Consider the following 72,089-nt stretch of genomic DNA (forward strand, 5'->3'; position numbering starts at 1 on the left):
AGGTCAGGAGTTAGAGACTAGCTTAGCTAACATGATGAAACCTGGTCTCTACCAAAAATGCGAAAATGAATTGCTTGAACCTGGGAGGCTGAGGTTGCAGTGAGCCAAGATTGCACTACTGCATTCCAGCCTGGGTGACTGTGTGAGGCTCTGTCAGAAAGGAAAGAAAAAGAAGAAAGAAAGAAAGAAAGAAAGAAAGAAAGAAAGAAAGAAAGAAAGAAAGAAAGAAAGAAAGAAAGAAAGAAAGAAAGAAAGAAGAAAGAAGGAAGGAAGGAAGGAAAGAAGGAAGGAAGGAAGGAAGGAAGGAAGGAAGGAAGGAAGGAAGGAAGGAAGGAAGGAAAGAAGGAAGGAAGGAAGGAAGAAAGAGAGAGAGGAAGGAAAGAAGGAAGGAAGGAAGGAAGGAAGGAAGGAAGGAAGGAAGGAAGGAAGGGAAAGAAAGAAAGAAAGAAAGAAAGAAAGAAAGAAAGAAAGAAAGAAAGAAAGAAGGAAGAAAGAGAGAGAGGAAGGAAGGAAGGAAGGAAGGAAGGAAGGAAGGAAGGAAGGAAGGAAGGAAGGAAGGAAGGAAGGGAAAGAAGGAAGGGAAAGAAAGAAAGAAAGAAAGAAAGAAAGAAAGAAAGAAAGAAAGAAAGAAAGAAAGAAAGAAAGAAAGAAAGAAAGAAAGAAAGAAAAAGAAAGAAGGAAAGAAAGAAAGAGAGAGAGAGAAGGAAAGAAAGAAAGAAAGAAAGAAAAGAAAAAAGAAAAGAAAAGAAAAAAGAAAAGAAAAGAAAATTAAGAAGGGTTCTATGCTGTTCACAATAGCAAAGACTTGGAAGCAACCCAAATGCCTATCGATGATAGACTGGATAAAGAAAATGTGGCACATACACACCATGGAATATTACACAGCCATAAAAAGGATGAGTTCGTGTCCTTTGCAGGGACATGAGTGAAGCTGGAAACCATCATTCTCAGCAAACTATCAAAGGAACAGAAAAACAAACACAGCATGTTCTCACTCATAAGTGGGAGTTGAACAATGAGAACATATGGACAGAGGGAGGGCAACATCACACACCGGGGGATCTGTCAGGGGGTGCGGGGCTAGAGGAGAGGTAACATTAGGAGAAATACCTAATGTAGATGACAGGTTGATGGGTGCAGCAAACCATCATGGCACGTGTATACCTATGTAACAAACCTGCACATTCTGCTCATGTACCCCCAAACTTAATATATAATAAAAGAAAAAATAAAAACCAAAAACAAAGCAAAGTAAAACAAACCAAAACAAAACAAGGGTGTAATGCAGCCAATCCTTCAAATCCAGCTGTTTTGAAACTTTCTTCCCATTGGAAATATTTTTATTAGTATTTTCCATCAATATGATAGCTCAAACCATATACTTGAAAAGTGCTAGGTGTGGTGGCTTATGGGGAAGGATTATCTAAAGAAAGAGGGGAAGCAGCAGCAATTAGTCATATGAAGCATATGAGTGTAATTTTAGAATATTGTTTCTGGAGTTTCCAACCAATCAACTCAATAATTTGTTTTCTCTTGGTTTCTGGTGAGCTACAGACTGCCAGAAATCACTGGAGAAGTTTGTGATGGAGATGGATGTTCTCAAAATCTTGACAAAAATGCATGACTTTGGCAGGTGTACCCTACATTAGGTGATTAGAAAAAAAATGAATAATTTTTGTATATTATGTAAAAGAAAAAAAAGGTTAAAATAAACATTCTGTGGCCAGACACGGTGACTCAGACACGGGACTCATCTCAGCACTTCGGGAGGCTGAGGTGGACAGATCACCTGAGCTCAGGGGTTGCAGATCAGCCTGGGCAACATGATGAAATCCCGTCACTACCAAAAATATAAAAATTAACCTGGTATGGTGGCATGTGGTTATAGTTCCAGCTAGTCTGGAGGCTGAGGCAAGAGAATCGCTTGAGCCCGGGAAGCTCAAGCAGTGAGCCTAGATCGCACCACTGCACTCCAGCCATGGCAACAGGGCGAGACTCTGTCTCAAAAAAACAAACACACACACACACACACACAGAAAACAAAACAAAACAAAACAAAAGGAAACATTTTGTGAAAGAAAAAGACAATGAAATTATGACCAAATCCATCTATCCTTAGACAAAAAGAAGACATGCCACTAGTGAGCCTGGAACACTACTTAATATGGAGGTTACAGAGACCAGTATAGCATGAGTGTTAATCCATTAAGCTGGATGAGTATAATCGTCTTACTTCTACTTGAATATATCTTTAAAAAAACTACTTTAATAGTACCAATTTCCTACACTTAATTATAAGTTGTATTCTGTCTTGAAACCCTTCACTTAGCATGGGTATAGTATATAGAAAATACTAAAGAAATGCTCAAACAAACAAAGGAAAGGAAGAAGGAGGAAGGGAAGAGAGACAAAGGGAAGAAAGTAGGAGCAACGTATTTTAATACTTTTATTTAACATCTGGGTTACATAACACAAATATTAGTTGAAACACTATATAAAAATGAAATGATGAGTTGATGGGTGCTGACGAGTTGATGGGTGCAGCACACCAACATGGCACAAGTATACATACGTAAAAACCTGCACGTTATGCATATGTACGTACCCTAGAACTTAAAGTATTAAAAAAAAAAAGAAAAAGAAACCTAAATGTGAAGAGTGAAGCTATAAAGTTTTAAAAGAAGACACAGGAGAACAACTTTATTATATTAGAAATGGACAACAGTATTTTTAAAAGTACACAAAAAACTCTCATCATAAAGAAAGAAAAATAAATTACAGTGGAGACTGCAGTTGACCCTTGAACAAGTTTGGACCGTATGGGTCCACCTATATGCAAACTTTTTTTCAATAAATACATCGGAAACATTTTTGGAGATTTGCAACAAGTTGAAAAAACTTGCGAACACACAATGTAGTCTAAAAATATCAATAAAATTAAGAAAAAGATATGTCAGAAAATATGAGATGGAAATAACAAATTAACATCAAGGAGGGTTTGAAATCTCCTGAAATACATAAAATCATACGTTTGTATTTCGCTCGCTCTCTGAAATCTATTCAGCACAACCTGTTAGCCATTACAGTTTATATTTTTGAGATCTGGTACTTATTACAGCTGAAGAGCATGTGAAAAATATTTTAATATTAATTTGCAATGTATGTTTCTTTATTCATACTTTAACATGCCATAACATCTTGGTTTTATCTTTTTAAACATTTAAGAAAACAGTGAGCTTTCATTTTGGCTGTCAATATAATACATATTTCAGCAACACATTAGGAGATTTTTTTCTCTGTGAATTATCCGTAGAGATTAAAAATAAAAATACGGTGGCGTAGAAAAGCTGCCAAAGCACATTATATGACTGTTCCTGGCTCCCACTCTATTTTTTTCTCCATCCAAATGAAGCATTTTTCTGCCAAAGACATACAGGTGTGGAAGCAGATCTTTCAGTCTGTGAACTCTTGGGTTTACATCCGAAGGCTGTGTCTTATTTTAGAATATGTATTGATAGTTTATAAAAAAAAAAAAAAAAAAAAAGAGAGAGAGAAGTGGGATGTTCTTATGAAAATGAATAAGAAGGGAAGCAGATGTCACCCTTTTTGCATTATAGAAAATGTCAGTAGGATATATCTGGAACATAGCTACAGAGTTGTGCTTCAATATTTGTGATGCAATATTGGGTGCAGTGATCCAGATGCACATGTTGAGTGTTGAAAAATAGATCTTAAATACAATCTGTAAAACCTGCACAATATTGTACTAGTTCATAGTGATGTTTGGGAAAAAAAAATCAATACTTTTAAGTCACTTATGTTTTATGTTTTGCCAAGTGTAATTAATGTGATGTTATGGTATTTTTTATAAATAGCCTGAAAACATTTTATTCTAGTGAAAAGAAGGGGTTATTACAATAGATTATGACAGAAGGAATGAGAGACTATTCATATAAGAATCTCAAACTCATTTTTGGTTTATTTAGAAATGTGTTCTTATTGTTGGAAAAATATAGCAATTGAATTGTTCAGTAATAAATATTCAGATTCATTAAATTTTTAAATAATTGATTCAGTAGTCCTTGCCAGTGAATTGCTTTGTAAATAATGTTTTTCCATATGTTAAATCTAGCATTTTGGTTTTGAATGACAACTATGGGCCAACTAATTTGGGGAGAAACATGTGAAGTACAAAATGATCCACCACAGGAAGTGGTCTCCTTTCCTAATCTTTAGTTTAAAAATACTGTGACAGTTCAAAATAAAGATAAATTTGTTTACTGAATTGAAGTTATGTGCCTCAGCTTCACACTTGAGTGCCAACACTTACCTCAATTCACATTTTCATCTTAATGTTTTGCCCGTTGTCATTTGAGTACATGGAATTCTTTCCATCTTTCTGATCTCCTTCACACCCTCAGTGTGAAGATTAAGTCAGGTACACACTTAGTAACAATACAAATAAATAAAAGAGCAGTTCATGTACATATTACAACATAAGAACTATAGAAACAGATAATAGAAAAAAATTACTCGACTGAGACGATTGGAAGGTAGACTTAGTGGAAGTAATATTGAACTGGTGCCTGAAGAAAGATTTTACTTTATCAAAGATGTCAGCAAAATGTATTTCAGACAGAAGAAAGAGGATAAGTAAAGATGGAAAAGTGAAAATCACATTACATGTTGAATAAACGTCTCTCTTATTTTTAGGTAGTGGGGTAGAAGATTACATTGAAAATGCAAGATCTGAGTAGTGGAAGCAGTTAGTCAGATGCCAAGATAAACCGGTTTAAAACAGTTTGCCGCTTGTCCCTGCAAACTGTAGGGAGAAAAATAAAGTCACTCTATTTTCTTGTAAATTGCGGTAGCTCAGTAAACTATAGCAGTATTTGTAAAAACTGTCAAGGGTATTCATATAGCCACATTTGTACACTATTTCTGGAAACAATCCATTTAAAAGACAATAAATATGTTTATTGGAGTTACATTTTAACACTAGTCACTTGTCCAACTAATCTGCTATGTCTTTTATTAAACTCGAATGTAAAGAAAGTTCATTGCAAATAAAAACATAACAAAAGCATTTTTCATAAATGTGAGCATATATACTTAGATAGCATTTAGAAATGGCACTATCATAAGAAGAGTTACATCACATAGAAGAACAAAACTAATAGCAAAATAGAGTTAGGTAATTATCTTAATTATTTTAAAACATGTCATCTGTAAAATAATTCAGGTGTTTTTGACTATACATATTTAAGTAATTAAAGATTATTTCAGAAACAAAGTCCATTTTTTTGTTTTTCCACAGTGAAAATAAATCAACATCAAAGTACAGTGCTCACTAAAATGTATTATGTAGCAATGTATATGTCATTGCTATTTTCAATTTTATTAAAATGAACCCAGATTATCAATTTTCTTCATTTCTGACTCTTCTATCTTCAAGACATGAGCTTATGCAATTTATTTCATTTACTTTTAGTAAAATTATGTCCAAACTAACAAGCATGGATAGTTTTTAAAGCCCTAGTACAACCTGTTATACATTTACTTGGATACTTTATTGAAACATTATTTTGCAATACATCACTTATTACAATAATTTATAATATATTATTTTTCTTATTCCTAAATGTGTGCTATATTTTTCTTCTCCATATGAAGAAGATTTCTGATCTGATCGGGGGCTCTTCGACCTAAGGAGACTTATTTTTTTAAATGACATGGTGTTGTGGTGCTGAAATAGAGAATGCTTGAGGCACTGAAGAACAGCCATCTAAACAGGTTTCTGTTTGGGTAATTAGTCCCAAGTGGAAAGAGATGACAGATACATTAGGATAATGTAAGGATCGTTTATTACCAGGGCTAATTTTAAAGGTGTGACCAGAATGCAGGGAGACCTCAAGGGACAGTGAACTGAACATGTCTACATTAGTCGTTCTCAAACTCTCAGCTGTGTTCAGTTTTTACCGTCCCAGTATCTACAATCTTGCGCTTCGTGTTTCAAAGTAAATGCAAGAACGCTTTACCTTGCACAGTGCTTCTCATTGATCCTATCCTCAATAAGAGGTTGAGTTGAACTAGATTAATAAGACATATAAATCAGGAAGGATTGATTAAAAAGTAACTCACTTGAGGGTCTACTTAATATGTTACTTTTTTTAATAGCTAAAAAGATTTTTTATAAGTTATTACTTTATCCTGATAAGGTACAAAGCAAAATATTGCCTTGTGTGTTTGCACATTTGGCAGTTGAAACAATCATTAAAATATAAAAATAGTCACTGATATTGCCAGATACATATACGTATATGTGTAAGGAATATATAATATACCTTTTAAGGGACAGTAAAATTTCAGTTTTAATGCTCTAAGATTACTCCTAAATATGATCCTGCATGGAAAATTTTCAAGTGTAACTCAAGGTTCTGGCTCTAGAATCCTGTAAACTATTTGGCAAATTGTCTGCTGTCAAGAGACAATAAATACATACAACTTATTTATTATTAAAGTTTTATATTTTCTGTCTTGATATAATACTCCTTTTTGATTCAAATAGTATGTCTTCTAAATTTACTTTAGCTCTCATCAGACTTCTACTGTTTATATTGTTGTCCATTTGGTAAAGTAGATCTCCCAGTACTCTAGTCATTTCATGTTAAAATTCATTTACCATCCTTATAACAATTTATTCTACCTTTATGACTCATCAGCTTCCCCTGAGACTGATTTTACTATGTCTTTCTCTAAACTTACAACTGACAATGCTATTGATATAATTCTGAATGTTTATTTGTATCATTGATGTTTAGTAAGAACAATTTATTAACTTTCAGCTAATTAATGTTGGGTAAATACATGTCTTAATCACAGATTTATATTTATTTTATCATATAAAACTAAATTATTTTTAAGTGGATTTTTGAAGTAACCTGATGATTTGATACACATTTTTGCTCAATAAAAGCTTAATATAATGAGAAATTTAACGTGGAATTTGATAAATCATTTCAGTTTAAGGACATTTGGAATAATGCTATTCAGTTATCCCTTATAAATACCTATGCACGTTTTCTGAAACAGTTCACATATCCTAGGCATTGGAAAAATACTAAAATATGCTTTAGGTCAACTCAAGTAAAAAAAAATTCCAAGTATAGCCAAAGAGGAACACTTTCTCAGTAAATCAATCATTGAGTATAATTCCTTTGATATTTTATTTAAATTGTATTTAAGGAGTGCTTTTGGCAGTGGAGTCAGTGTTCAGGATGTTCAGGCATAAAGCAACATTGGTTAAGCAAAAATAACCCAACACAAATGGAAGAGCATATCATTTTCTTACTGTTCTCAAATTTCTTCTTTCCAATTAAGATTTCCTTTCCACGAAACATCTCATTTATATCCCTCCTCTTCTTCAGGTTCATGCTGCTGAGTGTCTTTGTGTTTTCTAGTTCTTCTCATATTTTAAATCCTTTCCTTAGGAAATGATCTCATATCAGCCATTTATTCATTCTCTTTCAAAAGGCTTTGTCCAATTAGAGGAATTACAGGCATAGGAAGAGATTGTTGGAGAAGCAACAAGATCTTTTCACACTCTTTAAAAATCACAATATGTGGACAGGTGCTTGCTGCACTAATGAAGAAAAAGTGGCCTTTTCCTGATGTATGAAAAGCTGTAAGTACAAGATCAGCATACGTGCAGCAATTATCTTCATTCCCCCATATGTGTGGATAGAGGAATGAAGGCTTTTGAAATCAGCAATTTCAATATCAGATATTGAGGTATTACTTCTGACCATGGTGAGTGCAATGAAAATGTAACACTTTAAAAAGAGTGTTGACACATTTATTACCTATATCAGAAATGATTGATCATTTGGGATGTTGAAGAAAGGTACTTGGGAAAGAGAGTACATGTGAAATATTAAAGTACTTGCAGCTTTCAACTTTCGTCAGGTAAAGACAGAAATCAGTATTTATTCCACAGCAGCGGGTGGTTAACAGAGGCTGGTCAGATGGAAGTGGGAGCCAAAGAATCAGAATGTAAGAAGTGAACAAGTGATTGACATGAGGATCAGAGGACTGCAGAAACAAGAAATAGGAAGCCAAAGACAGTCAAAGTGAGAGAATGATGCAAAGATGAATTGATAATGAGACTGTGTATACTCACAAGTCTCAGAAAATGTTCTGCGATTTCAGCTCACTTTTACCCAACTTTGTACTCACGAGAGTGTTAGACTCCTTCCCACCATCTCCAGTATTTTAATTGCTCTAGAACCAAAAATATGTAAGATAATTATGGGCTATATAAATATCTTTCCAAGAGCAGTAACTTGCAGAGCTGATAAGATTAATTATGTGGCAAGGCCTCAAAGTTATTTGTGGATGTTTAAGGGGATGGGGTGGAAGCCATAACAATTTCTGGGCTCCTCTATGAAGGAGATTATCTAAGTTACATTCTTCTTCCCCTGAAATATTCCTCAGTGTATCACTCTTAGGGCTGTGCACTTATAGTCAAAATTGAACATTATGAAGGGAGTGATGTTATGGCCTTCCAGTTGTCTAAATAAGAAAATAGAGAACACTTTATTTACAGTTAATAATGAGAAAAGTATGCTGTACCTAGACTAATACTTTATGCACATTCAATCTTTGGTAGATATTTAAAGAATCCATTTGAATTGGATTGGAGACAGGGCATATTAATGTGCATATACTCATAAATTCCCAAAAGGGATTTAAAAAAAAATAAGCCTAGACATTCATCACTAGAATGTAATATTTAGAATTTAGGCTTAGGTGAAAAGCATCTAGATTATACAGCAAACTACTTCCCTAATTTCTCTTGCCTTCTACCATTCCCACCTTTGATTGAAATAGATGGAGAAACAGAAATAATGAAGATTATTCGTTATCTCTAAATCATGAATAAGTTTTTAAATGTCTTATAGTTATTTACTGTTAAAGACATGGTCTCTTCATTCCAAGCTATTTCCATTTTCCATTTTTACCACATTAACTCAGTCAATGTGTAAGAAAGAACAGAATTGAATCTGGTTATTGTTTATTACCATATTTTTCAAACTGGTCTGAAAATTGATGAAACAACCTTTTTTTCCTTTAAACATATAATCATATACACTTTAGTTGTTTGCATTTGAGACATGTTTGAGACCATCCTGGCTGACACGGTGAAATCCTGTCTCTACTAAAAATACAAAAAATTAGCCTGGTGTGGTGGCGGGTGCCTGTAGTCCAAGCTACTTGGGAGACAGAGGCAGGGGAATGATGTGAACTCACGAGGCAGAGCTGGCAGTGAGTCAAGGTCGCGCCACTGCACTCCAGCCAGGGCGACAGAGCAAGACTCCATCTCAAAAAAAAAAAAAAAAAAAAAAGAAAGAAAAGAAAAAAAAAAGAACAATTAATTATGCTTGTAAATGGACACTGCCAGGATTAGCAAAATGAAAAACTTCTAATCTATTTGGAAGTGTTTGGTAACAAGTACAGTTTAAATTTGTGGCATTGTAACTCCGGGAGTCTTAGACATAAAGTTATTGACTATCTAGCATTATTTTGTTTTGTGGGGGAATAAGATGAGGGAGAGGAATAGTGAGAGGTAAGTTTAATGGTGTTCACAAGAAATTCCATAATTCTATGCAAAGGCTACATCTATTTCCAAAACGTACTCCAATTAAGAGGTGATTCTTTCTATCAAAGGAGTTATGAGATTTTTCCCAGAACCACAGTTCATAGAAGGTGCCTGTGACACAGAAAGCATGTTCTCTGTAGACACATAGAACAGAAAGTGTTGCAATGACAGTCACAGAGACAGATGTGGTGGTCTCCTCCTCCTCCTCCTCCTCCTCCTCCTCCTCCTCCTCCTCCTCCTCCTCCTCCTCCTCCTCCTCCTCCTCCTCCTCCTCCTCCTCCTTCTTCTTCTTCTTCTTCTTCTTCTTCTTCTTCTTCTTCAACTTATTCTTCTTCTTTTAAAGTGCAATGGTTCTTAGAGTCAACAAGTAAAGATAAGGAACAAACTATGGTCAAATGGTCAACAATAAACACCATAAAACAAAGTCCTGCAGTGTGCTTGGATGAGAACATAATGAGGCACACAGAATGGCAAGAAGCTGTGACAGTGCTGTTGCCATAATCAGGAGATGAACCTGTTTCTAAATTTCCAGAGCAATTTAGGATGTTACTATTTTGGCCAGTTAATTACTTTTAGTGTGTTTTCTTGGTTTAGAATATATTCAATAATTCTAAAAATATTTGGTGGAATTTCAGGAAATCACTTTTTTAGAATTTATGAATGTTAATAGGTATCACCAGTTTCTCAGTAAAGGGTAACTGGAGGCACATCAAGGTATACAAAAAATCATTTTTTTCCTTGTGGCACTTCTCTCTGTGGTGTACATCTGTATGAAGTACATGAGGGTATGCCCTAGTTTTTCGTTAAATATGGAATACCCAAATACCTAGCACAAGATCTGACTTCTGAGACACTTTTAGCATAATAAATTAGTGAATGATGAATGAATTGTCTGATAAAGGGCTAATGTTTCTTAATGAAATCTTGAGCTAGAAAACTTTTAAATGTATTATTAAATATAGATAATGTATCTTGTGAATTCTGTTAGGGCTGCTAAATTTACAATAAAAATATGGGATGTTCAATTACATCTGAACTTCAGATTTAAAAAAGCAAGTACACTTTTAGTACATGTATATACCAAATATGGCATAGGACATATTTATACTAAAATATTTTGTTTGTCTTAAATTCAAAATTAACTGGACTTTTCATATTATCTGGCAATCATAACCCAACCTATTATTTGATTAACAATTCTATTTGTAGTATTAAAATCAGGTAAATAGACTCTTTTGTTGAATGCTGCCTTTAAAAAGACTTCTTTCTGCGTGTTTGTTATATGTGTTAGAGTCCATCATTCAGGCATTGAAATACTTCTACACATACTTCTATTCTAGACTTTGGAGTTTCTTTTACATTATTATGAATACTTGCTTTCTCCACTCATGTTCTGGTGCTTAATACGCTATTAATTCTCATTTCGCTTTAGAAAAATATCATTCTTTGTTTGAACAAGATGGTGCACACCTGTGGTCCTAGATACTTGGGAGGCCAAGGCAGGAGGATCGCTTGAGTCCAAGAGGCAAAGATTGCAGTGAGCCAAGATCACGCCACTGGTCTCTAGCCTGAGGGACAGAGCAAGACTCTATCTCAGAAAAAAAGGAAAAAAAAAAAGGGGGGAATTACAGGGATTACAAGCTTCAATGTGCTTAGTTTTCAAATGAATACCTTCAGTTGCAAAGAAGTAAAGAGATTTACAGTAAGTTACAAGTCTAGTTAGTGAAAAAGGCACCAAAACAATGGCTCTCTAACTCACTAATAAGCAAAGGAACAAACAAACAAATCCCTAAAGTGAAATCAGAAGGCTGAAATAAGGGGTTTAATTAGTCCAATAAGATGATTGTTATATTTAAAGAGAAAAATAAAGAACATAAATACACTGAGCTTATGTTACATTCCATAATATGTTTTTCTTCATTTTAGCCTCTCAAAAATCCTATGAAATAATCATTATTCTTAGTTTACAACTTTCTCAAGAGGTTAAGAAAGTGTCATTTAAGATGTTTGAGAAATTATTTTTCAAAATGCATCATACCATCTGGGTCTATCTCTACTTCAAAATTGTCCTTTCTTCTATCAGAATTTGACATTCTAACACATCATCAGGCAAGACAGTATTAGGTTATCTGGGGGAGTATACTGACCTAAGATTACAGGTATTTGTCTGAATAGTTTTAGATGAAGAAAATACATATAATTTGACAGGAAAGACACCAGGGGAAATTGTTGCCTGGAGTAGATCTTAAGAAATATAGACATAAGAATAAACACTTTCCTGAGTGTCTGTGTTGCCAGTGTCACTGGCATTAGTTTTGGAAGCAGCTTCTACAACAATTTAATTTTCTTCTCATGGGTCTAAAGGGTTGTTCTACATGTGACTTCTTTTAAATCACTATTTCTTCTTTTCAATGAAGGTTTTTGGCTAAGTCAAGAGAAAATCAGATCATGTCACTTTCCTGCTTAAAATCTTGTAAGATTTCTCAAGTGTTAATGAGAAAATCTCTCTTTAAGGGTCAATTCTAACCACTTTCCACAGCCCAGAAATAAAGAATCCACAGTTACTCAACTCTTTTGATATTTATGACAATTGCAACATTTATCAAATCAATCTGGATCTCATACTAGGTTCCTTGAGGGCAGGAGCTTTGTCTTATTAATAATTGTATTTTTAGCATCTTGTGCATCCTAGTGGAAAGTAAGTGCTCAAATTAGTCTGTTGAATAAATATTACAAATGTGTTACACAACTTTTCATGCATAAATGGAGATGTATCTTTTTAAAATTTTTTAATAAAATTATTCATTTTCTTTTTTTATCTATCTTTCAAATAATGAAGATAGTACAGTTTATTTTATTTATTTATTTAATTTATTTATTTATTTATTTAGATGGAGTTTGGCTTTTGTAGCCCAGGCTGGAGTGCAATGGCATGATCTTGGCTCACTGCAACCTCTGACTCTTTGGTTCAAGTGATTCTCCTGCCTCAGTTTCCTGAGTAGCTGGGATTACAGGCATCCATCACCATGCCCAGTTAATTTTTGCATTTATAGTAGAGACTGGGTTTCCCCATGTTGGCCAGTCTCGTCTTGAATTCCTGACCTCAGGTGATCCACCTGCCTCAGCCTCCCATAGTGCTGGTATTACAGGCATGAGCCACGGTGCCTGGCCTATTTATTTTTTCTTAAACGTGCTTTCTATTTTTATAGACTTAGGGGGTACAGTGCAGATTTCTTACATGTATATATCAAGTAGTGGTGAAGTGTAAGCTTTCAGTGTACCCATCACCTGAAGAGTGAACATTCTACCCCATAGGTAATTTTTCAACCCTCAACTCTATACCGTCCTCCCATCTTTTGTAGTCTCCAATGTCTATCATTCTACTCTATATACTCTCTCTATATTCATGTGTACCCTTCGTTTAGGTCTTGCTTATAAGTAAAAACATGCAGTATTTGACTTTCTGTTTCTGAGTCATTTTACTTTGGATAATGGCCTCCAGTTCTATCCATGTTTCTGCAAAAGACGTGATTTCATTTTTTTATTTATTTTTGAGCAATATTCTATGGTATATGATTTATGTATACACACACATTACATTTTCTTTATCCAGTTATCCAGTTCTCCATTGATGGACACTCATGCTAATTCCATATTTTTGCTATTGTGACTAGTGTTGCTGTAAATATGCAAGCGCAGGTAATAGGTATCTTTTCTCTTCTAGTTTCTACACATACCTGAATAGAAAAGGGCTATTAATTAGGTATCAGAGGTATTAAATCCTCAAGTAAAAGTCATTTTGTGTCTCCTAGGTATCTCTAAACTAGCTGTTTAATACCCAGCAAAATCATCTAGAGTAATTTTATTACATATTCACATGAGTCATCAGTTTGAGATTTTCTTTACATACTTTTATTATTTAGAAATAATCTTAGGATGTGAGCTTTTTTTAATAAGACATTAGAATTTTGATAGGGAATATATTCAATATGTATTAATAGATTGGTTTGGATAACATTTACCTCTAAAACCATTAAGTCTTCCAGTCCGTGAATATGGGATGTGTTTCCATTTATCTATGTCTTCTTTCATTTATTTCAGCAATGTTTTATAGTTTTTACTTTACATGTCTCTTATCTCCTTGTCTATGTTAATTCTTAAATATTTTATTCTCTCTGATGCTATTGTAAAAGAAATTGTTTTTACAATTTTCTTTCAGATTGTTCATTGTTAGTGTATAAAAATGCAATTGATTTTTGTGTTTTGACTTTATTCTGCCATGTTGCTGAATTCAATGATCAATTATAATAGGTTTTTTAGTAGAATCTTTAGGATTTTCTGTATACAACATCACATAATCTATGAATAGGGAAAATTTTACTTCTTTCTAATTTGAAAGTTTTTATTAATGACATCAATGCCACACAAAATGATCCACAGATTCAATGCAATTCCTATTAAACTCTAATGACTTTTTTTTGTAGAAATACAAAAGCTCTTCCTAGAATTCATATGAAATCTCAAAGACTCCAAACAGCCAAAAAATATTGGAAAAGAAGGACAAAGCTGTAGGACTTACACTTTCTAATTTCAAAACATACTGCAAAGTTACAGTAATCAAAACAGTGTGATACTGTTATAAATACAGGTATATAGAACAATGCAATAGTATAGAAAGCCTAGAAAAAAATACCCTTATGTATAGGGTCAAATGATTTTTGACAAGGGTTGCAAGACCATTCAATGAAAAAAGAACAATCTTTTTAACAAATGGTGCTGGGAAAATTTAATATTCACATGAAAAAGAGTAAATATGAGCCCTTACCTAATATTATATATACAAAACTTAGCTCAAAATGGATTAAAGACCTAAGTGTAAGACCTAAAACTATAGAACTTTTAGAAGAAAACATATGGAAGGAGCTTCATGCAATTGGATTTGCCAGTTACTTCGTTGATATAACACTAAAGGCACACTTGACAAAAGGAAAAATTGACAAACATGACTCCATGAAAAGTTTTTTTAAAAGTGTGTGTATAAGGACATTATCAATAGAGTAAAGAGCAACCCAAAGAATGAGAGGAAATATCTATAAATAATATATCTGTTTAATATCCAGAATATGTGGAGAAATCCTCAAGAGGACAACAAAATAAATCAAACAACCCAATTCAAAAATGACCCAAAGATTTTAACATTTCTCCAAAGAAGATACACAAAAAGCCAATAAGTTCATGAAAAGATGTTCAATTTCACTAATCACTAGGAACATGCAAATGAAAACTACTACCTCACATCTAGTAGGAGTGTGTGAAAACAATAAAAATAAAACCTCAAAAATAACAAGTGTTGGCAAAGATATGGAGCAACTAGAACATTCATGCACTGTTGGTGGGAAAATGTAAGATGATACAGCTGCTACTGTGGCTAACAACAGTATGGAGGTCCTCAAGAAATTAAAAGTTGCATTATGATATAATTCAACAATCTCACTTTTGTGTATGTACTTAAAATAATTCAAAGCAGGATCTTGGAGAGATATTTGTATACCCATGTTCACAGTAATAGCAAGGGCTAAAATGTGGAAGCAATTCAATTGTCCACTGACAGAGAGTGGATAAACAAAATAGGAAACATATACAATGGGCTACTATTCAAACTTTCAAAGAAGAAAATTATGACTCATGCTATTATGTGAATGAACCTTCAGGATATTAAGTGAAATAAGTCAATCAGAAAAAGACAAATACTGCATGATTCTGCTTATATGAAGTAGATAGATTAGGCTAAATCATAGAGACAGAAAGTAGAATAGTAGCTGACAGAGCCTGGAGGGAAAGAAGAAAGAGAAGTTATTATTTAGTGGGAACAGAGTTTTGGTTTTACAGGATGAAAAGAATTATGGGAATGGATGATGGTGATGGTTGCACAACATGATGAATATATTTAATATCACTGCACTACATTAAAATGGTTAAGGTGTAAACTTTGTGTATTTTACCACAATAAAATAATATATTTTTAAAAAATAATGCTGCAATGGGTAACTTTGTTCAGACACATGTCCATATGTGACTATATCTAGAAGATAACTTCCTAGACATGGAATTGCTGGACCACATGAATGTGCATTTATAATTTTGATGAACATTGATAAATTTTCTTACAGTAATGTACCAGTTTTTAAAACACAAGTATGTTGTACATGTAAAATAAATTGAAAGTTTTGAATAACAATTTTAATTATTCTTCTCTTTATTCTATGTCTGTACAAAAATACCTGATGAATTCAAAGTTAGCATCTTCTTTTTACGCAACATATAAGCAACTGATGTTGTAGATAATGGCATTTATCTTTGTTTATGGTTTGGTATTTAAATGAATGATACTAAAGATATTAAATTATATTCAGCATTTTAAAGAATTGTAATAACATCACAGAATAGTGCATCTCAAAAGACAATGTGGCTATTTACAATCAGAGCCTAATATTGAATATGATGTGCCATATAATATAAATACAAATCTTAGTGGATAAATCTGCAATCGTTTCAGGTACTAAATTTCCACTCTGAAAAATTAGTGGCTGTTAAGAGAACTGGTTCTCTTCCAGTTCTGGGAGTTTTCAATTATTAAAAGATAGATCAAATCCTGTGATAATTTAGCATCAGCACATTTCTGATTGAAGGGTCTCTCCCATAAAGCATCTGACAAGGTCAAGAGGTTTCATTCCGTACTGTTTACTCACAATTGATTTCTTTCCTCACTTTGCATTTTCAAGCAATTAATATTTTTCCTGTACTAAATGCACTCTACTTGTTCCCTTTAACATGTTCTATATTTCAGAAGTGAAGAAGAGAGAAAAAAAGAAAATAAATATGTTGAAGTGGAGATGTGAGGATCCTGTTTATGGAAAGATACTTTAATTTCATATATCTAAATTAGTCAGATAATGTTATTAAATTACTTATGTAATTTCCTCGGTTCTCCTAGTTAATTCAGGTATATTTTCTTATTTGTAACTACTTAAACAGTTCATGGGTTATAACTTTGAAGCGACCTTGAATCTTCTTGTCTCTGTGCATTATTATTTTAAAAATTTTTTCAGGATCATGCACTTTTGGACTTCAGCAAACATTAACATCTGGAGGTGAAAGATCTAGAGGATAAAACACCCATAAGAAAAATTTCAAGGACAGGTAATTATTTAAAAAAATAAATGGAGGCTGGTGACTTTTACGGTGTCTGTCCTGCAGATAGAGCATGAACGTGAAAGATGAGAGAGGGGGAGAGGCAGAGACAGAGACTAAGATAAATATACATTTAATTCTATCCATTTGATCAAACAATATAAAAATTTTGACCAGAAAGGAAGTTTCATGTAACCTGTTCATCTATATTTCGATAAAAATCATATTTTCTTTTAGTAGTACAACAAATTTGAGGATATGTCTTTTGCCAATGACAGAAGGCAAGTAGGTGATTTTGTTCTACTATAATCCACTATTAAGAGAGAGTGTTAGAAATAAAGCCAGCACTATCTCTGTTTATTGTGATGTTTTCTATGAAAACCCCTGGATTGATTGGCAACAAAGCGACTTATGCAAAGATTATGAAAAATGTTTTGTACTATGAAACTGATTTCCATGATTAATAAAAAACACAATTAAATGCTTATATTTTTCTCTTGAATTAATGTTTTCTTTCAAATATTCAATGCTATTATTTAGTACATGTATATTAGTTTGTTTTCACACTGCAGATAAAGATATACCTAAGACTAAACAATTTACAAAAGAAAGAGGTCTATTGGACTTACAATTCCACATGGCTGGGGAGACCTCACAATCATGGCAGAAGTTGAAAGGCCCGTCTCACATGACGGCAGACAAGAGAAGAGAGATTGTGCAGGGAAACTTCCCTTTTTTAAAAAACCATCCGATCTTGTGAGACTCATTCATTGTCACGAGAACAGTGCAGGAAACAACTGCTCCCATAATTCAATTATCTCTTACCAGGTTCCTTCCATGACATGTGGGAATTGTGAGAATTACAATTCAAGATGAGATTTGGGTGGGGACAAAACCAAGCCATATAATTCTGCCCCCGACCCCTCCCATATCTCATATTCTCACGTTTCTAAATTAATCGTGCCTTCCCAACAGTCCCCCATAGTCTTAACTCATTTCAGCATTAACTCAAAAGTCCACCTTTCAATGTCTCATCTGAGACAAGGCAAGTCCCTCTGCCTGTGAACCTGTAAAATCAAAAGCAAGTTAGTTACTTCCTAGATACAATGGGGATACAGGAATTGGGTAAATACAGTCATTCTAAATGTGAGAAATTGGCCAATACAAAGGGGCTACAGGACCCATGCAAGTCTGAAATCCAGAGGGGGAGTCAAATCCTAAAGATCCAAAATAATCTCTTTTGACTCCATGTCTCACATCCAGGTCATGCGGATGCAAGAGGTAAGTTCACATGGTCTTGGGCATATCTGCCCCTGTGGCTTTGTAGAGTACAGCCTCCCTCCTGGCTGCTTTCAGGCACTGGTGTTGAGTGTCTGTGGCTTTTCCAGTGCATGCTGCAAGCTGTTGGTGAATCTACCATTCTGGGGTCTGGAGAAGGTGGCCCTCTTCTCACAGCTCCACTAGGTAGTGTTCCAATAGGGACTCTGTGTAGGGGCTCTGGCCCCACATTTCCCTTCTGCAGTTTCCTAGCAGAGGTTCTCCATGAGGTCCTGCCCCCGCAGCAAACTTTTGTCTGGCCATCCAGGCATTTCCATATGTCCTCTAAAATCTAGGCAGAGGTTCCCAAGCCTCAATTCTTGACTTCTGTGGCTTGCAGGCTCAACACCATGTGGAAGCTGCCACAGCTTGAAAGCTTGCACTGTCTGAAGCCATGGCCTGAGCTCTATGTTGGCCCCTTTTGGCTGGAGTGGCTGGGATGCAGGGCATCAGGTCCCTAAGCTGCACACAGCAGGGGGATTCTGGGTCCAGTCCAGGCAAAAACTTTTTCCTTCTAGGCCTCCTGGCCTGTGATGGGAGGGGCGGACATAAAGACCTCTAACATGCTCTGGAGACATTTCCTCCATTGTTTTGGGGATTAACATTGTCTCCTCATTACTTCTGAAAATTTCTACAGCCAGCCTGAATTTCTCCTCAGAAAAATGGATTTTCTTTTCTATTACATTGTCAGACTGTAAACTTTCCAAACATTTATGCTGTATTTCCTTTTAAAAACTGAATGATTTTAACAACCTCCGAGTCACCTCTTGAATGCTTTGCTGCTTAGAAATTTCTTCTACCAGATACTCTAAATTATCTCTTTCAAGTTCAAAATTCCACAGTTTTTAGGGCAGCGTCAAAATGGCATCAGCCTCTTTGCTAAAACATAACAAGAGTCACCTTTGCTCCACTTCCCAACAAGTTCCTCATCTCCATCTGAGATCACCTCAGCCTGGATTTCATTGTCTATATCATTATCAGCATGTGGCCAAAGCCATTCAACAAGTTTTTAGGGAGATACAAACTTTCCCACGTTTTCCTGTCTTTTCTGAGCCCTCCAAACTTTTCCAACCTTTGCTTGTTACCCAGTTCCAAAGTTGCTTCCACATTTTCTGCCTTTTTTTTTTTTGAAACGGAGTCTCACTCTGTCACCAGGCTGGAGTGCAGTGGTGTGATCTCACCTCACTGCAACCTCCACCTCCTGGGTTCAAGAGATTCTCCTGCTTCAGACTCCCAAGTAGCTGGGACTATAGGTGCGTGCCACCACGCCCGAGTAATTTTTTTGTACTTTTAGTCAAGTTGGGATTTCACCATGCTAGCCAGGATGGTCTTGATCTTCTGATCTCGTGATCTGCCCACTTTGGCCTCCCAAAGTTTTCAGGTATCTTTTCAGCAGCACTTCACTCTACTGGTACCAGTTTACTGTATTAGTCCATTTTCACACTGCTGATAATGATGTACCTGGGACTGGGCAATTCACGATAGAAAGAGGTTTAATGGACTTACAGTTTCATGTGGCTGGGGAGGCCTCCCAATCACAGCAGAAGGTGAAAGCCATGTCTCACATGATGGCAGAGAAGAGAGCTTGTGCAGGGAAACTCCCCTGTTTTGAAACCATAAGATCTCGTGAGACTGATTTACTAGCACAAGAACAGTGCAGGAAAGATCTGCCCTCACAATTCAATCACCTCCCACTGGGTTCCTCCCAGGACATGTGGGAATTGTGAGAGTTACAGTTCAAGATGAGATTCGGGTGAGGATACAGCCAAACCATGTCAACATGCACGTGGAATGTTTATAAAAATTTGCTTTTAAGAATGAACATATTTTTATTACAATAATTATATTTTATTCAGATGTTGACCTACTTGAATAGCCAGTTATTTTTATGTTTAACAGATATAGTACATTTTAAAAAGTTTATGGTACATTATTTTTGGTATTTTAACATAATAGGGTTGGCTCATTTTTCTCTTTTTCAACCTGTGGGTACAATTGTTACTAGCCACAGAAGAATTAGAGGAAATTCATATATTAAGGAAACATTTTTGAACATTTTTTTGTATGTTTTATTGTATTTGCTTTGTATCTTAGGTGTCAGTGTGTCTCCAAGTGAGGCCCTGACTTAATACCCTCTATCACTTTCCTGGAACTCCTGAAGGCTTATTTATCATCTCACAGGGTAGAGTATTGAGACACACAGTGATCATTATATTTTTACAGGAATTGGGATAGAAAACTTCTCAGTGGAATCTGTAGAGGTCACTTAAGTCCTCTGCTCTCATATTCCCACATTCATCCAGATTACTCTTTTTCTTCTGAGAATGACAATTATTATTATCCTCACAGACGTCAATGCTCACTATTGCTTATAAAATATGTATATTTTTATCATGGAAGTAGGGTTGAAAACTTTTATTGGAATGTAATCGCCATTATAATAAAAAGTAGAGTAAACCATCAAAAGAAAACACATGTACAAACACCAACACAAGTGTGCCCCACAAAAGCACACACCAGTATTCTTGATTCTAATTAGCAACTAAAAGAACTTATGCTTCTGGGACATCCACCATTCTGTGAAGTCGGTAGGATTGCCATGCTTTAATTAACGTTTTAGGACGGAGTCAGGTATAAAAACAGTCCACAGATTCTAATGCTTTTCATGTGCATGCAGCTTTAACTGCTTTAATACTGTCTTTTGCTGAAAATAGCCTCCCACTTCTTTTTCTCAGTATTTACCTTGTAAAAGAGAGAACAGAAAGCATTTCTACAGAACAGAGTGGGTGTTAGAGAGAAGAAATAAGTGATGCATAGAAGGTGGAAAATACTTAGGCAAGCAAATGATTGGATCAATGCCTGGGACTGTGAGGGCCCTCCTGGAGGTTAATATGAATAAGGTGTTATGCTTCATTGACTAAGTTTACCTAATTCTTTTATACATCAATATTGCTTTTTATGATGCTATTGCCTAACTTTGTTGCAATTTGCTATCTAATCTATAATGTCATTATTGCCTCAACAGTCATTGGGAAAGCCGCAGGAGAATGCTCTGATTAAACCTTAATTATTACATTGCTTGTTGTATGTACAGTGAGAATATATACTCTCTACCACCACTATTGCTCTAGTATCTTACGTCAAAGCAGTAGTTAAAGACACCACATCTGTTTAAAAGCAAATCTGCTATGTAGTTCTCATAATTAACTTCAAAAATCATAGAGAATTTTTATCCCTTCTTATGTAGCATCAAGGGAAGCACTTGGTTAACCTCATATATTACATATTGCCACAGACAATAGAAACTTCCTAAATGAAAAATGTTCTGGTTTGTTTTAGGATATAGCTAAAAGCTTGATTTTGTATTCTGTTGGTTTCTATAGCTAAAAGCCGCATTAACGTGGCTGAAATACTTTGAAGTAAGCAGAGATAAAACAAATCAGCAGGTATTTAAACTGAGGGCTATGAGGTGGAAAAATCACCACTTTCCCTTCAGGTAGAGGCCCGAAGATATATCTTTGCTAATGAGGTTTCATGCTGTCTTACTGTATCCTTAATCATTTAAAATGCAAATCCCAAAGAATGAAGAAAGAGCCATCAAATATATGAGAAAGTGGCTGATTTTTTAATAAATGATTATGCCATCTGCTTCTCTCATCATTCTCCCGACTGTGAAATTCCACGTATGAAATTTCATGAAGTTGTGAAACTTCTTTTCTTACCCTTTATATGTACTATAAACAACACACATCAGAAGTCAGCAAATGGAACACCATTTCTCTGTTTCTTTGCAATCTCCTGTCAATTCAGAGAGTTTGTTCATATGCTCATGCACACAAGAAGGTAAAAATTACCTTTCATGAACAGTTGGCATCCTTCTACTTATGAGTTATATTATTTTTATCATAGTGATTTCTGAATGAACAAGATGTTTATAAAGAATTATTTCAAAGTGACCTACTTTAGATAGCTGTAATACCCGTAGAGACAAGCCGTGCCTGCAAAATTTTTCAGGTAATTTCATGTGAAATCAAGAATGAAGAAAGAGGGTTTTGTTTTTGTTTTCAGAAAAAAATGTTTTTTTTTTTTCCTCAAGGAGAACTCAGGGTTGACTTACGCACCACTTTCAATGTCAACTGTCTCCACAATATTTCATTTAAGCAGTTTCCTTTTCTTCCTCCTCCCCCTCCTCTTCCTCCTCCTCCTCCACCACCTCCTCCTCCTCCTCCTTCTTCGTTTTCAAATTCACTCTTGCTTTAATCCATGCTGCAGCCTACTTCTGTCTTTTCACTTTGCACTTAACCAGATACTTTTAGGTCTGTTTTGAGGCACCTATTGCCTCCCTGCTGCCCTTACCTTGAACTGTGAGCTGCTGTCCTTTCTGTCCCCATTCTGACCCCTGAGAGGGCTGAGAAGGCTGCCTTTACTGTCACTGGCAAATCCTTAATTCCTCTCAATTTCATTAACACGTTCAACAACAAAGGCAAAGTATTATGAAGCAAACAAACAACTATAAAACCATTTCTGAAGTTGAAAAGGAGGAGCTAAACCCTGAGTTTTCACATATGGTGGCTTTTTTATCTGACTACAAAGTCCAACTTTTCCTTCTTTAGAGACTGAGTTTTTAATGAACTATTTCTTGGTTTTGAAATCCTGAAGACTCACTTGTGCCTGACCTTTCATATTTTCACAATATATACTTATACAAGTGATTGAATTTGTATTTAAATTTTACTATGCTTTGTCCCAACACAAAACATTGAGTTTTTTTTTTCTATATGTCATTTGTTAATATGTTAATGAACTCTTTAAGAGAAAGATCACTTGTAACCAACTATGTTTTTTGGGCCAACAGTGTGATTCTAAGTTTTCAGATAAGAAAAAGTCTCAAATAGCTATTTTGGATCAGGTGGAATCCATAGTTTTTGAAATGCTCAAACAAAATCAAAGATGGGATGATACACTTGAGGCTGGATAAAGTATGTAAGACTGAGATCATTAAGTCATGTACAAGATGAACTTGGAATTTATTTTTATAAATATGGACATTTATTAAAACATTTAAAATAAGGAAATGTCTATCATATATGCAATACAGAATAATCTGTTATCATGCAATGTAGAAGAGAGAATTGACAACAATGAGTCTGGAGGCAGATTAAAAAGATCTTTAGGTCAGAGGGGTGAGAATGATGACTGTGTTAAAACTGTGGCAATGGCTGGGATGGAGAATTTCTTAAGCAAAAGTAGAGAGGAGAGTTTGATTTAAAATATTCAGAATGTAAATAATATTATTCTTAAATTTTCAAATAAAAAAAAGACTGAAAAAATTCCCATTTGCAGTGCTGCCCTGTGATGCCTAAATAAGTATTCAAGGCAACGTACAGTGTTTTCTTTTTTTTTTTTTTTTCTTTTTTTTTTTTTTGAGAGGAGTCTCGCTCTGTCGCCCAGGCTGGAGTGCAGTGTCCGGATCTCAGCTCACTGCAAGCTCCGCCTCCCAGGTTCACGCCATTCTCCTGCCTCAGCCTCCCGAGTAGCTGGGACCACAGGCGCCTGCCACCTCGCCCGGCTAGTTTTTTGTATTTTTAGTAGAGACGGGGTTTCACCATGTTAGCCAGGATGGTCTCGATCTCCTGACCTCGTGATCCGCCCGTCTCGGCCTGTACAGTGTTTTCTTTTACCTGGTGTTTAAATCACATTATATTTGTGTTCAACATTATTTTATGCAAACTGGCTTTTAACATTCTGGGTAAATGACAATAAAATAAATCTGACTTTCCCCAACTTATATTAATGCTTTACATTATTTTAAATATGTAAATAAGTAATAAGTGTAAAGTAATAGACATGTGGGTGTTGGGAGTCTATTTGACTTTTTATCAGTATTCCTGAATTAAAATAAGAAGATTTGTTCTATGAAGGTTATTTATTTATTTATTTATTTTTGTCTTTCACAACAAGTACATTTTTGCGTCTTAAAAATTAATTTGATAAATAATGTTTGAATATTAAAATAGCAACTGATTTAAATGTTTCTAAGAAGTAGATAAAGTTCATTATCACAAACAAACAACTGTGTAGTTTATAAATTGCTGTTTTCAATCTGGTTGTTCATTGATTTTTGTCATATAACCCCAATACGATTTTTCTTCTGAATTTGAAAACTTTGATCACTGATTTATAATAAAAGCTCAGAATTCTATAAAGTAAGTTATGGGAAGTAATAAGAAAAAAATCTATGTATCACTTATTTCTTAGTTAGAAAATTGCGGAATGGCTTTAAGCTACTCTGTAGGATGCCAGAAGAAGAAGAAGAAGAAAAAAGACTGAAATTTCAGTGGTTTTCATGTTTCAATAAGCAGATAACAGTTTTTTCTTTAGACTAATTTGTGAATATGTATATTCAATCAATTGCAACTTAGTGTCACAGAATATGGCATTATACTGGGCACTATGGAGGGCTTGTAGTGTAGTAAGGGACACAAAATAACTATTTAACAAATAGACTGACATATGCTGTAAGAAGCTCCAAATTGTATCTGTAAAATTCCAGAGGAAAAATAAACCACAGGATGATTGGAAAAGCAATCTAGGGGAGGTGACATTAGAGTCAATTTATGAAGGATGAACTCATGCCAGTAGGAGGAGTTGGAGAAGAAAAGACATTCTAGCTAGAGAGCAACATGAGAAAATGTGGGGAAGTGGAAAAACATTGGATATGATGCGGTGGCTATGAAATACATTTTATAAATTATGCATTTAATAAGTAAGATCATGGAAACAAAGTTGATATTAAATCATATACTAAAGAATTTGAACTGAATTAGTCTGATAAATTGAACTTAAAAAGGGAAGACACACATATGGAGCCATTGAAAATAGTGAAAAGTTGATACAGAAGTGAAAGATTTCGAACTGTGTTTTAGGACAAATTTACAAGCATAGAGAGGGAAATTAGAGAGGTTTGAAAACAAGTCAGAAATGTGCAATGTTATCTAGGTAAGAAGTATTGAGGAGCTAAACAGTGTTAGTGATGATGTCAATTTCTAATGAGAAAATACCATCTTTTCCGGGGGTCAATTACATTGGTATATGGAAATAATCTAATTGAAGGAAGTGTTGGTTTGTATTTTCTTTGATGGAGAAATAGAAGTGTGACTGGAAAATCCCTTAAGGGTCCATATATTATTGTGCATTAGGAGCTCTTAATCCACATAAAGTTTTGCTAGTAGATTCTCTACATGCAAACAGGCACCTATGAAACGTACTTCTATCAAAATATCATTCTTTCGGAGTAAAAAGTTAGGCGAATGTGAGGAAGATGCAATATTTATTCAATGGTTTCAAATCATTCACTTTATTTAGCACATTTCATATGAGATTTGGGACATGTATTCAATTAATAAAATCATCAAATTTAAAAATCACTGTTTTGTATTTAGCTAATGGATTGCAGGTATTATATTTAAAGTCACACAAACTGAGTTATTTTCTGAGTCCTCCATTGCTATGGAATGCCAAAATAAAGTTTGTGGAATAGAAATTGCTTGATATTATATGTCATCCACATCTGTCATCCCATCTCACTTCCTAAAGGTCATAGATGTTAATGGAGAATCAACTAATTATTTAACAGAAATATGCATATTTACAGTGCCATATGTAGGCAACTCATGGGACACTTACTTTATTTTGCTAAACATAAAATTATCAAATAAATATATGACATCATGTGTTAAAATACTATGATTGGGTCTCTCAATCTATATTTTATTTGGAAATAAAATATATTTCATTTTTCATTTTTTCATTTTTTCATTTTTCTATTTTTCATTTGGAAATTTTAAAATGCTTAAAACCAAAATTTCTAAATTCCCTTGCAGCTAGGGTTCTAAATGTGAATTCGATTTCACCTATTAAATGTTGTCCATCGATCTGAAAATTACAGCCAAGTGAGACCCTCTTCCTTCACCCTGGCTGTACCTACAATTCGGAAATGTCATGGTTCTCTGGCAACAGGGCTGAGAGTTTATTCTTTGGCTTTCTAGAGGAAGTGGTAACTCTTTAATCTTACAGCTCCCTCCATGTGTTATAATGTTGTATGTCAGTTTCAGTTTTTGGTATCCAATCCTTCTCTGGTAGGAGAGGCAGCATTATGGCTCACCTTGGACAGCCTTGCTTCAGAAGTGGACTGGTTCTAAATATTCTTAGAATGACTCTGGAGTCCCAGAGTAGAGCTGGCTTTTTTAACCTTTCCAACAATTTTATAAGCACCTAATTTTAACATAATTTATTTTTCCTTAGAATATTTTCTGTTTTTCACCCTGGAGAGTAAATGACATAGCCTATAATATATTGAAATTATATCAGTATCACTATCTCTAAGTGAATCTCAACGTTTTCTGAATATGTGTGAGAACAACTTTCATATGAACACTATTCACCTCAGCATATAGGTAACCATAGAGGTGGAGAAATGTGTTTTATATGAGTACTTTGACAGAAATAAGGTAAAAAGCTAAGAAAGGTACAGTTAGTTTTATTGGACGTGTAGTTTTGTGTGAGTGGCCCCACCCTTGGGCATTCTTCAGTTTTAGACTTAAGGGTTTTCTGTTTTTTTTGTTTGTTTGTTTTTTTCCCACTGTTTCCCTGAACTCTTCCTTGAAGCAATCTTTTCTCATCTTCTCCCCTCCTCCTTGCTTTGTTTATTACTGTGTTTTCTCACATTTCTGTTATTTTTCAGTCATATTTCAACCCTGTCATAACTCTGCCCCACTCTGCTATTAGGTTAGTGCAAAAGTAATTGTGGTTTTTGATATTGAAATTATTGCTTTCTTTGAGGATTCTTTTCCTCTCATAGAATGAAATTCTGAGATCATGTTTGGGTTTTCTGCTGTGTAAAAAGGCAGGTGATATGTACATAGACGAAGTTTGCTAAAATGATTGCTTTAAAGAACCACGCCATCTAGAAGCAGCTATCCAGACATAACAGAATGTCAGAAGCCTCATGAAAGATTAAAGATGGCTATTGAAATGCTCTTGCTTTTGGAGGGACTTCGCTGATTAGTTTCAGAAGAGGGGTCAAGAACCTTTGGCTATTTTCTTACATTGCTACATAAGACCTGTTGTGATTCAAAGGAAAGGGATAATTAGGTCAGTGGAGAAACCTACCATAACTTGTCAGATAAAAAAAAATGCCTTGGACTTTTATAATATGTTTTCTAGATGTATACTCAGTCCAGAGTTTGAATATTTATCCTGTAAATTCAAGGTCTACAGAGAAAATCTTCTATATAAATATTGGCGAGATAATGTACACATCCATAGTCTTATCCTGCTATTTGGCTGAAATATTTTTATTTCCATTACTATAACTGTGTATAGTATCAAAATTATAAAATAAAAATATATGAGAATGATTAGGCAGCATGTGATGTACCTCTTAATGATAAATATCCTTAAAAAGGAGCTAAAATTTTTTCTGTTCTACTTCGTTGCACATAACTTGGTTATTCTCACTGATGTGATAAAGGTAGCATTTGAGATATATTCACGATAATTTAAATCCTTAATACCTGTTTGATCCACATAGTAACTGTTATTCTAACTGCTAATTACAAATTACATGATTCCTAATAGGAGATTATATTTTTATGCTTTAAATAAACGTTTTAATTTAAAATGGCATATGATATTGACAGAAATAAAGGGCATCATGTATCTTTTGGGTGGACCAACATCTGTCAAACACATGATTGTAATATTTGTTTAGCTCTGAACATCACATGCAGGTTTAAACCTTCAGCATAAATTCTCTGGAGTGAGAACACAAAAGAAAATGTTAATGAGATTATCGTGTCTATCTGGACATTTAGTTTTTTACCATTATTTTCTCTAGTTGCTCATTATTAAACACTGGTGTTTATGACAATCCTTAAAACGACATGGTTAGAAGTCCGCAGAGCTGATTGAGCCATTTACTCATGGGACACAATGCACCTCTGCACCTCCAGCTGGAACCTTTTAGGTTAATGATGAAAGTACTAATTAAAAAGGTCCGTAGCTTTTTGTTGTTTTTTTCGTTCATCTTTTTATTGACTTTGTGATATCTCTTGATAAATAAATAGTTTCTTAAATTTAAGAGCCTTTTTGTCAGGCAATAAAGTGCACATATATAAAGTGTAAAGTTTGATAATTTTTGACATACATATGCATGAAAACCTATCAACAAAATCAACATAATTATCATGTCCATTACCCTAAATTTTCTTTATGCCCTTGTAATACCTCTTGCTTGTTGTTCTCTGTTCATCATATCCCTAAGCAATTGCTCATCTGCTTTCTCTCACTAGAGATTAGATTTCACATTTTAGAAATATATTTAAAGTGACTTGCAGAATGTGTGCTTTTCTTTTCTTTTCTTTCTTTTTTTTTTTTTGGCCTAGTTTCTTTAATCAGTAGAATTATTTTAAAATTCATGTATGTTGTAGCATGTGTAAAGAGGTCATTCTCTTCTACTTCTGTGTAGTTTCCTATTGCATGGATATCCCACATTGGTTATCCTTTCACCTGTTCATGGATAATCAGGTTGTTTTCAGTTTCGGCCAATACAAACAGATCTGCCAGCATTTCGTATAATTGGCATTTTTTAGCTTAGCCACTCTAATACATGGATAGGGGTATATCACTGTGGTTTTAATTTATAGTTCTCTAATAACTAATGAATGATTATAAGTATTTTAATATATCTTCTTTGGTAAATCATCTGCTCAAAACGTTTGTCAACTTTTCTTCTTCCTTTTCTTTTTCTTTTTCTTTTTCTTTTTTTTTTTTTGGACATAGAGTCTCTCCCTGCCACCCAGGCTAGAGTGCAGTGGCATGATCTTGGCTCACTGCAACCTCCACCTCCCAGGTTCAAGTGATTCTTCTGCCTCAGGCTTCCGAGTAGCTGGGATTACAGGAGCATGCCACCATGCTTGAGTAATGTTTGTATTTTTAGTAGATATGGGATTTCACCATGTTTACCAGGCTGATCTCCAACTCCTGACCTTAAGTGATCCACCTGCCTCAGCCTCACAAAGTGCTGGGATTACAGGCGTGAGCCACCACACCTGGCTACTTTCGTTGATTTTTATATTGTTGTTTTTAAAAATGTACTTTTGAAATTATTTTATGTGCTTTGGTGACTCAATCAGTTATATGCTTAATAAATACTTTCTCCCTGTCTATGGCTTGTCTTTCATGATTTTAACCATCACTTCAGAAAAGCAGACATTTAAAATTTTTAGGAGGGCAAATTAATCTATGTATTATGATTCTTGTGTTAAATCACAGAATTCTTTCTCTAACTCAAAGTCACAAAAAGTTTCTCCTATAATTTTTCTAAAACAATTATAGTTTTAGATTTTACATTTATGTCAATTATGACATTGTTAATTTTTCATATGAAATGCAGCATGGATTGCAGTTAATTTTGAAGTGATATCCAATAGCAAAATCTGTGAAAAATAATCAAATATGGATTTTTCCAAATGGATTTTTCTGTATTAAATTGATGATGGAAAGAAGGAAGGAAGGAAGGAAGGAAGGAAGGAAGGAAGGAAGGAAGGAAGGAAGGAAGGAAGGAGAAAGAAAAGAAAGAAGTAAAATTAGTTCAGTGTGTTAGTGTGCACCTGTAGTACTAGCTACTCAGGAGACTGAGGTTGGAGGATTGTTTGAGTCTGGGAGGTCCAGTGAGCTGTGATTGTGCCACTGTGCTCGAACCTGGGCGACAAAGAAAGACTCTGCCTTAGAAAAACAAAAACAAACCGCAAAACAAAAACAAAACAAAATTAAAAGGTAAAATAAAATCAACATTGTCTTATTTTAACATAGATACCCCTGCTTTCTTTAGACTTATATTAGTATGATATATCTTCTTTCATTCTCTTATGTTTAACCTATTTGTACCTTTATATTTAAAATTTCTTCATTTTAGTAGGATGTAGTTGGGTCTTGTTTTTTTTTTTTCATCCAGCCTAAACATTTCTGTCTTTTGGTTTGGACCACTTATGTTTTACATTATTTATTTATTTTATTTTATTTTATTTATTTTATTTTATTTTATTATACTTTAAGTTCTAGGATACATGTGCACAACGTGCAGGTTTGTTACATATGTATACATGTGCCATGTTGGTGTGCTGCACCCATTAACTCATCGTTTACATTAGATATGTCTCCTAATGCTATCCTTCACCACACCCTATGACAGGCCCCGGTGTGTGATGTTCTCCATCCTGTGTCCAAATGTTCTCATTGTTCAATTCCCAACTATGAGTGAGAACATGCAGTGCTTGGTTTTCTGTCCTTGCGATAGTTTGCTCAGAATGATGGTTTCCAGCTTCATCCATGTCCCTATAAAGGACATGATCTAATCCTTTTTTAGGGCTGCATAGTATTCCATGGTGTTTATGTGCCACACTTACTTAATCCAGTCTATCATTGATGGACATTTGGGTTAGTTCCAAGTCTTTGCTATTGTGAATAGTGCCCCGATAAACATACTTGTGCATATGTCTTTACAGCAGCATGATTTATAATTCTTTGGGTATATACCCAGTAATGGGATGGCTGGGCCAAATGGTATTTCTGGTTCTAGATCCTTGAGGAATCACCACACTTTCTTCCATAATGGTTGAACTAGTTTACAGTCCCACCAACAGTGTAAAAGTGTTCTTATTTCTCCACATCCTCTCTAGCACTTGTTGCTTCCTGACTTTTTAATGATGGCCATTCTAACTGATGTGAGATTGTATCTCATTGTGGTTTTGATTTACATTTCTCTGATAGCCAGTGATGATGAGCATTTTTTCATGTGTCTATTGGCTGCATAAATGTCTTCTTTTGAGAATTGTCTGTTCATATCCTTCACCCACTTTGTGATGGGGTTGTTTGATTTTTTCTTGTAAATTTGTTTAAGTTTTTGTAGATTCTCGATATTAGCCCTTTGTTGGATGGATAGATTGTAAAAATTTTCTCCCATTCTGTCGGTTACCTGTTCACTCTGATGGTAGTTTCTTTTTCTGTGCAGAAACTCTTCAGTTTAATTAGATCACATTTATCAATTTTGGCTTTTGTTGCTGTTGCTTTTGATGTTTTAGTCATGAGGTCCTTACCCATGCCTATGTCCTGAATGGTATTGCCCAGGTTTTCTTCTAGGGTTTTCATGGTTTTAGGTCTAACATTTAAGTCTTTAATTCATCTTGAATTAATTTTTGTATGAGGTGTAAGGAAGGGATCCCGTTTCAGCTTTCCACATATGACTAGCCAGTTTTCCCAGCACCATTTATTAAATAGGGAATCCTTTCCCAATTTCTTGTTTTTGTCAAGTTTGTCAAAGATCACGTGGTTGTAGATGTGTAGTATTATTTATGAGGGCTCTGTTATGTTCCATTTGTCTATATGTCTGTTTTGGTAGCAGTACCGTGCTGTTTTGGTTACTGTAGCCTTGTAGTATAGTTTGAAGTCAGGTAGCGTGATGCCTCCAGCTTTGTTCTTTTGGGTTAGGATTGTCTTGGCAATGAGGGCTCTTTTTTGGTTCCTTATGAACTTTAAAGTAGTTTTTTTCCAATTCTGTAAAGAAAGTCATTGGTAGCTTAATGGGAATGGCATTGAATCTATAAATTACCTTGAGAAGTATGGCCATTTTTATGATAGGGATTCTTCCTATCCATGCACATGGAAAGTCCTTCCATTTGTTTGTGTTTTCTTTTATTTCATCGAGCAGTGGTTTGTAGTTCTTCTTGAAGAGGTCCTTCACATCCCTTGTAAGTTGAATTCCTAGGTATTTTATTCCCTTTGAAGCAATTGTGAATGGGAGTTCACTCATGATTTGGCTCTCTATTTGTCTGTTATTGGTGAATAGGAATGCTTACGATTTTTGCACATTCATTTTGTATGCTGAGACTTTGCTGAAGTTGCTTATCAGCCTAAGGAGATTTGGGGCTGAGATGGTGGGGTTTTCTAAATATACAATCATATCATCTGCAAACAGGGATGATTTGACTTCCTCTTTTCCTAATCGAATAATCTTTATTTCTTTCTCTTGCCTGATTGCCCTTGCCGGAACTTCCAATACTATGCTGAACAGGAGTGGTGAGAGAGGGCTTCCCTGTCTTGTGCCAGTTTTCAGAGGGAATGCTTCCAGTTTTTGCCCATTCAGCTATTTATGACTGTGGGTTTGTCATAAATAGCTCTTATTATTTTGAGATATAACCCATAAATACCTAGTTTATTGAGAGTTTTTAGCATGAAGAGCTGTGGAATTTTGTTGAAGGATTTTTCTGCATCTATTGAGATAATCATGTGGTTTTTGCTATCTATATATCATTTTAAATACACCGTCTACGTTTTACTTGTTTCTTACTTATCCAATCTGTTGTTTTCTTTTTCTGCTTTGTCCTCATATTTTGCATTAAAATAAAATTGAAGAAAATATTTAAAATTTTATTTTTCTCTTGTTGGTTTGCTATATATCAGTTTTCGTTATGTTGTTTTAGAGTGTGCTTTAGAGGAGATATGTCACTTAAAGATATAATTTATTATTTTAAAGATTTCATACATATTACATTTTACAAATGAAATTGTTATATAATATATAATTTTATATATGCATACAATAGGTGTAACATTAACATCTTATATTTGATTGTTGTGATATATTTTATATATTGTATAAGTATTGTATAATACTATACTTTTATTTCATCCTGCCTTTGTAATATGTTCAGACATTTTAATTTTACCCATGATATAAACCTGAAACATATTAATTTTTGTTTGAAAAGACAATTATCTTTTAAAGAGGTTTAAATAATGAAAAATGTTCTTAATACTTCTTCTAAGAAGCATATAGTTAGGTCTTGCTAGTGAAAATTATTGCATCTTTGGCATGATTGGAAAAAATATTTTCTCATCCCCAGTATCTTAAGGAATTTTCCATCAATATAGCCCTCTAAGTTAATATATTTTCCTTCAGTTTTTTAAAGATCTTGCTAAGTTGATGTCTTTCATTGTTTTCGACTACTGATTTTCAGTCATCTGTATATTTTCCCTTTTTGATCTGATTGATTTTGAGATTTTTTTCATTATCACTAATTTAGATCAATTTGATTATGGTATTTCTTGGTGTATTACTTATATGTTCCTTGGGCCTAGAGTCTACTGAGCTCCTTGGACAAACAGATTTATGTATTTTAAAATTTCAACAATTTCAGCAAATATTTCTTCATATACATATATATATATATTTCTATTTCTACTTCTTCTTCCTCTTCTTTCAAGCCTCCTATTATGTACATATCAGAGCACTTAAAGATGTACCACAGGTTACTGACCTCTATTTTTATTTTAAATTTATGTTTCTAATATCTGTTTTATTTTAAAAATTGTATTGTGATGTCTTTAAGTTTACTAATCATATCTTCTGTAATGTCTAATAGGTAATTAATCTCTCCCAGATAATTGTTCCTCTTGCACATTCTAATTTCATTGCTAGAATTTTTATTTATTTAATTGTTTAATATCTTCTATGTCTCTGTTTAAATTTTGAGCATGTAAATAGAGTTATGATAACTGCTTTAATGTCATTATCTGCTAATTTGAAAATTTTTATCAATTCTGGGTAATTTTTAATTGATCATTTTTTATTATTATGAGTTGCATTTTCTCATTTATTTTTACTGTTTGTAAGTCTTTCTTGTGTACTGGACTTCGTGATTTTTTTTTTGCCTTGTTCAGTTCTGGGTAACTTAAAATGATTATACAAATTTAGAGCTTTGTTTTGGGATGTTGTTTCTTGGAAACAGTTGTATTCTTTCGTATCCTGCTGTGTAATACCACCTGCCACTGTATTATGAGGTTTTCCAGTCTAACCGATGGAAACAGGCATTATTCCCAGTCTAGAATGCTTACTGAATACTTTTACCCCAAATTTGTTTGTGTGCTTCTTTCCTTAGTCTTAGATTCCTTACCTTTACAGACTTACTAATAGATAGCTGAACACTCAAGAGAGACTTTCTAGATTTCTGAAATTTTCTCCATATCCTCTTTTCTCATTTCTGTATTCTTTCCTCCAAAGTTTAGCTACCTTGGTCTCTGTACTTTCAGGTCTTTCAACTCAGGATGCCCATTTGACTCTGCCTGGGTTCATTTTCCCTGGAGCACGTCTGGAAACCCTATCAAGCCTATAAGCTTGAATATTGACAAAATTTATTTTGCTTGTTTCTTACTTCTCAGGGATCGCTAATCTGCCATTTTTAATTATTTTAAGAAGGAAAGTAAATCTGATCCCTATAACTACATATTGATTCATCAAAATCTTGAAGTAGAACTACTATCCACAGTTTTTTGACCTTTGCAATTTCTGGAATCAGAAAATATTGAAAACAATGACATTTTCCTCACCTCGTCAACATTCAACTGCTCTATGTTCCAACACATTTTTAATGATAAGTTACATTTCTGAAAGACGTTTAATCTTGATAGGATGAATAAAAGTGATTGCTCAGCCTTTAACAGGCACTTTTCCAAATATATTATTATCATTATTAATTATTATTGATGATGTTGAAATGGCACCACTATCCATCTCATTACACATGTCAAAAAACTGGGTGTCATTGACATTTCCTGTCCTTCATCATCCTTATTCATTTATTACCACGTTTAGTCAATTTATGTCATAAATTTTTCTGAAATATTTTGACTCCTCTCAGTTTTCACAACCACATTCTGCTATAATCTTTAGGCTAGAATATTGCAATTGTTTGACATTTAGACTCACCTAATCTATTCTTGTCTTTCCAACAACTGTTGCTCAGATTGTGATTAAAGGTAACTTTTGAAACAAACAACTGATCATATTAGCACCTTGTTATGAACATGTTATTCACTTCTTATGCTCTTAGGAAAATATTAAAATACTCGAGACACATTTTAGCAATATGTCTATTTCAAAAATTAATTTAATTTTATTAGTTTTAGTATAAAAACTCCTGATATATTTCTTTCTTATCACTAATTGCAACCATAATTGCCCATTGACTAATATGATTATTTGCCTAATGTGTATCTCTCCCATAGCTTATAAACAATATGTTCGTTTATCTTCTAATCCCTAAAGTTTCCACAGGGCTTGACATATTTTAGAAATAAAGACATGATTCTTTGGTGCTATGGCGTGTGCCTGTAATACCTGCTACTCAGTGGGATGACGCAGGGGGATGACTTGAGCTTAAGAGTTCCAGGCTAGAGTGCTCTATGATTGTGTCTATGAATAATTACTGCGCTCCAGCACGGACAACATAGTGTGCTGTCATCTCTATAAAAGTGATAATTGAATTATACAACTTAGTTGTCACCGTTGCGCAACCACAAATATATATATTTATATACATATATAAAAAAATATAAAACTTTCATTGAATACTTCACAATACACAATGATCAATATTTTACATAGAGCTTCTCTTTACACTGAAAGTAATTCAGTGAACTTTTATCTAAATTATGTATAAAAGAGAAAAAAATTCAGAAAGATTAAGACATTTTCTGAGTCAAACACCCAGTAGAAAGCAGAGTGGAATTTAAATGAAGGTTTGTCTAACTCAAAAGATACTTAGTCTCAGTTGCTATATTTTTCCTGTACAAAATTTGAATAATCAAACAACCAACTTTTGCAAATAAAACCACACATTTTTTACCATATACTTTTAGTTCATTGCTGGGCAAAATTCATATGTGCACATATTTTACTATCATCCTGTATATAATAATTCACCTCATTGAGACATGTTTAGTATTATTTAATGCGGTATTTCTGACAATTTTCCCAAATGCACAACAAATTACAGTATAATGAGAAAATTATAAGAATGGGATACTTGGTTAACAATTCAAGGCTTGTGTCCAGCTATAAATGTAGCAGACCTCTAGCATTTTAAATATTGGGAGTAAAAAGCAACTTGGAATTGTTCCGGGTCAATATGGCATAAGGCAAAAGGAAACTATATTGTGAGGTTCTTCTAGATATGCCTCTTGTTGAGTGAATGACTTTATATTAGCAGGGGTGATATTGCCTCTCCTCATTCATTCACAAAGTTGGGTGAAACAAATGGGCAATAAAATAATTTTTAGGACAAATGTCCTTTTGTCACTGTTGTATTTTAAGTTTAATTTCAATACTCTAAGGAATATAAATATCTAAACCATTAATGCAGGATAAGGTCATTAGAAACTCTCTAAGTGCTCACATTCTATTCTAGTAGGAAGACTTCTGGTAATTTTCATTAATTCCTTCTCCCAATTTCTCTGATAAACTCATGGATTTCTTAAATCTGTCTACCATGGACTCTTCCTGCAGGGAGACCTGAATCTAGGTGTACTCTTGAAGCAGAGTTTTGCAAACAGAAAATCCTAAATCAAGACATTTTTTTTTTTTTTTGCCTGCTATGTATGGCTTATGGGTTGTTAATGAACTTATGTGTTGCTAACACAGCCTGCTAAAACTTTGGCAATGGAGTTGAGACTCTGCTTGCTCCTGCTCTCTCTAGAAGAAAAATCTTTACATCACTGCCATTAATGCAGATATCAGAGTATTATCATTCTATAATAAATTTGAGGTGCTCCTTAACTCTCCTCTACTTTGGTTTCTTCCAATACAGGATATGCACTCAAAGAAAATCGCTAAATGGGAAAACATTGTTGTATTAATAAATATGTGATGCAGAAAAAGGGGGATTAATAAAAGGAAAAAAAACTGTGTAAGCTTGGATTCCCCAGTACAAAGGAATAGTATAATCAAAGCTAGTTTGGCTTTAAAATGAAAATTTGGATTCATCTGCTCAGGTCCCCCTATATACTGTGAGGTAAGACTGATCCTATTGGGCATACTCCAAGGCTAGTGAGCTGCTTGGGTGACTACATCACTTAACTTACTTCGGAAAAAGAGAAACGACTTGGCCCATCCAAAACTGACAAAACGAGCCATGGTGGGTGTGCTTTGCCCCATGGAAGTAGAGAAATCAAAGATAGTAAAATGATACACTATATGTAAGCCTCACTGCCATTTTACCTGTTGATAGGGTTCTTGACTATTAGTGAAATAAGGCCCAGTAAGGCTTTCGCCACTAATATTAACAAAGTCATCCAACGGGGAAGGAAGAGTAGAAGGTGGAAAAGAGAGCTCCCTGTAAGTCTTGGGTATGACAAGAAACTCATTCGTGGGCCAGAATTGCAGTGTGAGGATATTGAAAAGGGTACAATTACTTCACCCCATACCGTTACCGAGCTGATTACTTGAGGATTAAAAGAGGAAGCTTCTTTCCTCTAACTACATTTAATCAGGGGTACTTCATGAAACTTCCTAGGAGATGCTAAAATGTATAGCACTAGGGAAATACATCCTTGAGTTCACACAGAGAACCATTCCTCTCTAGCTCCCCTAGAGAATGAAGGTAGTTGGGCTGCATTTGGTTCTAAAGCTAGGTATATGCTGTTCCAGGATTACTTTATTTGACAATTCGGGACTCTGTAGTAAATTGATAAAAATACAGTGTCTAGAGTATCAACCTCCTAAATGAATGTATCTAGTAGTGTACATTTATCTTTAAGTGGTCCATGAATCTATTCCTATAATCTGTCTTGGGGCAGGTGTGTAGGCACAGTGTGAAGTAGTATGATCATAAGCAGTCTTATGCATTTGTCCTCAGGAGGAACCTCTATTCATACTAGAGTTGAATGATGAGATATATTGAAATGCTATTAGCAGCTAATGTAGTAAACACTTTGAATTTTGCTCAACATTATGCAAATATGTTGACATTATGCAAATGTACTGACATACATTATCTAATCTAATCTTCACAACAAACTTAAGAAGATTTCAAATATAATCCTTCTTTCATGAATAGGAAAACTAAAGCCTAGATAAAATAAACAATTTAACAATGGTAATATAACTAATATGTGAGGGACCCAGAACTGAAACTGTAGATCCAAGGGCAGTAGACACTATTTAGCTTCATTAGAGAAAATCAGACATTTCTGTCTTAACTAGGCGTGAATGAAAACCAGTTCTACCTGTCAACAGTTTCTAATTGTAAAGTCTTTGCTAAAATAAAAAAGTACCATATAGTTAAAATATTATAAAATAATTTAATAGGTATTAGCAACATGAACTAATTGTAAGTGCACATGCATCATTTTGGACACTAAGTGCTTGTAGCTGACAAGCAACATAGTTTTTGTTTTTTCTCCTTCAAAACTTTATGTTTGGTTTTCCAGCAATGGAAGGAGATTATACATGCTTTTCTTACTTTAGACCTGAAGTTACTTTCAAGGGTTTGACAACTAAAGCTCACAGCTTGAAATATACTATGTCTGGCATTGGATATAAAGATTTTGAGGGGGATTTATTACTCAAGAGAACTGTAATACTAGGGCTATTGTAAAAATAAGTAGAAATATTAAGAGCAGCAGTGCAGTAATTCCTCTTATCAAAAAAGAAGAATTTGTGAAATGTTAGGATATTATGGGTATTAGTTTTATTTTCAATATTTTATTTGGAATTTGAGATATATCATAATTCCTAGTGCAAAATCAGAGAACTTTCCCCTATATGAAGTGTAGGAACATTCAGAGGTGAGCTTAGGTATCACACCATAAAACAATATGTGGAACTATCTTGCAAAGGTAATATTCAAGTGCTAGAAATCTACAGAGAGAACTGTTACAATATGTCAAACAGAGGAGAGGGCCCATTCTGAATTAGAAAGCTGTTTGTGTATATATGTGGCACTCCCAAAACTCAAGAGGTGTTTATACCTATGTTTACACTATGTAACTTTGATAAGTGGCTAACTTATACAAGGCTAGGGATTGACATAGAATTAAAAAGTTGAAAGATTTAATGATGATGTTTCACTTATGTATTTTATGAAGTGCCAGGTACTACTCAAAACACAATCTACCTTAATGCAAACTCTAGAAGTAAAAATTCTGCATATTTGTGCCAAAAATGTGACTATTTTGATAATGCCTTTCTTAGATATGAAAATCTCTTTGTCAGTAGTGAACAAAGGCATATGGCCATGTGCCAGGCTTAGAGAGCCAAGTGAAGGTTGCAAGTTAATATTCAACAAAGAAAATATCAATGCCAAAGTAAGAGTTTCAAGGAAAACTGGATTATAGACCTTAGTCTTTGTTTTTCTTTGCATACATTTCAGTAGATTTTCAGCTTCTCAGATCCAGTGACTTATTAAATATTATAGAGTAAGTTTTCTACTAGACTTCTTGCCTGGATAGTGTGTCTAACTATTGTTGGAAGCCCCACCAATTAGAGAATCTTAGACATCTCAATCCCAGCTGGAGGAAAGACTAGAACTAGGATGAATGCAATTATTCTCATGATGAATTACAGATATTATTTCAAGAAATTGAACAGAAGACAAGATTGATGTGGCTTGGGACAGAGAGATTTATAAACGATCCTGTAGGGATCATGAATTAAAAGCTCTCAGAAATGATATTTCCACTAAAGAATGATCATTAAGGCAGTCTGAGATAAGAATTGGCAATGGCAGGTTAACAATTGGATTTTTTAAAATTTAAAATTGCCATTTTTCCCCTATAAAATCTATGAATGTATAACTTCTTTCTTGTCACTGTAAAGAATGTTATCCAAGAGGAAGAATAGTAGAGAAGTCGTTCTTAACTAGGGCCAATATTTTTCTCAGGGGAAATTAGGCAATGTCTGGAGACATTTTTTGGTTGTCACAACTGGTGAGTGGGTGCTACTAGCATCCAGTGAGTAAGGTCAGAGATGCCGTTAAACATCCCACAGTACAGAGCAGAGTTTCCAACAACAACATTATTCAGCCCCACCCACATGCTAAAATGATCAAGGTTGAGAAACTGCACAGAGTAAAGTATATAATATTTATATGAGTCACTACTGCTATAATCCAGCTTATTTTTAAGTATCTAGTGGCACATTTGAAGTTAATAAATAGCTAATTTGGTAAACAAAAGTGCTGTTGTAAACCTTTTTGAAATGTCTCCTGTAAATTCATAAATCTGTCTCTTAGTGTGTATACATGTATACGTTGAAATTAATGTTTGAATACAAAACAAAACACAACACAGAAAAAATCTTTATAGAAATGCCTGGCCATATAGTAAATTTTATTTACTGCCATATGTATCCTTTCTTCTTCCCAAAGTCTTTGATAGGTGATAAAATTTGGCAGAGCCTAGAACATTTATTTGACCTCAATATCTTCATGAGAAAGAACAGACACGGTACTTCACTTTTCTCTATATGGAGTGAAAGAATAGGGTCTACAGTGGATGAGAAATTGTGCTTTTCTTCTAGACTCAAGAAAAATAATAAGGATCTCAAGATTTCCTGAGAGGCTCTGTAGGAAGCCAGTAAATTCCATCAGAGATGGAATGTGCATTGGTTGGTTGAGTGTTATCTAGTGAGGGTCTATAATATCTTGCTGTCTTCAGTGAACTCCTAGGTAACTGCTCTTGTGAGCTGATTCCCTATAGTCTCACTGCTTGGAGGAGAACGTTTGACATGCACAAGGAAAGCTTGGGATGGGAGATTCCCACCGTGCATCAGCAATACAGTAAATATCCACCAGCTTTTTCTCTACCTGCTTCCTAGAGAAGAATCTACCACTTCTATTTGTCATTCACCTTGCCACTGAGAAAGGAATCCTAACAGAAAGCATCAGGGCTTACTGAACTCAAAGTATAATTAAGAAGAGAAAATAATTACAATTCAATTAAGGAAACATGTTAAAAAGCAATGAAGATGTATGTTCAAGGTGGACATTCAAAATAAAAGCCTCTCTTTAAAGTTTATTGAATGAAAGAGATAGAATTTCATTGGGAAAAAAACTAACAGCAGCAACAAAAAGTAATGAGAAAGCTCACACATATGAAAAAAATAGTTTACTGCACCAAAAAAAATCCCATAATTAAAAAATTTTAAAGTCAATAGATCAACTGAAAAATAATAGTTACTATTCAGAAAAAAATATTATTGAGAAAGATCAAGTCAATATATATAAATGGTGTTTTTTCTTTCTTCTTTCAATATATATGGAAATTGAATTCATAAGAAAAATGTAATACATATAGAGAACAGAAGAACAAAATTGTGTATGTAAATTATGGGAATAATATAACAGAAAACATTTGCAGAGACCATAATTGAACATAAAATAAATTCCTTAAGCAAAAATAAATTTGAATTAAAGAAACTCAATAATTTAAGAAGAATTTATTTTTAAAGAGTTACTCTTAGACATAGCAGTGACATTTTTGAATTTCCAGGATAACCAGATATCTTAGAAACCTTCATAGCAGAAGAAAACTTTACTGACAAACATTTTATCTGCTATAGTAGATACTAATGATAACGAATGGACACCTGCAAACTATTGAGAGAAAATGATAGCAATTCCAGAAATCTCTAGACAGCCAGTATATCTTTTCTCTGTCAACATAAAAATGCTACATAGTTAGACATGCATGCAAGAATTCAGAAAATATTTACTCACATGCACTCTTACCAGGTATCAGTTGCATCAGTATGGATATTTCAAGATATGGAAGATACAACAAGCAAACAGTGGTTAGCAAGAAGTCTTAGACTATTTATGACTAACTTCAGATACATGATAATGTTGTAACTGTAGTTAAAATATAAATAATTAAATAAATATTACTGAAGTAGAAGATAAAATGTATGGAAAAATATATAGTGACCCAGAACTAAGAGGATAAAGACAGAGCTAATCAGGAGAGTAAAACAAATCTAAGTGAAGATTTCTTGTTGGAGGAGAATGAAACAGAAAAGTAAATTACTCAAAGCAATTTATTATTATTATTTTTTTTTGAGATAGGGTCTTTCCCTGTTGCCCAGGCTGGTGTACAGTGACATGATCATGGCTTACTGCAACCTCTAACTCCTGGCTCCAAGTGATACTGCTGCCTCAACCTCTCAACCTCTGGGAGAGTCAGAACATTTCATTTCATTTTGACGGAAAAGCTGTTGGTGAATACATCATCTGGATAACTAAATTTGAAATCATAAAGAAACACAACTTGGATCGAGCAAAAGTAAAATGCAGAACACAATTGTGAAACTAGGAAAGATAAATAATGAATGAACAGAATTTAACAAAGTAACAGATAAAAATGAGAAGAATCAAATTGAATGCCAGTTATTATACTAAACGTGGATTCATTTAACCCCTTATTAAAGTACAGACATTATCAGATTGGGTGTATTGGTTAAAGTCCCCTTGTGACCTGTAAACAAACTTTGAAACCGCCTTTTTCAAACTCACATAGAGCCAGACACAATGTGAACAGGCCTTCCCACAGGAGTTCCTAAGTTTTATAAGCCCCATAAACAGACCTGATCATGTTGGCCAGCAGGTTGTTCTCTAAATGTTTTGAGTCCTAAAGGCTTAATATGACCTGGCTGTTGGAACTTGAATATATTATAATTTATCAGCCTGACTTTAGTCTTCAATGCCCCTTTTGAAATATGAGGAAGATCATTCATTTAGGAATCTCTGAGATTAAATAGACTCTCAGCATGTGTTTTAACAACCTGAGGGATGACAGTATCTTACTCTACTTCATCTTTGGCTATTGAACTTCTCCTTCCACTGACACTCAGGATAGTGAAGGAGGGATTGCTCATGTTTGGACTGTATATCATGAGGTGGATTTTCTGTAGAAAGAAAAGAAATGATTTCAGTCCAAACTCTAGAATTATAAAACCAGTCCACAGTGAGGTTAGTATATTGAGAAAAGGTAATCAGCTAGCTATTGTTCACAAGAAACAAACTAATAAATAAATAAATAAATAAATAAAACACTAAAAAGAAAATTCAGGGTCAGACAAATATATGCCAAGCAAATACAAATAAATAAATCGTAGTTACTATAAATGTTAGACAAATTGAAGTTCAGGGCCCAAAAGCATTATATAGGAGAAAGAGTACCACGTGTAATTATAAAATTTAAAATTGATGAACACAGTAAACATTTATGAACCAAAGACAAGAAGTGAAATATATGAATGAAAACCACTTAAAAATACAAGAACAACTCATAAAACAAGAGTAATGGGTGATTTAATATACTCTTTTCAGACTGTAACAAGATAAATATATGGAAATCCAAATATAGAGCTATAACAGAAGATTTGAACATACATAATCAAAAAGCTTAAATGTTTACAAACATTACTTATATACAATTTTGTTGTCCAAAGAGAATGCACACTTTTTAAAATATACATATCTCACTTACAAAAATGTATCCTATAATGTATAAATTATAAATATACTTTTATTTAGTTCCAAAAGGGTAAATATTTCAAAGGATATAATTAAAGGAAGCATATAAATCAAGAGTAGAAATATGGTCTAAAAATTTTGGATTTAAAAATTTAGAATTATTCTCTAAAATAACCATAGAATATTACAAGATATCTAAAAAGGAAACCAATTGAAAATAAACCAGAAAATAATAAAAAGCAAAGCAATTCAGTAAACCTATGGAAATCAAGTAAGAATGGATTTAGATAAATAGTTGTCACTGTAAACTTATTTATTAAAAGAGTCAAATTAAAAGTATAGAAATTAAAAGTTTACATTGAGAAGCTGAACTAAAGACCACAAGGTAAATCAAAGTAATTGAGAAATTAAGCTATTACAAAGGAAATATGAAAAAAATAGAAAGGAACAATATCATCAAATTATTTTTAAAAGACCAACAAATCTTTGCCTGGTTGATTGACGTCAAAAGAAAGAGACACAATTTACGATGGTTTTTGTTATTGTTTCAGCATTGTTAAGTTATTATCTACAGTCATTCTATTTTTTTTTTTTTTTTTTTTTTTTTTTTGAGACGGAGTCTCGCTCTGTCACCCAGGCTATTTTTTAGGTAATAAAACTTTGATTTTGTTTACTCTCCTTCAAGTGACAATGGTCTTCAGGAGAGCCGTAGATGGTGAATATTGTTGTACAGTTTAAGCAAATAGATATACACTTAATCATCTTGCAAAGACCTTGGTTTAGTTACAGACATGCGGCAAAATTCTTGAAAATAAGAATTGAGGGAAAGGCAACTACATGGATATTGTAAAAAGAAATTCTTTCAGTATGGAAAAGTATGGGGTAGGAGTATTTCATTTTCTGCCTAAAGATGCTGTAACATATCCAAAAACTCTAAAAAATTTTCGGCTGTTTTTAGGTAATGAGAGGAGTCAGTCTGAGATTGTTTCTTCAAATTGTGCTGTATCCTGTAGCATCAACATCCCCTGGAAACACGTTAGAAATACAAAATCTGGGGCCTACTCCAGCCCAGAGCTACTAAGCAGAAACTTTGTCTTGTAACAAGTCTCTCTAATTTTGATGGAGGATAAAATTTGAGAACCACTGCTTTAAGAGGAAAAGTGCTTTGCTCAGAATGGTTGAGGGGAAGAGTTAGGGAAAACTGGCCATCAGCGATGTTGTTGAGCTTCTGATTTAACCAGACTTAGGTCTGTCTTATCTCCAGATTCCTTCTTAATTTTTGTTGATTTGTTGTCCAATACATCTTAACTTATAACTCAGAAATAAAAAAAAAAAAAAGAAAAGAAACAAGGAAAACCTACCAATGAAAAATTAAAATTATAAGAAAAGATTACATGCAATACAATGGCTATACATTAGAAAAATCTGGAGTAAAATGATTATTTTCTAAGAAAATGTAATCTAACAAATGTACACAAGAGGATTTAAAAACAGAATATCAATGAAGTGATCAGAAAAGCAATAAAAGCTTCACCATTCAAAGGGAGACATTGAACATTAATGGGTTAACAGTGGATTCTATTATGTAAATAAGGTAATTTCTTTATATTTTCAACCGTAATAATAGTTATAATTTAGAGGTGGGCAGATCATGAGGTCAGGAGTTCGAGACCATCCTGGCTATTATGGTGAACTCCCATGTCTACTAAAAACACAAAAATTAGCCGGTGTGGTGGCACATGCCTGTAGTCCCAGCTACTCGGGAGGCTGAGGCAGAAGAATCACTTGAACCTGGGAGACAGAGGTTGCAGTGAGCTAAGATCGCACCACTGCACTCCAGCCTGGGCGACAGAGTGAGACGGTGTCTCAGAAACAAAACAAACAAACAAACAAACAAAAAAACCTTAGAATTTAACATAAACTTAATCTTCTAGAAAATAAAGACAATACAAATAAAACACACAAAATAAAATATTAGCATAGTGAAGCTAGTAATTCATTAAACAGTGTAATATAATTAGTTATTTTTTATTCCATGAAATTCATTGCAAAGGAAAAAAGTTTTTTTAAAGTGAATTTATTTAACAATAGATTCTAAAAAGCCAGTTGATAAAATGCATCAGTAGTTCATAGTAAAATTCTAAGTAAAATATAGAGGGAAACTAAACAGGATACAGTTAATTTTTTCAAGCACAATAGAAAACATCAGACAACATGTCCAAGTATTCAAGACTTTTCTCCATTAAATTCAGGAGGAAAAAATGAGTTATTTTTTCTTGCTATTCTTCATGGTGAGGGAAAGTTTCTATATGTTTTGGAAAGCATTGCCAAATTATTTTATTTTTTGGAGGGGGAATAATTGGATTTCTAACTTAAGAAAAACTAAAAGTCTCTGATTAAAAACACTTGAATAAGTGAAAGATTTTCATAGTGTGATATAAGATAAATGCTAAAAATTTGTTTTTCTCCAAGTTAAGCAAAAGCTACATATAAATCGAAATTAAAACATACACATGCACAGATGCATATATTCAAAATAGTGACCAAAGAAGTAAGAACCTGAGGAAAAAATGTAATGAGAAATGTAGCCCTAAAATAAGACTTACAGGAAGGAAACAACCAATTTTTAAGGATATTAAAACTACAAGAAGAAATAGAGACTTTCTTACCACGAAGATTTAATTTCAAAAAGAAATAATTCCCCTAAAACAATGTATCACTGTAAGAAAATTCCAATAACTGTCCCCCAGGATAGTTTTCTAGATTCTAATATTAATTACTAAAGGCAAAAATTCTGTAAATCAAAAAGCATGAAAGAAAAACAAAGAATTATAAAGGACCCAGTTTACCAGATATAGAATATTTTATCAAACCGTTGTAATTATCACATAATATTGTCTCAGGACTAGTGAATTAGATTAATATAGCAGAATACATAGTCAATTAAAATTAACACAAAAATAAGTTTACATTTCAATTCAGTGGGGAAAGGGGAGGATTATTAATAATCTTACCTTTTTTTTTTTTCTTTTTTTTAGACAGAGTCTTGATCTATTGCCCAGGCTGGAGTGCAGCGGCGCAGTCTCGGTTCACTGCCACCTTGGCCTCCCGGGTTCAAGTGATTCTTTCACCTTAGCCACTATAGTAGCTATGATTACAGGTGCCTGCCACCACACCCAGCTAATTTTTGTATTTTTTGTAGAGACAGGGTTTTGCCATGTTGGCCAGGCAGGTCTCAAACTCCTGACCTCGGGTGATCCACCTGCCTCAGCCTCCCAAAGTGCTGAGATTACTGGCATGAGCCACTGTGCCCGGCCTTAATAATCTTAATTGATCATCCATCTGAAAGCAAGAATATATTCTCTGTGTTTTTATTTCACTACTGTGAAGGAATAACTCCTAATACATCAGTAATTTAAAGACAAATAAATTAAATCATACAGAAATAAGAAAAATATTAGGAAAATCCTTTCAAAAGACACAAGATGTAGACCATCCTCTCTTGCCAGAAAGAAAGCCCCTGACCAATAAAGATATTCATATTTGGTAATATAAAAATTTTAAAATGGTAAGATGTACAATAAACAAAGTCAAAGAACAAATGAAACAGTGTTAGAAAAATATTTTCAGGCTATATGAAAAAATTATTAACAATTCTGATTTTTAAAATAGCCTAAGAAGCAAATAAAAGAAATACATTCTGGAGAAAAGCATGAAAGGAATATGAACAGAAAGGTCACCATGAAAGTTAATAATAGCTTTAGAATTGATAAATAAAATGCAAATTAAAATAACATATGAGGTTGGCAAAAGGAATGTTTTCTATGAATGATGACAATGTGGGTACTCTCATATGTTGCTGAATATTTCCGAATTGCTATGCCATATTTGAAGACTCATAATATTTATCAACATTAAAAATATGCATAACCTTGCTTTTCATTATATGAAAATTCGAGATTTTAGCCCATAAAAATAAAATTTCTCATGCAAATGTATACATTTATATATGTATATATGTACATATAAGTGTATTGTACAGTGCAGTTTCTATTGGCAAAAATAGAAAATATTTACTTCCTTGAACAGTAAATAATTATCTTGGTATTATTATGCTATATTTATAGGATTATTTCAATTTTATTACATAATATTTATAATTATCAGATAATTTATGCAACTTACCATTTCTCCATAGTATTATTACTTCAGTGCTACTCAGTTCACCAATAGCACAGAAATGATTACAGTGTTGATCATTGCATCTTCTCTGATTAATAAAATTAGAGCCTATCTGTCTTTTCAGAGCTAAAAATGGAATATACCATTCCATCTTCTTCTAAAGATGGAATACACCTATTTCTAAATTTAAAATTCCTTTTGATAAACAGTTGTTTCTTGAGTGAATTACTGATTATTCTAATGTGAGTATATCCCAATAACCAATTTACATTGAAGATATGTTTTAGCACACTCAAAACATATATATGTATATTTATATAGATTAATAAACTTAGATATTGGGGGAAATGTAAATATTTTCTGATCTTCAAATTTAGGCCATGTATTTTTATAAGTATATTATTATGGGTTTTCTATATAAATTAGTTTAATTGTATTCTATGAAGTATTCTTCCAGATCACCACACAACTGATTGGCACACAACTGGCAACATCAAATACAAATATTTTATTTTTCTTTATCCTGCTTTAACATTCTAAAACAAAAAACTCTCTGAATACAAGTGACTCATATAATCATAGCTGTTTCTTATCTGATTAGGTTAATAGACTTTCTGAAATTGCTTATATAGGAAAGCTATTGAGATAATCTCAATGTGCTTAAACTGCTAATGCATCCCTTTCATCTCTGCATTTCCAATTTAAATTATGTTCCCATAAATCTCTTAAAAATAACACAAACCAACAGATAAACAAAACACAAATGGAGCTGTTTCATGGTCTCCAATTTTGCAGCTGTAAAAACATTAGAATGTATCTCTTTTGAGCCTATCACTTTATAAAATAAAATAATGATCTATAATACCAAGCATACAGTCCTTTCTAAGCTAATAGGCACTCCTTTAAATTCTGCTAGGATTAATTAAAGAAAACTTATGTAAGAAGTTATGTGGATAATATGAAAGCTAAGACTCTAAATTATATATTTTTATTCTAAAGTTCAACTTTTGATCTGCAAATGTGCATGATGACAATCATTGAATATTCTCAAACTCCTTCACTAAAGACCTTGACTAATTCTGAATGTCAATACACTTGGTTGTTATTATTATCAGGGAAATTTGGGAATTGCTAAGCAACAAGATTCCTGTCAATATAATGGAATGTTATCAAACCTTAAATCTTGATCTAAAAGATACACAAATCAATTGTATGTATCCCATAGTATTTTTCTCTTCCACTCATTCTTTTTTGTGACCAACTGTCTTAGTCCATTCTCATGCTGCTATGAAGAAATACTGGGTAATTTATAAAGAAAAGAGGTTTAATTTACTCACAGTTCTGCATAGCTGGGGAGGCCTCAGGAAACTTACAACCATGGCAGAAGACACCTCTTCACAGAGTGGCAGAAGAGAGAATGAGTACCAGCAGGGAAAATGCCAGAAGCTTATAACATTATCAGATCTTATGACACACACTCATTATCATAAGAATAGCATGGAGAAAACTGTCCGCATGATTCTACTACCTCCACCAGGTCCTGTCCTTGACACAAGGGGATTATAGGGATTGCAATTCAAAGTGATATTTGGGTAGGGACACAGAGCCAAAACATCGTTCTTCCCTGGTCCCCACCAAATCTGATTTTCTCACATTTCAAAACACATCATGCCCTTCCAACAGTCTCCCAAAGTTTTAACTGATTCCAGTAATAACTCAAAGTCCAAGTCCAAAGTCCCATCTGAGACAAGGCAAGTCCCTTCCACCTATGACTCTGTAAAATCAAAAGGAAGTTACTTTCTAGATACAATGCAAATACAGGCATTGGGTAAATACACTCATTCCAAATACGAGGAATTGGTCAAAGGAAAGGGGCTACAGTCCCTTTGCAAGTCCAAAATGCAAAAGGACAGTCATGAAACCTTAAAGCTCCAAAATGATCTCTTTTGATTCCATGTCTCACATTCAGCTCACACCAATGCAAGAGGTGGGTTCTCACAACCTTGGGCAGCTCTGGCCCTGTGACTTTGAAGGGTACAGGACCACACCTGGCTGCTTGGGTTGGCACTGAGTGTCTGCAGTGTTTCCAGGCACACAGCACAAGCTATCAGTGGATCTACCATTCTGGGGTCTGGAGCATGGTGGACCTTTTCTCATATGTCCCATAAATAGTGTCCCACTGGAGACTCTGTGTGAGGTCTCTGACCCCACATTTTCCTTCTGCACGGCCCAAGCAGAAGTTCTCCATGAGGGCTCCACCCCTGCAGGAAACTTCTTCCTGGCCATCCAGGCACTTCCATACATCCTCTGAAATCTAGGCAGAGGTTTCTAAACCCAAATTCTTGACTTCTGTATACCAGCAGGCCCAACATAACATGAAAGTTGCCAAGGCTAAGGGGTTGCAACCTCTGAACCAACATCCAGAACTGTACATTGGCCCCTTTTAGCCACTGCTGGAGCTGAAGCAGCTGGGACATGGCACCAAGTCTCCAGCTGGCACAAAGCAGCAAGGCCCTGGGTTCAATTCAGGAAACCAATTGTCCCTCCTAGGCCTGAAGGCCTGTGATGGGAGGAACTTCCCTGAAGGTCTCTGACATGCCCTGGAGACATTTTCCCCATTGTCTTGGTGATCAACTTTCAGCTACTTGTTATTTATCCAGATTTCTGCATCAGGCTTGAATTTCTCCCCAGAAGATGGGTTTTTCTTTTCTTTCATATTGTCACGCTACAAATTTTCCAAACTTTTATGCTCTGCTTCCTCTTGAACACTTAGCACCTTAGAAATTCCTCCTGCCAGTTACCCTAAATCATCTCTCTCAAGTTCAAAGTTCCACAGATCTCCAGGGCAAGAGCAGAATGTCACCAGTCTCTTCGCTAAAACATAGGAAGAGTCACCATTATTTCACTTCCCAAGAAGTCCCTCATCTCCCTTTGAGACCACCTCAGCCTAGACTTCATTGTCCATATCACTATCAACATTTTGGTCAAAGCCATTCAACAAATCTCTGGAAAGTTCCAACCTTCCTACATCTTTCTGTGTTATGAGCCCTCCAAATCTCTAAGTTCCAAACTTTCCCACATTTTCCTGTCTTCTTCTGAGCCCTCCAAACTGTTCCAACCTCCACCTAATACCCAGTTCCAAACTTCCTTCCACATTTTCAGGTACTCTTATAGAAGTGTCCCACTCCCTCAGTACCAATTTACTATATTATCCCATTCTCACATTACCATAAGAGAATACTCGAGACTGGGTAATTTATAAAGGAAGAGGTTTAATTGATTCACAGTTCTGCGTGGCAGGAGAGCCCTCAGGAAACTTACAATCATGAAGGAAGGATCATCTCTTCACAGGGCAGCCAAGGAGAGAATGAGTGCAAGCAGGGGAAATGCCAGAAGCTTATAAAACCATCAGATCTCCTGAGACTCATCCGCTATCACTAGAACATAATGGGGGAAACTGCGCCAAATGATTCAATTATTTCCACCTGGTCCCACCCTTGACACATGGAGATTATAGGGGTTATAGTTCAAGGTGACATTTGGGTGGGGACACAGAGCCAAACCATATTACTAACATTAAACTCATAGTTACCTGCTCTTTTAAATCTTTTTTTTTTTTTTTTTTTTTTTGAGTCAGCACACTGTGAGCCATAAGATTTCCTTCCACTCTGATTCTTAAAGTTGTAATGAAATAAAACCCTCATTTCTGGTGTCTAAGAGTTTTGATGTATTTATTTTAACTAATAGACACTTGTAAGTATTAATATTTTATTTTACATATAGAAATGTTTATTGACCCATATATGTAACAAAACTTTGTCTATTAAAGGTATCAAACCTTGTAACCAATACTTTTTAAAAAATCCAATAAGTATACATTCATTAAAATTGTATATTATTTATCTTTTTTTTTTTTTTTTTTTTTTTGCTGATGAGGACTTTTCTGACTTTCACTAGCACATTTAAGAGTACCCTGTGGTGTTATTGATGTTTTTCTTTATTATTATTATTTTTTAATATGATACCAATGTAGAGTAGGTAAACAGTGCAGCCAGAATTTAATTCAAATTTTGCAACTGGTAAGGTGCTTGAGCTGAACAACCAGAACAGGCAACAACCGAATACAACCAAAATAACCAAATGCGTATTGACTTTGGATGCATAAGGAATATTTATTGAGCATTTATATGAGTTGGATCCTCTGCTGGGTGCTTGGAGACAAACAGAGAATAGAATTGTTATATAGATGATTGCAATGTAGTGATAAATAGGTATTAGCATTATGAACACCTGAAGTCAATCTTACTTTTTTACTCATTATTTATCAGACTTTTTATTAAATAAAATTTATTTTATAAAATAAAATTAAAAACATATCTGTAGGTTTCAAATGTCTTATCTTTAACAAAGGTAAAAAGACATTTGTTTTGAAGATTTACCATTAAAGTTAACAAAATTTCCAAGCTCAAGGCGCAGAGTTGTAGCTCAAGTTACATCTGTCTACGGACACATTTTCCTAGACATTCTCAAACTCAACATGCCCCAAACAATAGTTTGTACTTCTTATAAGATCTTTCCTTGATAAAGTATTGCTATAGTAATTATTACTAATAATCACGGTGATTATTTTAAATTATTGAAAATAATAATTTAGACCACACTAAATTGGGAAGGCTAATTTGGTAGGGTTAAGAAAAGTTTCAAAAAAAGATATCAAGTTTAGCCATGACAATGGATTATTACTTGTTAGAAGTTGAGTGAGAACTATGGTTTTGGTGGGATGACAACACAGTGGGCTAGAAGCTGTCTCAATTATGATCCCAGTTCCTTGTGTCTTAGTCATCGTTGTGTTTACAGGTCTTCTAGCAGTGCTCAACAAATACTTTTGAGTGTGTGTGTGTGTGTGCGCGTGTGTGAGAGAGAGAGAGAGAGAGAAAGTTGGGAGAGAGAAAGGAATCTGCTTAGCATAGCACTATCACTTAGTGGCTAGTCAACAAATGAGTGCTACATTTTTCCCCTTTCTCTTATTTCTCTTTTCACTTTTTTCATTTCTTGCTTAGTTTATTTCCACGTTTTAGTGTGCAATAGCCCACTTTAACTCAGTAACTTTCCCGTCATGCTATAAGACACTTATGCAATCATCAAGTGAATGCTCTAGGAGTATGATATTAAAGTGTAAATTATAACATCCTGTTTAGCCACTGAGAGGAGCATACTGCTAAATGCCCAAGGATCTGTTTTGAACAAAGCATAGCAATTAGAGATAAATGAAGGGTATATATTGTAAAGTTATTTACTTGTCTTCATCTTTGCTTGTAATAATAGTCAAACACATAATTACATATTATTCAAACAAGTATTTGATATTGTTTTCAACACATAGAGATTTTCCTTCAGTATACTATGTTAACTCATATGTACTATATATTGCATTAGAATTTAGTATTTCTTTTTTTTTTTTTTTTTTTGAGACGGAGTCTGGCTCTGTCGCCCAGGCTGGGGTGCAGTGGCCGGATCTCAGCTCACTGCAAGCTCCGCCTCCCGGGTTTATGCCATTCTCCTGCCTCAGCCTCCGGAGTAACTGGGACTACAGGCGCCCGCCACCTCGCCCGGCTAGTTTTTTGTATTTTTTAGTAGAGACGGGGTTTCACCGTGTTGGTCAGGATGGTCTCGATCTCCTGACCTAGTGATCCGCCCGTCTCGGCCTCCCAAAGTGCTGGGATTACAGGCTTGAGCCACCGCGCCCGGCCCAGAATTTAGTATTTCATAAGATAGTAAGTACTTGGTTCCCTGAAATGCCTAATATAAAGTAGAAATTTAATAAACATTTATTTAAAACTGCATGGGATCAGTAGTGGCAATATTTTTATTTTCTTCAAAAAGAAAAACAAAACAATTTCTATTCTTTTCAGTTTCTTGAAACTGAAATGGATTTTTTTCCCCAGTATTATATGAACTTTTCACTTGTTTCTTGCTAAATTAAAGGTCTGGATGGAATCTAGAATCCTAAATGTGAAAAGAATAAAAATTTTGGATCAGCAATAAGAAGAGCTCTGTTTTGAAGATGAGTTGAAGGCTAGTTGAGCTTACGGAACAAGAGTTCAATAATGCCTCAGGTTTAGAGTGTTAGTTTGAACTCAGAGACTCCAAATTTCCATGGCTGAGTGTACTGGTATATCCTCAACTACAAAAACAGAATAGATAATTCGAAATTGAATATATCTATTGTTAAAAGGTAAATTGAGGTATAATAAAATCATAGAGTTTAATGGAACAAACAGTAATTCCTGAGTCAGGAAGCACCAAACCAAAGGTAGTTTTAGGCTCTGCTGAGGAAACACAAAGGGAAGGGTTTTACGAGTCTACATGGAAGCAAGGTAAACTTCATTGGTTACAATTATGTAGTTGCCTTATTTTATTTATTCTACCGGGAAGTCTCTAGTTGTATAAATTAATTGGAAGCTTCTGATTGATTAAGCTTACATTTTCTTTTCCTTAATATAGCCATTTATTAAAAATAGCCCAAGTTATGTTTTGCTTATGTTTGTAAATCAAGTAAGGTCAGTGTTGCTTTCATGGCTTAACTGACTTTTGTCTGCTGAAAAAAATCTCAAGCATGGTTTCCAATTTATTTTATTTTAACTCATATATCTATATCTATATCCTCTCTAGTTATAAAGATGTAAAGAGACTGTTTGAAAAAAAACAACTTTTACAAAGATTTTGTTTTATGTTTTGGCTTATTTCCCACTGTGGGCATCTTCTGACCTCTTTTGGACTGGGCAAAATGTTGATTCTCCTTTTGTTATAACTAAAGTTTAGGAAGATTTCTTTGCAATTGGAGGCAGCCTGTGAACAGTCTAGGAAGACTCCTGCGTATCTTCCCAGTTAAGATACACAGTACAAAATGACTTGTTCAGTGTTTTTGATTTCTTTCAAGTGGTTTTTCACTGTGCCAATTTAGCTAAGTAGCAACTATGTTTCACAGATTTTCTTCACTGGATGGTGTCTAATCAAGTTGGCTATAAGATAGATTTGTGTGAGAAGAAAAGCACCATTTTTAATGCTCTAAAGCTTGGTGTAGGGCCAAGTGCTGTTACAGCTTCTGCACATCTTCACTCATCTGTTGGCTTGACTCATTAATGGGCATCAGTGAGACCTCCAGCTCTTTCCCCTCCCACTAGACCTTCTTCAACTTCTCTGAGTCCTGGGCCAAGGAGTGTGCAGTTTCACAGTGAAGAGTACCAGGCTGTCCTGTAGGTCATCCTCATCAAAATGGTTGGAGGTGGTGAGAGACAGATGTGGCTTCTGGTTAGTTCTTATTCTTTGTCCACTATACATGTATCTTTCTTTTCTGCCTTCTAGGCCTAATTTCAGGTTGAAAAGCACATGCAGAGGCCACAGCAATGACGGAATGCGTAACCAGTTCCCATAACTACTTAACGTCTAGTTCTTGTAATAAATCTCCTTTTTCTGTATCACTGAACTTTTCCTCTTTCAAACCCTATCTAAAACAAAAGCTTTTATATTAGGATGTTTAGCTACTATTCACAAGCATGCACTTTATTTTTCTCACATTTATATTTAAAAATGGAATATTTCATGATCCAGTCTTTATGTAAGGCTAGGTGCCTAAATAAAATAAATAACAAGGCAGATACTGAAAGGATCTCTTTGCCTACCCTCCCCACCACTCCACCCCTCCGCCCTTTTTCTGCTGAGTCGTATTACCTCATAGTCATGTGAGGACTGTCTTCTCTTAAAGGAGCACATCCAATATACATCAAGACAACTTTTGACAGAACTTAAGAAGAACCACCTTCCACAGGACACTGGCAGAATATTGCTTTCTTTCTGTGGAAAGTAAATTTCATCAGAACTTATTACTCTGTATTATTGAGTCTCTGGTACATTCCTATGAAAGAAAATTTAGTGACTGAGGGTCCCAGTGGGCTTTGCAACAGAAAAGAGAAACAAATTATTAAGCTAGCATTTTGCCAGTACTTTTTGTTTTTGTCAATAAACTACAATTCTGTAGATTACTCTCCCACCCATCCTTCATCCGCTGATGGGTGATCAAGTAATTCATAGATTTGTAGCATACCTAGAACAGTTAACAGTCCATGAATGCCTTAGGAAAGATACCCCTCAATGCTGAATGATCCATACATGATGGTTCTGCACTTAACATTTGTTGAAGGTGCAATTGTAATCTTCCTTGAAGATCTTTAGTTTCTTTCTTAACAAAGATGTTCTGTGGCAGGGTGCATATTACTAGGAAATGTTTTCTAATATTAGGGCACCTAGCCTCTTTGGACCTCCCTTATAGTTATCACACATTTTATATTTATTTATTCATTCTACATATATTTAATTATCCTCTCACAATAGAGAAATAATATTTAATATTGGCCTTTCCTAATATCTTACCTTCTTATGATTTTCTCTCACTTGCAAAATGTGTCCAAAACGTCAGTGTTACACAAATTTACTAGCGGGAAATACATGCCTGTTATTTACATTAAACCTGTTAAAAGAACTCCAACAAAATAATGGTTCCTTCCTTCCTCTTTCCCTCCTTCCCTCCCTCCCTCCCTCCCTCCCTCCCTTCCTTCCTTCCCTAATTTCTTCTTTTTACTTTGTAAGAAAAGAAGCTTGTTTATCATTTTTTTTTTTCCTATAAGAAACTGCTTTCACTTTTAATTTTCAGCCCAAAGGCTCTTGCTTAAACCATCTTTAATGACACATTTCTTGATTCCATCAAATTTTCTTCAACCATACAATTAGCTTTCTTATGGAAATATACTCAGATAATTATTTTAACCCTCAAAATAAAGTATTAGCTGTTGTATGTCTGGCAGAGCATGCCAATCTATAATTTAGTATAATGATTAGTGTCTTTCTTTTCAGGAAATGTATTTGTGTATTTGTTTCCTCATTTACAAAATGGGGATAAAATTTGGTGATACACTTAAATATACCTAGGAAACTGGCACTGCATAAATACTGAATGAAAAGTAAGTGGAATAATTATTCTGCATTATACTGCAACCTTAAGATAACAGCAGCTTATTTGCAGCTTTCTATGATTTTTCTGACTGACTTGTAATAAGCTCTTATCATTGAGATGTGTTGATGGACTTGTGAGCAAAGCACTCAACAAGTTAAAAATAGCCATTTGTTATTCATTCCAGCTTTTCCTACTTATCTTCAGCACACAGAATACAGACACTTAATAAACCAATAAGTTGCAAGGATATTTTACATTTTTTTAATATTGTAAGCATTTATATTTTCAAAAATAATAGATAAAATGAAGGTTTAAATATCTTTCTCTCTGAAACTTCAAATATACCTTTGGACTCTATTAGTATGCTATATATTGGTAACTTGTTGAAACAGATGAGTCACTTGAAAAAGAAGAATAAATTTTTCAGGATCCTCAACAATGTTTCTCAGTACATAAGAGTGTATAGCAAGAATATGGCCAAGGTTTAGAAATAAATTTTGAAAGCAATTCTGATTTCCCTAACAATTACTTAGAAACAGCAAACTATTCTGATGTTGAATTTATCTTTTTATCATTATATAACTCATACCATTGACACCATAATAATTAAATGTGCTCATATCTGACTTCACCTCTTATTTAGATAAGCCAATATAATTATGATATTATACTAACAAGGATATATTTTTTCTTTTCTTTACATTATTTTTTCTTTATGTAACTAACAATTGATCCCATAAACAGAGACAGTGAACAAATCTTTTTTCACAGTTGAACTGCGAATATGGTTTCCTTTTGCCAACAATGTCAGTAGTTCTATTAATTACTGTTTGGAAAGACATTGACTCAGAAACCAGTTATTTTACTGGTGAAAAAAAAATTACCAGCCAGAAAGCAATATCTTATTTGCTGAGAACTATTCTTAATGTCATACTCATTATCGAATAACTGATATTTCTTAAAAACACGGAGTTAATTTGGTTCTGAAAAATTATACTTTGTGTCAGAGTTGATGGATTTTTCTACTCCCTTGTCAATTTTTTTCACAAATAAAATAATTTTGCCTATATTTTTATTTTCTAGAGAATTGGCTCATATTTGTGGATTTTCCTTGAATTAATATGTTCAAGCAATAAAACATCCTTGGGCTGTGTCTTGCAGTGAATAAAATGGTTTCTTCATAATCAAAATAAACTTAATTTACTCTTAATGTTTAGCTTCTGTGGGAAGTGGATTTCCTTTCCACTTCTTGATTCTTTGCTGGTTGCTATGAAAATCATGTGACTGCCAAGGTTTCTGTTTATACATGTACTAGCAAAAAATGTGCAATGGAATTTCTAAGATTTGCAGCTTTCTGATTTTAATACGTTATTTTTACTTTCTAAGCTATCCAGAGGTACATTAGATCTGGCAAAATCTTAGCAATTATGAGTTTCTTATCATAAGTGATTAAACATATAAATTGTTTAAAAGGCTAATAAGAAAATTATCCAAGAATCCTGTGTCTGCTTTACTAAGAAAAGAATAATATCAAAACATCATGACAAGGTTGGCAGCAAGATTTTTTCTTTAATATTTTTACTGAGTTCAAAATAAAATTAGCTACAGATGACAGGATGATATGTGAGGTACAAGGAGACATTTCCATCCAAAATCAGTACCTTCTTGTGCAACATTATGCTAGCTATAGCCACTCTACTTTTCAGTTTTCATTTCCATGTCAGTGACATTTCTCAAGAAGTGATACTTGATTTATTTTTGTCTTGTTTCCTGTTTTTCTCTTTATTTTTAATGGTCCTTTGTGGATTATTTTTACTTCTTTTTCTTTAAGTCCCAACTAGTCTCCATACCGGTGATAATGATAAAAACATTTGGATGAGAAATTTATGACATTTCTTATCGAAGAATGCTGGAATGAAAACTTACATGTTTTCTTCTCTAGCCTTCTTTTATTAAGAAATAGGCCCAAAGAGTTAGATTGTCTTGCCCAGAGGTATGCAGGGGTTAGCAACAGAGGCAGATCCAGAACATAAGGCTGTCCTCATTCCATTAGAACATGCTACTCAATTTCCCATAATTATGAGAGCATGCTCCTCTCCTGTGCCAGACTTCTCTTTGGCATTGGGAGAGGCGCTTTGCCTGATTAGCTTTCAGTCAGCTGTCAGGGTTCAGCAGCCATCTCAAAATGTATCCGTCTCATCATTTTTGTGCTTGTCAGCAGCTACCTTTTCCATTTCACTCTGTCATAACTTTTCAGGTCCTTTACAGTATTCTCTGAAGCATGACACAGAGAGACAGTTTCAAAATACGAGAGAAGTCCTGAGAGAAAAAGTTCATGGTTCAATATGTGACCCAAAGAGAGATTTGTCCCAAGCTGTCAAACAAACAGCCTTACTTGGATCTAAGGCACAGGGACTAAAATGACTGAATAGGTAAGTTACTCAGATTTTTAAAAAAGAGTTGTGACACTCCAGGATGTGGATATTTGTGGAAAAGATAACGGCTTTGTTAGGAAGCTGTAACGGCTTTGTTAGGAAGCTATTCTTGTTTGCCCTGTACCCTACTACTCACATCTGATGCGGACTTCCCATTGACTTCAAAGGACCTTCAGCCTGGGGTAGGTAGGCAGGGTGCTAAGAAAAAGGAAAAAGTCCAAGGTCCTTGAAAGTCACATTAATCCTCCTTGATGATTCAGTTAGCCAAGTAACAAGGACAAAAAAACAAGGAGATATGCTTTAAAATAAATGGAAATAAATGTGATAATAAAAAAGGGACATGAAATAAAAAAAAATCTTTGGTCAGTCATTTCTATTTTGTGAATTCTTGTCCTATTTTCAGTGTGTCATATTCTAAAGCTTAGTAAGTGTTCATTCTTTGTGCCTCCTGTAACAGAGAAAGGGAAGGGCAAAAGGTTTGTCCAATATAATACCTATATGTGTTATGTCACCTACTCTGATTAATTATATTTTATTTGGAAAATTGCTTCTTTGTTCTTTATAATTAGATTAAACAATTTTGCACTAGGTAGTTAATTTTTATCTCATGTTATTTCTTTATGAATGGATTAGTTAATCATAATACTAGATATTAACTGCAGATACCTACTGAAAATGTGAATCATTTTGAACTTGTTTTCAAATATATATCTGTTTGTATATATGTATAAATAATCAGAGTAGGTGAGAAACATACATGTCTCCATATATAATATATGTCTCCATATATAATATATGTATATAAAATACACACAATATACACGTGTGTGTATTTTAGTATGTGTATGTATATATATTACTCTAGCTAAATGTAATTATCTCAAAGAATTGACAGGTTTGGTAAAGATAAGAATTTATATACATAGGATTATTGTATACTCAAATTGTGTTTAATATGCATATATTCTGTCTTTTGCATATATATTTCATTAATACTTTTAGATGGTCAGTAATTAGGATTCCAGGATAGGTAGTAAATTACTTAACTATAATTTAATTTTATTGAGCAAGAATTTTGATCATCTTTTCAAATGTCTTGAACATTAAATATTTCTTTCAAAACAAATTGTTAGTTAAGCCCCCATCTAAAAAAGAAAACAAATAAAGAGAAGTACAATGTTATCACAATTTTCTTTCAATTATAATTATTTTGTGGTAAGTCTATGAAAGTACAGTAAAAAAACCACACTGGTTCAAGATAAAACATGTATAGCAAAATGTATTGTTATTCTCAAAACTATGTTATTGTAACATTTATCATTTTCAAGTTGCTACAGTCTACTTCTTTGCTAAAACTATTTCGTGACAGGAAAATATGCAATTTTGTTTTTTCAATGCAATGAAATATGTGTATTTTAAACATGATGAATTGAAGCCAAAATGAATTATAAAAATATACTGCCAGTAGAGGCAGATGAGTGGTAGAATTTCTAAACTTGGCCAAGTACTTACTTGGTTGGTATAGTAGTTACCTTGTTTCTAACCAGTGTAACAGTATATACTGATAATAAACATCTCTTGAGTAAAATTTAGTAAATGATCATGAATTCTTGCCACTTCTAACATCAGCTAAGATATATCCCTAAGTTTTACATTCGACCAAGAGTATATTAAGTATTATATAATAAATATGTAAAATGATAACCCTCTTTTGATGTCGGGTAAAATGCTTAGAATAGCATATAGTTTTGCCCAGAAATGCTAGTTACATTTAAAACTATTATTATTACTGCAAAAAAAAAAAAAAAAAAAAAACACAGAAAGTAAATTCTATATTTTGCCTCAATTTCCGTTAACATTATGATCTATATGTAGTAACACATTTATGAATAGGTAATGATTGTCAGTGACACACTGGAGTTTTGAAGCAGGAGTCCCAAGCTAATCCTTAGACGACTGAGAAATTACATTCCTGTACTTTGAATCCATCACTAAAATGGTTAAATTAGAATCCTCTTTAAAGTGTTAAGGCAGTAATACAATCCCATTCACAAAAGCAAAACCTCGTAATGACTTGGTCCAAAAATCAGGCTTATATACTATACAAACAGAATTATATACAGCAGAGACCTGCTCTATTTTTATTTTTTGGTAGACATCTTGGTGTTGATATTAACCACACTTTATCTTCTAGTTTAGATTAATTATCGTGTCATCATGTTCTAAGAATTATTTTTCTGAAAGCTTATAATATGAAAAATCTTGGAGACTAAAACTTAATGGTAGGACATTAGTCACACAATCTTAAAATTTTCAGTTGCTAGTATATTACAACCTTAAAACTTTTAATTACTAAAGTATTACATTTAAGATATAATTGTATACATTTTATTTATAATTAAATATTTTACTTGACATAATTGCATATGTTTCAATGATAACATGTTGTAAAACTATGCTACAATATTATAATCAGAGTATTGATGTTGATACAATCAAGATACAGCACTTTCCATCATCAAAAGGATTTCTCACACTGTTCTTACATAGGCATATCAACCCCTCCGCCAACTGCTAGAAACTACTAATGTCTTCTCTATTTCTACGATGGTGTCATTGCATGCATGTTATGTAAATAATATACTAGATAACATTTAGAATTGCCATTTTTGAACATAGTACACTCCACTGGAGGTTCAACCAGGTTGTTGCATGTATGAATAATTTATGCTATCATCTAAATGTTTTTGTCCCTCAAAATTCATATGTTGAAATTCCAGACCCCAATGTGATGGTCATATTAGCAAGCAGTTACTTTGGGAGGTGAACAGATTTAAGGGAAGTGTCCTCATGTATAGAATTTGTGCCCTTATGAAAGAAGTCTAAGAGAGACATTTTGCCCTTTCCACTATGTGTGGACACAGCTGGAGGGCACCGTCTATGACCTACAAAGCAAGCTCTCACCAGACACCAAATCTGGTGCCTTCATCTTGGACTTCTCAGCCTCCAGAACTGTGAGAACTAGGCTTCTCTTGTTTAACAGCCACAAAGTTGATGGTCTTTTGTTATAACAGACTGAATAGACTAACATAGCCTACTTCTTTTTATTATTATTATTCGTAATATTCCATGGGATTAATGTACTATAGTTTATTTAATCTTTCACTCATGGAAGGACATCTAATTGTTTCCAATTTTTGACTATTACAAATAAAGTTGCTATGAATAATCATGTACAAGCTGTGTCTAGTCGAAAGTTTAAATTTCTCTGGGATAAATGCATTTGAATCTTTGTTTTGTTTTGTTTCATTTTGTTTTTGACACTAGCAAGCTGTATCCAGAGTAGCTGTACCATTTTACATTCTCACCAGAAATATTTGACTTATCGGTTTCCTCACCATCATTTTTATTTTAGCCATTTAGATAAATATCACACTGTGGTTTTAATTTGTATTTCCCTAAAGGCTAATGATGTTGAACAAGCTTCCATGTATTTATATCATGCTTGTGTATCCTCTTTGGTTATATGTCTGTTTTGTCTTTTGACCATTTCCTAATTGGATATTTTTGTTTGTTTTTCATGAGTTTTGAGAGTTTTTAAAAATATATTCCGGTTTCTTGTATATATTCAAGATATTAGTATTTTGTTGAATATGTGTTTTTTCAAATATTTTCTTCTAGTCTATAGCTTGTTTTTATCCTCTTAACAAGAGCTTTCAAAGAGCAGAAGATTCGATGCCTAATTTATCATTTTTTTTTCTTGCATACACCTTATCATTAATTCTAAAGATTTTGTGCCTAGCTATAGTTTTCAAAGACATCTATGCTTCTGTTTTTTCCTAAAAGGTTTTTAGTTTTACATTTAAACTCTGAGTTCTATTTTGAGTTAACTTTTGCATAATGTGTGGGACTGAGACTAATGTTTATACTTAACCTAAGAATATTTAATTACTCCAGAACCATTGGTTGAAAAGGCTACTTTTCCTTATTGAATTAATTTTGCACAATTGGCAAGAACTAGTTAATAAAATTTGTGCAGATAAGTTTCTGAGCTGCATTATGTTGCATTAGTCTACACATCAGTCTCTCTTCCAGCACCACACATTATTGACTACTAGAGCTATGTAACCGAAATTATAGAATGATATCTTTCACTTTATCATTCTTTTAAAAAATTCTTTAGCAATAATTTCTTTCCCTTAGAGTACAGATTTTAGTGTGACCTTATCTACATCTATCTTGCTATAATTTTGAAATGAAATGTGACAAATCTTTATATCATTTTTTAGGATATTGATATATTTAATTTGGTAAATTTTTGAATTTATGAACACAGGGTTTCTCCCCTCATTGATATCTTCTTTTAACAACACTGTAGTTTTTAGCATTTAAGTGCAATACATGTTTTGTTGGATTGACATTAAGTATTTCATGTTTTTAAAACAATTGCAAATGATATCTTTCTAATTTCAGTCCCCATGTGTCCATTGTAAGTTTGGTTGGCTCTTGAATGACAAGGGTTTGAACTGCTCTGATCCATTAATACACAGCTTTTTTTTTTTTTTTTTTTCATTTCTGCCACCTTTGAGAAAGCAAGACCACCTCCCCTCAACCAAAGACAACAAAGATAAATACCCCTATGAAGATTCACTTCCACTTAATATTAAACGCATTTTCCCTTTCTTATTGTTTCCTCTTTCTTACAAATTTTATTTTATGTTCAGGGGTGCATGTGAAGGCTTCTTACCTAGATAAACTCTTGTCTCAGGGCTTTTTTGTATAGATTATTTCATCACCCAGGTATTAAGTCCAGTACCCAATAGTTATCCTTTCTGTTCCTCTCCCTCCTCCCAGCCTCCGCTCTCAAGTAGACCCCAGTGTCTATTGTTTCCTTCTTTGTGTTCATAGGTTCTTATCATTTAGCTTCCACTTACAAGTGAGAACATGCAGTATTTTTTTTCCTGTTTCTGTGTTAGTTTGCTAAGGATAATAGCCTCCAGTCCTACACATGTTCCTGCAAAAGGCATGATCTTGTTCTTTTTTATGGCTGCATAGTATCCTATGATATATATGTGCCATATTTTATTTATCCAATCTGTCATTGATGGATATTAATTTTGATTTCATGTCTTTGCTATTGTGAATAGTTCTGCCAGGAACATTCACGTGTATGTATCTTTATGGTAGAATAATTTATATGTCTCTGGGTATATACCCAGTAATGGATTTCCTCAGTCAAATGGTATTTCTGTTTTTAGTTCTTTGAGGAATCGCCACACTGTCTTCTGCAATTATTGAACTAATTTACATTCCCACCAAAAGTGTATAAGCATTCCCTTTTCTCTACAACCTCACCAACATCTGATATTTTTTGACTTTTTAATAATAGTCATTCTGAATAGTGTGAGATGGTATCTCATTATGCTTTTGATTTGCATTTCTCTAATGATCAGTGTTGTTGAGCTTTTTTCCATATGATTCTTGGCCACATGTATATCTTCTTTTGAAAATTGTGTGTTCAAGTTTTTGCCTACTTTTTAATGTAATTGTTTTTCTCTTGTCAATTTTCTACATTTCTTATAGATGTTGCATATTAGACCTTTGTCAGATGCATAGTTTACAAATGTTTTCTCCCAGTCTGTAGGTTGTCTGTTTACCCTGCATAGTTTCTTTTAGTGTGCGTAAGCTCTCATGTTTATTTAGATCCCACTTGTCCATTTTTGCTTTTGTTGCCAAAATGGACAAATGGGATCTAATTATATTTGTTTTTGATGTCTTTGTCATGAAATCTTTGCTTGTTCCTATGTCCAGGATGGTATTTCCTTGGTTGCTTTCCACGGTTTTTATAGTTTTTTGTTTTATATTTAAGTTTTTAATCCATCTTGAGTAGATTTTTGTATATGGTTCAATAAACAGGCCTAGCGTCAATCTTCTGCCTATGGTTAGCCAGGTACCCCAACACCATGATTTTCTTAATGACACTTTTTTTCTCTCTCTTTAGCTTATTTCATGGTAAGAATATAGTATATAATACATATTACATACGAAATATGTATTAATGGACTGTTAATGTAGTTGGTAAAGATTCAACAATAGACTATTAGCAAAGTTTTGGGGAGTCACAAGTTATGCTGTTTTCTACTGCAAGGGGGTTTGTTGCCTCTAACTCCCATGTTGTTCAAGGATCAATTGTATATAGTCACTTATTACACTGGCTAGAATTTCCAGCACTACTTTGAGTAAATGATATGGTTTGGTTCTGTGTCCCTGCCCAAATCTCATCTCAAATTGTAATTCCCATCTGTTGAGGGAGGGTTCTGTAATCCCCATGTATTGAAGGAGGTAAGTAATTGGATTAAAGGGGCGATTTCCCTTATACTCTTCTCATTACAGTGAGTGAGTTCTCATGAGATCTGATGGTTTTGTAAGTATTTGGAGGTTCACCCTTTGTTTCTCTCTTTCCTGCTGCCTTGTGCAGAAGGTACTTGCCTCTCCTTCGCCATACTTACTCCTTCCAACTTACAATTCACCATGATTGTAAGTTTCCTGATAGCTCCACAGTCATGTGAACTTTGAGTTAATTAACTTTCTTTTCTTTATAAATTATCCAGTCACAGGCAGCATCTTTATAGCAGTGTGGAAACAAACTAATACAGTAAAAGTTGTAAGTATGGATATCCTGGACTTGTGCTTGATTTTAAGCGGAAGGCATCCATTAATGCACCATTAAGTACAATGTTAGTTGTTGTGTTGAGCAAGTTGCCTTTATCCCTGCGTTTTCTGAGAGTTTTATAAAGAACAAATGTGGACTTTTTTCAAATGTCTTTTTATGTGTGTGTATATTGACTCACAGGATCATATGATTTTCTTCTGTAGCTTGGTAATATGGTGGATCACATTGATTGTTTTTGTCAATATTGAATCACCCTTGCATCCCTAGAGTAAACCCCATTTGGTCATAGTTTGTCATTATTTTTTGTTATTGCTGAATTCTATTTCTAACATGCTATTAAGGATGTCTGTGTCTATATTTATGAAGAATATTGGCTTGTAGCTTTTTTTTCCTCGTGTAAATTCTGTTTTTGATATCAGTGTAATTCTGACTTAAGAGAGTAAATAAGGAAGTGTTCTCTCCTTTTTTATTTTGTCAGAGGAGAGTCTGTGAATAATTTGTATTCATTCATCTTAAATGTTTATAGAATTCTCCAATAAAACATCTCAGCCTAAAGATTTCTCTTTGGTCTTTTTCTTTGATTACAAATTAAATTACCTTAACAGGTATAGTGCTATCCAAAATTATCTTTTTCATATTACGTGAGTTGTGGTAGTTTGTGTTTTTTCAAGAAATGGTCTATTTTATGTATTTTGTGAAAATTATACAGGCAAAGTTGCTTGTAAAACTGAATTATCTTTTTGGTGCCTGCTGGATCTGTAATAATATTATATTTTATTCTTCATATTGGCAATTTGAGACTTCTTTCATTTTCTTTGTAAATCTTGTCAGAGCTTTGTCGTGTGTGTGTGTGTGTGTGTGTGTGTGTGTGTGTGTGTGTGTGTAGGGAAATCTTTTCAATGGACCAGCTATTTGTTTCAATACTTTTTCTCTATTTATTTTTCTATTCAATTTTATTTTCTGCTATTATCTTTATTATATTCTTTCTTTTCCTTGTTTTGGACTTATTTTGTTCTTTTTCTTGTTTCTTAAGAAGGTACTTTAGATTATTGTTTTGAGGATTTTTTCTAATATGTTTATTTAGTATTCTAAGTTTCTCAACCTGCGAGATGAATTAATTCCTACTCCAAACCTCAGCATCACACACCACGTCTTTGTAACAATTCTGCATATGTACTCCCCGAACCTATAATAAAATTTGAAAAAAAATTTTCTCTACGAGCACTGCATTAGTTGTGTCACACAGATTTTGATATGTTGCATGTTCACTTTCATTCAGCTTTGTGTATTTTCAAATTTCCCATGAGACTTCCTCTTTGACCAGTGGATTTTTTATAACCTATGTGTTTTGTTTGGTTTCCAAGTTTTCAGATTTTTAAAAAATAGTTATTATATTGTTGATTTTCAGTGTGATTCCAACTTAGTCAGAGAACATATTCTGTATGATTGCAATTAAATTTGTGGAAGTTTGTTTTCTGACCCAGGATATTATCACTGTGGTATATATTTTACAGACACTTGAAAAGTATGTGTACTCTGATGTTTTGTGGTGTAGTGCGCTATAAATATCAATTATATCATGTGTATTGATGGTGTAGAGATCTACTTCATTGATATTTTTTTCAATTGTTGAGAATGGGTTGTTGAAATTTCCGACTCTAATTTGGCTATTTTTCCAACAGGTACTATCAATCTTTGTTTCACATATTCTTCAGTGCTACATTCAGCAAATATGCATGACGTGATAGATCTAAATTTCCTTGAAGATTGACACTTTCACCATTATATATTGCTCCTCTCTGCCTGGCACTTTTCTTTGCTCTGAAATCCACTTTATTTGATATTTATATAGCCACTTTTGTTTTATTTTGATTATTTTTTCCGGATATATCTTTTCCCATCATTTTACTTTCAGCATGCTGATATTGTCAAAGTGTCATACACTGTGTAATGACATTTTGATCAATGACAGACCACATATTTGCTAGTGGTCCCATAAGATTATATTATAATGCAGCTGAAAAATTTTTATTCCCTAGAGACCTCATAGTCATCATAATGTCATACTACAATGATTACTCATGTATTTGTGCTGATGCTGGTATAAACAAACCTACTACACTTCAAGTATATAAGTGTAGCATGTATAATTATGTACAGTATATAATACTTCATAATGATAATAAATGACTATGTTATTGTCTTATATATTTACTCTGCAATACTTTAAATTATTCTTTTAGAGTATACTCCTACTACCCCCCAAAAAACAAGTGTAAAATAGCCTTTAGCATGTCCTTCAAGAAATATTTCAAAATAAGCCATTGTTATCATAGGAAGTAACTGCTCCTTATGTGTTATTGCCCCTGAAAACCATCAAGTGGGAGAAGATGTGAAGGTGGAAGACAGGGAAATTGATGGTCTTCACCTTGTTTAGGCCTAGGATAATGTATATCTTAGTAATTAACGACAAAAAAATTAAAAGCAAAAATAATAGTAAGTTTTAAAATAGAAAAAATAGAATAAGGATATAAAGACAATAATTTTATAGCAATACAATTTGTGTTTAAAGTGTTGTTATAAAAGAATCAAAGTTTAAAAAGCAAAAAATGTTTATAAAATTGCAGTAAGCTAAGATGAACAATGTTTTTAATACATTCGGTGTAGTCTTAGTGCACAGTTTATAGTCTGCAGTAGTGTACAATAATGTCCTAAGCCTTCACATGCACTTATCACTCAATGACTCATTCAGAGCAACTTCTAGTCTTACAGTTCCATTAATAGCAAGCACCCTATAGAGGTGCACCACTTTTTATCTTTTACATCATATTTTTATTGTACCTTTTCTTTGTTTAGATATGTGTAGATATATAAATACTTATCAAAGTGTTATAATTGCCTACAGTGCTCAGTATAGTAACATGTTATGCCAGTTTATAGCTTAGGAGTGATAAGATATACTATATATCCTAGTTAGGCTATATTATCCAAGTTTATATATGTACACTCTAAGATGTATGTATATTCATACAACAACAGAATCATTTAATTATGTATTTCTCAAAATGTATCCCCATCATTTTTTTTTGTTGTTGTTAAATTTTGCTTTACGCTGCAGGATACATGTGCAGAATGTACATGGTGGTTTGCTGCACCTATCAACCAGTCATCTAGGTTTTAAGCCCTACATGCATTAGGTGTTTGTCAAAATGCTCTCCCTCCCCATTCTCCTGACCCCCCGACAGGCCCTGGTGTGTGATGTTCCCCTCCCTGTGTCCATGTGTTCTCTCATTATTCAACTCCCACTTATGAATGAGAACATGTGTTGTTTGGTTTTCTGTTCTTGTGTTAGTTTGCTGACAATGATGGCTTCCAAATTCATCCATGTCTCTTCAAAGGACATGGCCTCATTCTCTCTCGTTTTTTTTTTTTTTTTTTTTTTTTTTTTTTTTTTTTTTTTTTTTGGAGATGGAGCCTCACTCTGTTGCCCAGGCTAGAGTGCAGTGGCAGATCTCGGCTCACTGCAAGCTCTGCCTACCCAGTTCACACCATTCTCCTGCCTCAACCTCCCAAGTAGCTGGGCCTACAGGCACCCGCCACCACGCCTAGCAGATTTTTGTATTTTTAGTAGAGATGGGATTTCACTGTGTTAGCCAGGATGGTCTCGATCTCCTGACCTTGTGATCCGCCCGCCTCGGCCTCCCAAAGTACTGCAATTACAGGGGTGACCACCATGCCTGGCCAATCTCGTTCTTATTTATGGCTCCATAGTATTCCACGGTGCATATGTACCACATTTTCTTTATCCAGTCTGTCTAGAACCAGAAATACCATTTGACCCAGCAATCCCATTACTGGGTATATACCGAAAGGATTATAAATCATTCTACTATAAAGAAACTTGTATATGTATGTTTATTACAACACTATTTACAATAGCAAAGACTTGCATCTCTATCTTTAAGCAATGCATGACTGTATTTAAGGTTAGTCTCTTGCAGAGAACATATAATTGAGTCATGTTTTAAATTTACTCTGCCAATTTCTGTTTTAGATAGTGTATATAGTTCATTTATATTTAATATAATTCTTGCTATGTGAGTGATTATGTCTGTTATTTTGCTTTCTGCTTTCTGTTTTGTTTTGTTTATTTTCTGGCTTTGGTTTTTGATTTTTTTTTTTTTTTGGTTATCTATTTTTTCCTGCCTTTCTGGAAAACATTGAAACCATTTTGAAAATTCTATTTTGATTTATCTATCGTGTTTTCAAGTTGGTTTAGTCTGTCTGGGCTGCTATAATAGAATAGAAAAGGTTGCTTATAAGGAACAGAAATTTATTTCTCACAGTTTTGGAGGCTGGGAAGTTCCCTATTGAGGTACTATAAGATTTGATTTCTAATAAGGGCCTGCTTCCTCATTCTTGTATGGCTTTCTTCTTCCTGTATTCTCTCATGGTAGAAGAAGTAAGGAAGCTCTCCAGGATCTCTTTTATAAGAACATTAAATCCTACTCATGAGAGCTCTCTGCCTTCATGAACTAATATGCTATAAAATGCCTCATCTTCCAGTCCAATCACATTGGGGGTTAGGATTTCGACACAGAAATTATCATAGAATACAGTCATTCAGTCTGTATCACAGTGTATCTCTTTGCACAACTTTGTTAGTTGTTGCAGTCGGTATTTTATTGTGTTAACATAACTTATCATAGTCTGCTGGGGTCAATCTGTTTCCAGTTAGTTCAAGTTCACTGTAGACAGCTTATCTCCCTTTATGTCTCCTGATCTTCCATATGCAATGCCCTTCATAAATGTTTTCTCTAATTACATTTAGAACCTCATCAGACAGTTTCACAGTTTTATTTTCCTTTATCTGCAAACATAATTTACAAGACTTGATAAAATAAGAAAAGTTTATAGTATTTATCTATCTTTTCTTTTTTGTTAATGTGTTCTCTCTTCCATCTTGATACCACAAGGTTCTTTTATTTGCTGTTTATTTTCTATTTAGAGAACTTGTATTAGCTGTTCTTTTAAGGTGGCTCTGATGGCGACAAACTCTCTGAGTTTTAATATATTTGAGACTTTTTACTTCCTTTTTTATTCATGAAAGATATTTATGCTGAATATTGAATACTGGAGTGGCCATTCTTTTCTCCTGCACTTGAAAAATGGTAGACTATTTCCTTTTGGCTTCAGTGGTTTTGTAAAGAAATCAGTTCTCACCTTCTATCTCCTCTTCCAGTACTTCAGTTATATGAATTTTCAGTTCAGTTATATCCCCACAGGTTCTGGATGCTCTTTTTATTCATTTATTTTTCAGTCTATTTTCTTTCTCTTTTTCAGAAGATAATTTTTAAACATGATTTATTCATGTTCACTGATCCTTTCTTCTGTCTCCTTCATGATCCTCTTGAGCCCATATGCTGAGTTTTTTAATGTTCAATTGCTGTATTTTCAACTCAAACATTTTTATTTGTTTCTTCCTCATATTTTGAAATTATTTGTTCAATTTTTATAAGATGTTTTATATTTGTTTTGTTTCAATTGTACTTGTAATTTTTCTTTGAAGCTTTTTTATTTTTTTATTTTTATTTGTTTTTGAAACGGAGTCTCGCTTTGTCGCCCAGGCTGGAGTGTGGTGGCCAGATCTCAGCTCACTACAAGCTCCGCCCCCCAGGTTTATGCCACTCTCCTGCCTCAGCCTCCGGAGTAGCTGGGACTACAGGCGCCCGCCACCACGCCTGGCTAGTTTTTTTGTATTTTTTTAGTAGAGACGGGGTTTCACCATGTTAGCCAGGATGCTCTCGATCTCCTGACCTCGTGATCCGCCCGCCTCGGCCTCCCAAAGTGCTGGGATTACAGGCTTGAGCCACCGCGCCCGGCCTCTTTGAAGCATTTGTATGGTAACTGCTTTAAAATCTTTGTCAGATGATTCTAATATCTCTATCATCTTGGTGTTGACATCTATTGACTGTCTTAAAATTCTGTTGAAGATATCTATGGTTCTTGATACAACAAGTGTTTTTTTTACTAAAGCGTAAACATTTTGGTTATTATGTTATGAGACTGGAGATCTTACTTTAGTTTTAGCTGGCTTTCTATGAAGCCATAGGTTCATGAAACCATGCTGACACAAGATGTATGTGTGTGGAGATGGGTTACTGCCTTGTTGCTGGCAGATGGGCATGGAAATCTAGGTCCCTCACTCATGATCCACACACAAGGGAAAGTTTTTCATTGTTCCTGGACATGTGTA

Source organism: Chlorocebus sabaeus, chromosome 7 (genome assembly GCF_047675955.1).
Source record: "Chlorocebus sabaeus isolate Y175 chromosome 7, mChlSab1.0.hap1, whole genome shotgun sequence".
In the NCBI taxonomy this organism is placed as follows: domain Eukaryota; kingdom Metazoa; phylum Chordata; class Mammalia; order Primates; family Cercopithecidae; genus Chlorocebus; species Chlorocebus sabaeus.